Genomic DNA, 72,089 nt, shown 5'->3' with positions numbered 1-72,089 from the left:
CTTGGAGAAACGAAAGATTAAGGATAAGGAATGGAGTACCTGTCAGTGAGCAAAGAGCCAAACGCTGCGCTGGCAAAGTATGTCACGGCGGCACAAGCAATGTCAGAGGGGAAGAGGAAGAAACGAAGGAAAGGGAGAAGGGAAAATGAAGAGACACAGTGAAGGGTCGTAGTTGTAGAAGGTTGTCGTTTGAGAGGGAAATGGGGTTTTCTAGCAGTTAAAAAACTTCTAGAAACATGGTCCACGTGGCACCAGCTCATTGGTAGGGAAATGAATGTCTGGAAAAGACAGGGGCTCACGTGCGCAGGGAGAATATGGCGACCCTCTCGCCCAATATAATTGTCCGAAGGCTCGGAGGGTTAGTGTAATGACCAGCCGCGCCCGAGCCCAAACCGACAATGGGCCCAAAGGAGTCAGCCCGATTAGGAACACCGCGGCCCACTTGTACAGTTGGCAAGGTCAGCCATAACTGCATGACTCCGGGATACTCGGGGAGGGGCCATCGCGATAGGCTATCCCCCACAATGCGGAACCAGTTCGGATAATGGGCGCCTTCCTCGGTGCACCTGAGCGGGGAAGGCGGAAAGGCACTATAAGGGAGAAATAAGGAAAAACTAGGGGGAGACTTTTTTTTTTCACAAGTGAACTTGCTGTACTTTGTTCGGTGATTGATCGGAAGAAGCACGGCAAGAACAGTAACAAACAGATTCCAGCATCCATATTGCTACTGATGCAAGGTTGTTGTGACTAAGACTTGTACTTTTTCCACAAGGATTCACAAGATTAATTATTGTGAACTTTGGCTTTCTCTTTTTCTTATTTGGAATGTTTTTGTGTACCTAATCTTACAAATTAACTCTACACATCATGTTTAACATAAGAATCTGTGTCATTAGATAACAACTTGCGCAACTTTTTGACCAAGTTGTGCTTCTTATTCTGCCTACTCTTAATAATCAATCTTGCTCGGAATTAGATTATTTCGGAATTTGGCAGTGACCAATTGATGTGTCATCTTATAGTGCTGGATGGTAACTAATGGAATTGAAAGTCTTCGAAATTAGATGGTCTCTACAACTGAAATTAAATGGATTACTTGCTATTAAACATGCCATCAAGCCTAACTGAACCGATAAAGATAACAATATATTATGGAATTTTCGGAATAGTATTTTTGAAACTGAGATTTTTGGAATGTAATTCGGAACAAAATTTCCAAAACACATAAAATATATTATGGAATACATTATCCAAAATCGGATTTCCTATAAGCTTTACCAAATGCATACAGTACAATATCTTTCAGAACTAGTTTTCTGGAATACCTCTACCTGAAATATGTTTCAAAAAGAACATTTTGGAACTCATGGAAATATGTTATGAAAAGCGCTTTCTGAAAAAACTTATTTTATTCTGCAGTTTCACTCTTATTGTTTGCGATGACAAAGGCGACCATAAGAGGCAGACCTTCTACCAATATTTTAGGGGTGTTAAAATTTTGGTTAAATTACTCTTTTGTTCCATTTTTTGTTAACAAATGTCAAATTGGTCTTCTATTTTTTAGCCTCAATTTGGTTCGATTTTTTTAAAAATTAATACAATTTGATTATTTTTGTTAAATTTTTTGAAACGGAGCAATGATTTTTTATCATGACTGACTCTAAGATTATGTCGGTTACACAAATAAAATAAATCATCTTTATTCACAACTTCAATTTTGATTAAAAAATCTTAATATGATTCAAAAAATTTAACAAAAAATGATCAAATTACATCCTTTTTTTCAAAAATCAAGAACAAATTGGGACTTAAAAAAAAACAGGAGGACTAACTTCACATTTTTGAACGAACATAAAAATTAAAAGATTAATTTCAAAATATTTATATAAATTGGTAAAAACATTATATTTACTTTTTTTAAGATAATAAAAAATAATAAAATTATAATTATAAAATAAATATAAATAATTTTTATAATTTCACTATAATAAATTTTCATTTATAATAGTTAAGTTTTAAATAAAAATAGTCAAATAAAAAATGATTAAATTAAATAAGTAATCACTTGAAAGATAATGTTAATAAAATAATTACTTTTATTTTTAAAAATATTAAAAAGGTAAAATTGAAAATGTGAAAAACAAAAAAAGAATAGAAATATATTAAATATAGACATATAAAAAAATTTAAAACTTTAAAATATTAAATATATTGAAAATATTAATTTTTAAATATATATTTAAAATTATATATTAATTAAATTATGTAGATATTAAAATTTTAGGGAGGTCATTGTCCCTATATGTCCCTTGATAGGTCCGCTTCAGGCGAGGATGATGGGGCAGTAGCAATGGTGGTGTAATACAATGGTGAAAAGTGTCTGCATTTATTTATCTTATTGTGAAAATACAGTAAATAATTATGGAGGTACAAAAAGTAATAGCGGAACCGCTGGTTTACCTTTGTAGTTCATGGGTTGGACTTTACAACCAATCTACTTTTTTTTTTAATGGCCCACATTATTCATATCCTCGTTTTCTTCTTCATACTTCCTTTCCTTTATTTTGTTTTGTTTTTTATTTTTCCTGTATTCTAAGATACCTCTATTTTCTCCCAAATTTACATATATACTAATTTTTAAATCTATGTAGTCATTCCCTACAAAGTAAATTTTAAATTTATCATGAAAATAAAATTATAAAAAAAAAAACTCTTTTGTATGAAAAAAATAATCTGCAGTAAAAAAAAAAAGGTGGTGTAAATAGTGTAGGGCAATTTTGTTCATTGGCAGCTGTAGCTACCCGAAGAACAATTGAATGCTAACAAATATAAAATCAGGAACTAGCTATTAAGAGTGTTGAAATTGATGATTGAATGAGTTTCTATTCGCACCCACTTTATCACAACTACAATCACTGCTTTAGAACGTTTAGAGAGACGTTGAAAAAAGATTTAAAATTTATATTTATAAGAAAATTAAATCTTAAAACAAAAACCTCTATACCATCTTCTACCTTCAAAATATAATTTGTAATATTTTAGTCTTTCAATAATATTTTTAATTATAAATTTTTTGAATATAAATACAAAATTACACAAGTGTTTATTTTTATAAAATCTTACAATTAGATTAAAATGTGTAAAAGTGCAGTATAAATTATTTAAAACAATGTAATCTTATGTATCTTATTTAAAATATTTTAAAATTTTGGAGGATTTAAAAAAAAGCATTCCTTACATTAAACATATTCTAACCGAAGTCAATGCTTAGCATGCACAGAGAGATTATTAATTGTCTCTGGAAGTTTTACAGCAACCTTTTCCTCCATGTTTCTATTTTTTTTAAATATATCATTTAAATGCATTGCACAATAAATTAATCATTTCTGTTATTGATAATACATTGAGATATATTAAATATACTGTTTTATTAAATTTATAAAGAAAATCAGTGTCAATCTAAAGATTATTTAAAAGTGTGAGAATTATTAGGCAAGAACTTAGGAGAGATAAATGATTTTTTTTTTCTAATAATACATGCAATTTCTTTTAAGGGAGTAAGAAGGGAATGATAAAAATTTAACAAAGATATAAACAGATTAAAAATAAGCTTAGTTAGTCTAAAGAGATCGTGCGTGAAAGAGTTCATATGTCTATGTATTACGGGAAAAATTAACTAACTAACTAATTCAAAATCATTGGACTAATAACTGAACTATTTGATATACTTTATACATTTCATTCCTATCTATTTAGATGTTCATAAATGTCTTATTAGGTTCTTTTTACACATTAATCTGTCTGGTAAATATAAACTCAAACAAGTGAAGAAGCAGGATTCAAATGTTGAATCTAAATAGGTGGGATAAGATCAGTTAAAGTTTTGTAAAAACCATGGCAACAAGTACAACCAATTGAACAATGCTATTGAAATGATAGCAAAAAAGGAAGAGATAATTTTGTCCAAAAGGATCAATTAAAACAGTGTTAAATGAATACTCCTTTTTGATCTCATTTTCCATATGTCGCACAGATTTTTGGAACGTAACCGGATGAGACACATATTTTGTTATTCAAAATGGGATATTCATTGATTTCCATTACGTTTAAAAACTCATTGAATCAACAAAAAACAACATTACGGCAGTGATGAGCTAAAAGAAATATGAAATGAGAAAAAAAAATGGTTTAAATCAATACGGAAACAAGTAAAATTTTAACTTGACTTATGTAAATCTCGTCGTACGGTTAAAATCATTTCGGATATTAATACAAAATGGCTACTAAAGACTAGTTTGTCTAGAGTTGCTACCTTTATATATGTATTTAGTCTAGAGTTCCTAACTTTGTATGTTCTTAATCTATGCTTATGCATGTGTGGAAAAGAAAAAATGTAGTTTTGTAGCAAACAACAAACAGTAATTTAGTTTATGGAGGTGTAATGACTTCCGATACAATTTCTTGAAATTGGACTTTTAATTCTCTCAGAATTGACTTATAAAGTTAGATTTACACCTTAATTACATAAATGTGAGACTTCCGAACGATTCCTTTATAGGTTTTTTTTGTGTACCTGTTTGAGGATAAATTAAGATTACAAATTTGTTGATTGAGTTAAGTTTGTTAGTTTTATTAAAAATGAGATTTTGCATATAAAAAGAACAGCAGGAGAGTGAATTATTACACCGTCTTTACTTCAACGCATAGAAAAAGAGAGATAACATAATTTGGTTTAGGTGATGTGTGTATATTAATTATTGTGAGAGCAATTTATGTAGAATGCGACTTTGAAATTGCAAAGGAAAAAAAAAAAAGGAGAAAGCAGGTGAGTGAGTATTTGAGACAGTGCGAAAGTGATGATTATTCCGAAATGGATTTTTATTGAAAGTAGAGATAGGAACCACCCTGATTCCAAAAGTAAAACAAAAGTGAGGTACTGCTGTGGCTGGCAATGCTCATGCATGAACCGTTGGGGGAGGAGAGTGAGAAAAGACAAGGTGGGACCCATATGCGGGTTTTGGATGATGATGATAAAGACTGATTTTAGAGTTTAGTCTTATGTGGTGTCACGGTGATCATAGCCATGGATTCATCGGCTATATCTCCCACTGTTTTGGTGTACCTATTATGCGTTGAATATTTTGGCTATCAAAAGAGAAAACAAAATTAATCTATATAACTATTAAATTAAACTTTACTTTTTCGCTTTGATTTAGTACACCACATCATCTCTCTCTCCCCTGCCACGCTCAAACTATTGCACGCGCAACCCGCACATTCTCTCTCATTCACCTATAACCACAAAGACCTGAGATTTCCAGCAAAATTTTCATCACTCTTTTCGTTTATACCATAAGAACCCTCTTATTTCCATGTTTTGCGCCTCAGAGTAGCGATAGATAATCACAACATGGTATGTTTGTGTATCGTCACCAAGTACAACCAATTGCACAGTTTTATTGAAATGATAACAAAAAAGGAAGAGATAAATTTGTCCAAAAGTATCAATCAAATCGTCTCAAACGAGTACTCCTTTTTAATCTCATTTTCCATGTGACTCAGATTTTGGCACCTATCAGGATGAGACACAGATTTTGTTAGTCTCAAAAACGAGGTATTTCCATGTTTAAAAACTCATTGAATCAGAAAGAAATTACATTTCGGTGATGAGCCAAAAGAAATGTGATATGAGAAAAAAAAATTATGGTTTAAATCAATATGGAAAGCAAGTAATATTTTTAATTTGACTTACGATGAATCCTCTCGTTCGGTTAAAATCCTTTGAGAATATTATTACAAATGGCTACTAAAGTCTACCTTGTTTGTTGAAAACAGAACTCCACAATATTACAAAGATAAATCAGATCATAATCCTGAATTAGACTAAATAATGTCTAGAGTTCCAAAGTTTTTGTATGTTGTCAATCTATGTTTGCGACTTCCAATTTGTTGGGAATAGTCCAAGTGTGAGTCAAAAAGTCCCACATTGGATAGAAAAGACAAAGTTAAACACCATATAAGAATAAAGACCCATAACAACATTGCCTTAAGGTTTTGGTGTAAAAGTGGTGTCTAAGGTCTTATATGTGTAAGACTAATGTCATATAACCATATGGAATCACAATCTCCCAATGCCCATGCCATAACCATGCCCATGTCTATACCCATAACCGTATATGAAAAATATATATAACTTATCAGTGGTATCAGAGCCGATGGTTCGGAGTGACTGACCGCATAACCACCACCATAAACAAAAGGGGTCACCGATGTGACTGACCGCATAACCATAACCAAAGGGGTCACTCATACACCTGAAGGGAAAATATACCATATGAAAAAGGAAAAAAAAACAACAAGGGACTCACCCTTGAGGGGAGATGTTGGGAATAGTCCAAGTGTGAGTCAAAAAGTCCCACATTGGATAGAAAAGACAAAGTTAAACACCATATAAGAATAAAGACCCATAACAACATTGCCTTAAGGTTTTGGTGTAAAAGTGGTGTCTAAGGTCTTATATGTGTAAGACTAATGTCATATAACCATATGGAATCACAATCTCCCAATGCCCATGCCATAACCATGCCCATGTCTATAACCATAACCTATATGAAAAAATATAACCTATCACAATTCTATACATCAATAGTTCTTCTGTAAAAGAAGAAAAGTAGTTTTATACCAAACAACAAATAGTAAATTAGTTTATTGGAGAAGTTTGATAAGGTGTAGTAAATTATTCACATAATCTGAGAAATAATTGTACCCTAAGCAAAAATAGAAAGGACGAAAAGCCAAGTGAGAGCCGAAAGAGGCACTGTGGCAGAATGAGAGAAAGGGTAAAAAATTTGAGAAGGTAGCCGAAGTGGTGAAGATGTGCCCTCTGGTAAGGTCCAATTTGGGCAACAATCGAGGTGACCATTTATTCATTATCTGTACTTTGAACTTATTTTTCTTAAGCCCATATGGGGCTACACCTTTATAATGCTTTTCTACACATATCACTGTCCACCTTTTTGTTTGTCCTGCCCCTGTTTGAGTACAAATTAGCATTACAAATTTGTTTGGTCGCATATGATATTTTGCGCATTAAAAGAACAGCAGAGTGAATACAGCGTCTTTACTTCAACTTATAGAAAAAACAGATAACATATTTTTGCTTTAGCTGATGTCTGTATATTATTGTTGTGAGAGCAATTATGTGGAATGCGATTTTGTTCTCATTGCAAAAAGGAAAACAGATGAGAGGCAGGTGAGTGGGTATTTGAGACAGGAAGGTGAAGTGATGATGATTCGGAAGTGGATTTTTATTGGAAGAAGAGCTTGAAAGGTTACAAAGAATAGGCACCGGCCTGATTCCAAAAATAAAACAAAAGTGAGATACCTGCGGTGTCTCGCAACGTTGATGCATGTTTGGTTGTGTGAGAAGTGAGAAAAGACAAGGTGGTCTGCGTGGGACCAATCCGTAGATCATTCCTCTTACTCATCAATCAAATGCTTCCCATAGATCTGCCGCACATTTGCATGCTATCACAATATTCACATATGGGTTTGGTGTGCTATAGCTTCTCATTTCTACGAATTGTGCGATGAATATTTTGGCTATTAAACTGAAAAGAGAAGACAAAATTAATGTGTAACTAATAAATTAAACTTTACTTTATCGGTTCCATGTACCACACCACATAATCTCTAAATGAGAGAAGTAGATTTTATATGTATTTTTATATAATTTTTTAACTTATGTTGGTCTGCATAAATAGTTATCTCTACATAATATACTGGTTTTTCATCCCGAGACACCGCTAAGAGGGGCCCTAAAAGACAGGGCAAACACACTCAATTTCACGTAGTCTAATTCTCTCTCACCTGTCACGCTCAAACTCTCTCTCATTCAGCTATAACCATTAAGAATTGAGATTCCACCAAAATTATCATCACTCTCCTGCGTTCATACCACAAGAACACTCCTTTTCCATGCTTTCCTCATCACACACCCTATGCCCACTTACCCTCACAAAAGCCATTACCTTTCTCTTGCCCCTCGCACAAGCGATAGATAATCACCCTCAAAGTGACTTCATCACAACATAGTACTTCTTAAAAGGAAAACATCAAAAAGAATCTTGTATCAATACTCTGCTAAATCTCTAACCATCTCAATGACCCTTACACCGCCTAACCCACCTACTACATTTACTTATTATTATATTCTCCATCTTTACTTATAGTAAGCAACTACAAAAGTATCTTTTGTATGGTCTCACTTTCACGTTCTACACTCCGTCAGTGATATAGGGGCAAGATGGCAGTGGAAGTTCAAGTGAACTTCTCAGCTCTGATTACTATTTCCTTCCCCCCCTTCACCACACTCCAACTATGCTCATTCCAGTATTACTTTTCATTTTCATATTGCTTCTCATGTTTTCCTCTTTCAAACTGGGATACTACATGGCCTTGTATGTATGCATGCATATCTATGTATACAATTTTATATATCATTTCTGAAAAACTTGTTTTATAGTGTTTTCTCCTGCTAACACCATAATCTTTCGAGTAAATCTTATTCAGCAAGTTGTTAAATTTTATTTTGTAATAATACATTCTGATATCTAATTTATTGGATTTTATAATATCGCTTGGTGCTTCTTCTTCCACTTTCGACGGAAAACTGGAAAACAAAAGCTACGCTAACCTTTCCAACCAACTGAAAGGATAGTCCATCACCGTTCACATCTTCTCCGGCCACCGCTCGCCACATTGGTTCTTCGTCCTTTACAACTTCTCCGGCTCGCCGGTCGCCACCTTGGTGCATCACCTTTCATAACTTCTCCGGCCCACCGGACGCCACCTTCATCCAAACCCAGTAGAAACTTCCCTGGCCCGCCTGTCGCCACCTTTTGTCCATCACGGTTCCCAACTTCTCCAGCCCGCTAGTCGCCATCTTGGTCGCCACCTTTGCCCATCCCGTTCACAATAGGCTCGGGCAATATGGGCAACTTCGTCATCACACATGTCAACTTCTCTGGCCTGCCAGTTGCCACCGTGGTCCTTCACCGTTCAGAACTCTTCCTGCCCGCTGGTCGCCAACTCCATGGGCTGACCATACGTCGGTTCCCTCGCTCATCGCGAGGTGGCTCACAATCCGCCCTGACGGAGACGGTACCTGCCCAACAACTCCAACTCCGATTATGACCGTTTTATATACTCCCAGTCCCTGCTGACCGTTTTACAGACTGTTTCAACAACCACTTTGTCCCTCCCTCCGGCGTCATTCCGGTGAACACCCGACGGCTATGGTGAAATATGGGCCACACGTTTTTAAATCAACATCGTTTTGGGTAGACGATTTCAAGATTGTAATCGATCAATTACTTTCTGAAGATTGATTTTGCGCCTGTGCTCGTTTGTGTGATTATTTCGTTGGTGTGTGGCTACATTGGTGTGTTTTTGAGGTAACATTATTTTTTTTCAAAGCTTGTGATGATTGGATGTGCTTGAAAACCGATTCTCATGTTGAATTTTGTTGCAGCTGTTGCTTCTCTTCATTCGAATCTGCTGCTGCTTCTCTTCGATACGTTATCCTTGTGGCTGCAAGCTTTGAGTTTCATTAACATCATGGTCCACTCTCACCCCAATCCCATCATTGTCCACTCTTCCCTTCCACAATCCCATCTAACATCATGGTACACTCTCACCCCAATCTTTCACACATCTTCTACAAGCTTTGCATGATCAAAACCACTTTGTAATCGTGTGGTCAGAGAAAGGAACACAAAAAGTAGAAGGGACAAAGTGGTTGTTGAAACAGTCTGGCTTTGCACCTTTGAAACAGCACAAGTGGTTTAAGTGCTCTCAAAGCCCTCCTTGTCAGGTAACCCCGGAAAGCCCACTGGATCTTTACAGCTGCGGCCGTTTCTCCTTCCACCCGCCGTGGATGAGCCACGGTAGCTGGTATTCCCGGCGATGACAGCGGCAACGGTAACGGCATGCTTGTTGGCGACCAAGCATTCAGAGAAAGGAACACAAAAAAGTGAAGGGAACGGCTGTACATGTACCTCGTACTGCGCTTCAAGAAGTTCCACGTTGTATTGTCCTTGGCTAGTTTGGTGGCTTACCCGTCGGAGGGTGGCAGATTCTGGTCTTTCTTGGCCCCTAGAGTCGCCGGAGAAAGCCCATGAAAGAATTCAATGCATTGGGAATGAATGAGACAGAGAAAGAAGATAAGAGTGTGGAATGGAAGTGATTGAAGAGAGTGATAAGGAAGATAACAGTTGAATGGACTACTTTGGAGGAGGTGACGGAGAAGATGGTGGTGGCGGCGGTTCTTTCGTAATCGTTGATATCATTTTCACCAGGTCTTCATCGGTGGTGATGAAGGTGAAGCAAACGAGTACAGGAACATCTTCAAGAGGCGCGTGGAGAGGTCCGCGAGTGATGTGGCCCCTACCTAGACGATGATGCCCGTGTCGTCGCCGACGGAGTAGAGGGACTTGTCGTGGGGTGCCGGACAATATGCGGGCCGTATCTACGCATCAGACGTAGCTTCGACGACGCCGGCGCAAAGGGCTCGGCCCATGAGTCGGTGTTTCGTGAACGCGGCGAGAATTCCACCGAGTCGGGGTAGTTGAGGTGCGGCGGCGAAGATGGCGGGCGCAGTCAAAGTGATTGGCCGTGACACCTCATGATGAGATTGTGAGAGAAAGAGGGAGCGATGCCCTCTTCGTGATGTTCTTATAGCAGCGTCCACGACATGTATAGGGTATGGACATATATGTTTGTTGATATTAGCAACAGCGAGAAAAGGGAGATTTTGGAGTCAGATATGGTGACTCGACAGGAAAGAGAGGTGAGGAAGTGGAGCAGCATCTTGTCCAATCTGATACCACAAATAAGCTTCTTGTATTATTGTGATCAACGGCGAGTCATTGATGATGCTGCGACTGCGGTCTTGGATTTCAGTATGGACAGAAGCAAGTTGTTATCTCAGAAAGTCCGAAAGAAGTTGGGGCACCATATTCCTGATTCTATCTTTTCGAGCCTTGCGGCGTCATTGCCGGAAAGAATGGTGGTTGCCGGCGGTAAGACTGTGATAGTCATCTGCAGAGATAAAGGTTTTATATTTGGATTTTGTGGGTTCTTCTACTTTGCAGCGCTGCTTGTGAAAGGCAACCAAAGAAAAAAATCAAAATTAAAAAAAAAAAATTATTGAGAGGGTTACTAGAATGTGATATTATAAAATACAGTGATAACTTGCTGAATAAAATATTTATCATCATACATATTTATGGTTCTAGCAGCAGAGGCACCAAAAGTTATTGAGAGGGTTGACAACTATGTATGTTTAAGTTGTTGGCTCTCAAAGTTACTCACAGATAAAGATGCATCTAGGAGATTTGAGATTTGATTAATTGATTAATTGATAACTAACAATTTTGAGATTTGATTAATGTTTACAAGGTGTGAAGCTAGCAGAGTGAGTGGTGTAACTGGGTCATTTAATAACAAAGCTAATGGAAAGCAGGACTTCAGCAACTCAACGATCATCATCAATGGAGGGGGGAGATGTAAACCAATATTGAACATGCAGGTAGGTCCGTAGGTAGGACTAAGCTATAACAAATAGTGAAGTATGCAAACATTTTAGGGTGTTTAGAGAAAAATTAATTTTTTGATATCCTGAGACAGTAGTAAATAACTCTTGATTTGGTGATTTTAATGATAAAAAAAATATAATAAAGAATATGTGTAAAGAAAAGAAAGGTGAATGTATGAGTGAGGGTCCCTTGCAGTGGTGCCTGGAACTAGCTAGCATGTATAGGTGTTATTTTATTTTGTGGTCCCAAAACAAAGAAAAAGAAAATGAGTGAGACACATTTTTATATTCATCTGACATGATAATTTTTATTTTTTTTCTCATAAAAACATGTTAAATGAGTGTACAAGTGTGTCAACTGCTATTATCCCAAAACATGCATGAAGAAACCCATCCTGACGAAAAAAATTTGCAGGTGCAACGGTTTCCTCCTCTGGTGCGTGCAAGCATAGGTGTTGCGATGAGTGTGATAAGGATTGGTGAGAGAAAAATGATAGGTTTGGGAAGAGCTGCGAGAGTGGCACTATCAGGGAGACCTTGTCTGTCTTTTTCTGCTGCAGATGCCAATCACCTCTTTTCTCTTTCTCCAGGTAATATATATGTCAACCTGACGTTTATACTTCCTCAAACTCACTCAAAATAAACAAACATGCTGAACCTGTGTACGTCATTTTAATCCTCACGCTGATTAGTTCATTCCCCTTTCAAAACTCAATTATTCCCTCGGGATTCAACTCTACTATCTCTTCTTAAATGATTTAAAAATGGCCTCAACAAAGTTCAATAAACGTTGAGATACCATTGGTAGCACTTAAAGAAAGGTGAGGGTTTAGACAAAAATTAAAGAGGCATGCATGCAAGAGAAGCTCACCAAAGTAGGAGGATTTTTTCATAAAGATTTAGGGTGGGCATAGTGGTTTTTGATTTGGTTGTGCCCAAAAGTGATTCATGAATTAGTGTTCAAACAGTGTACTTTTGAGACGTGTGGCCACACGCTTGATTTGGTACTGCTAAAAGTCAAATAAGGATTTATTTAATAAGGGAAAGATACTGTACCAAAAGGAAAAAAGGAAAATAGATAAAATGGTCATTGGAAACTGTACGTTGGCACATAATTCCAACTGCATGTGGTCACCAAAAATTCCCATATGTTCAGACAATCACTATCGTATGATGATGAAAGAAAAGCAGTGATCCTTCCATGAACTCCCAATTTCTAAATTCACGTCAATCTTCTTAGGTTCCATGTTTTCCTTTTCCCAATCTTCTTATTTTCTTCGGTTCAATAGATTTTATCTTTTTTCTTCTTTAACTTTACCCTTCCAGACAAGGCTTTTTTTTTTGTTCCTACTAAAACTTTAATTCACTTAAAACGATATTCTTCAACGTGAATTTTTCTTCAAGTTTTTCTCCATATTGAATGCCCAATAACTATGATTACACATTTTATATCTTGCAGGAAGCGAAGCTATCATTAGGAACTCATTTAAAAATGAGGGCAGCGGTGTCCAATATTTTCACAACACGACCATCATAATTGTTGTTTAACAAGGTCTAAATTAAAAAGAAAAACGTTACTGTATGAATTTAAAGTTTTACTTTTGTGGACATGGGAAACTTTTTATAAAATACGTAAGGAAACGTGTAATTTATCATCTTACAGTGATCTATAAACTTTGTCCCTAAATAATAATTGTCTTGTCTCATCTTTCTCTCACTTGTATTAACTGCTCCTCGCGAGTTAATTTTGCATAAGCACTCTTCTAACGCTTTTCTCTCGTTCACACGGGACAGTCCTAAATTTAGTTTGTTGGATGGTGTGCGCTAATTGATTCTTGAAATGTTGGGTCAAGCGTCTACATGTTTGTTAATGTAGTTCTTTATTTGTAGTCTTTGTTTGGACCGGATCATGAAGTACAATACATGCCTTTACCTTTTCAATTTTTTTTTTTCGGCAAGCCTTGCTTAAATATTTAGGTGCATTGGATATAGTTTGAATTTTTAGGAAGCTCATTAATCCTTCGTATCAAAATTTTTTCTTCATTGTCTGTTCGGAGTCATCTTACTTGGATTTACTTCACTCGTTGTCAGTGTCATGATGATTTAAATAATTTCGTCGGCGAATGCTCCTACGAAAATGAAGGGTTTGAACAAATATATTTAATTAATTAAATTTAACTTCCCATGAAGTATATAGATCAACAGTCAAAGTCAGGGTTTAACCGATTCGTGTGGCTGTTTATATTAGATAAGCAAAAGAAAAGGTGGGCTGAGATAAAATAATACAAATCAAAGTTACAAACCTACACGTTGCTTGCGTCAGCCTCAACAAAAAACAAAATCACCACCAAGGGAAGAATTATCGGAATGGAACTGATTCGATCATTGAAATATGGATATTAATAGTAATGGCAACATTAATTAAATGGATCGGATTTATGGACATCAAATGAAGAAAGGGGTTGAGGAAACGACATATTAACCACGCGAAAATAAGGAATGAAAAGGATTAGGAAAAAGGCAATTGGGCATCACAAATTAGCTTGCAAACAAGGCTTTCAGTGTCTCTCACCAAGAAAATCTACTTTAAACGAAGCGGCCTAAATTGCAGCAAGAAAAAATAATTTGAAATCGGCATTAGTTTATTTTAAAAAATTATGGAGAAAGTATAAAATAAGAGTTCATTTGTGAAAATCAAATTTTGAGTTTAAGAGTACGTATATGAAATATATTAGCACTTATAATGTTCGTTCTAAGACAGTTACCTTTAATTAACTACGTTTATTTTTATAAAATGTTTATTTTTTCTAAAAAGATAAGAATAAAAAGGCGTATAAGATAAAAAAAATATATGTTTTAATTTTTAGATTCGATAAGGATTAACTTCGATCTTCTGAATTTTCATTCACAATAAAAAAATCAGGAACCACAGTTCTAACTAGAAAATAAATTGAAAAAAAGATTTTGAAATATTTTGAATTTTTGAAAAGTGAATTCAATCGGTGATCCTACATATTTTCATTCATAAAGAAGAAAATTAGAAATCACGTAATTCTTTGTAAAAAAATATATTTCATAAGAAACATTTGTGAGTATAAATCTTTTATAGAAAATATTTGTAGGGAGAAAAGGTTTTTAATTTTAATGTAATATTCTATAGGACCAAAAGATTATGAGTATAAAAAAATATTCCAAATAATTTTAAAGTAACTAAACAGAAATTGCATCCTCCAAAATAGTTTAAAAAATTTAAATAACAAAATTAGTTTAAAAATCTTGAAAAACCAAATTAGAAATATATCTAAAGTGATTTTAAAACATTGGAATAACTAAATTAAAAATGCATATAAAATTATTTAAAAATCTTGAAATAACCAAATTAGAAATATATCCAAAGTGCTTTAAAAATATTAAAATAATCAAATTAAAAGTACATAAGTGATTTTAGAATATTAAAATATACTAAAAAAACACATCCAAAATGATTTAAAACAAATTTAAAGTAGCCTACTTAATATATATATATATATATATATATATATATATATATATATATATATATATATATATATATATATATAAACGTTATTAATATTATTACTTTAAAATATATTTCTTATTATTATATTTTTATGAAAATTAGTACACACTTGAAAATATGAATTACGAAAAACAAGAAAGATAAAAGTATGAAAATATGGAATAAGTGGCATAACTTGAAAATTATCATGGATTGTAAGAATTTGGATTGTAACGGGTAAAACGTAGGGGTGCAACTAGAAGGAATTTATTGCAAATAGGTGCAAAACCTGGGGTGCGCCCAATAAAACATAGGTGCATGAAACATAATTAATGTGTGATGCACGTAAATGTGCAGGTGCAATAAATAAAAAGCAGTATAGTCCAAAAAGAAAATAGTGAGGTGTGTGCAATGAAGATGTGGAAGTGCAGTTAACATTATTAAAGTCTAATTAATATACATGGGATGGTGCAGAAAACTAAAATAGAGGGCTGCAGGGAGTAAACTTACCCGGACCAAACTTTCTCTTTCTTTTCAAGAACCCTTATTTTTCTTCTCCGCAAGGTAGCCTCCCTGCACAGATCCATCACTGCTGCACATCCCATGGCCACACACGACCGTCGCCGTCGGAGGTGTCGCGAGCGAACACCGAAATCACCATCTCCTTCCTTTTCACGCGCGGACACCGTGCTTCCTGAAGCCGCAGCCGTGGCACCTCCGGTGACTGGCTAACACCACCGCCACCTATCTGGTTCACCGGAGCCGTCGACGGCGACAAGTGACGCGCAGCATCTCTTATTCTTCTTCTTCTACTCCATTGGTGCGCAGGAGGTTCTTCTCCACCTCCATTTCCAAACTCTACACCATGGACCTGCATCTTTCGGCGAACTTCAGAGCACCGCCCTTGCAGTGACTTCAACCACGACCGTCGTCAGCGGCACCGACGAGCCTATCCCTCTCTTTCTGTTTTCCCGATTTGGTTTTCTCTTGTTTTGAATTGTTCTAGGGTTGTGTTAGGTGATGAAGATGAAGAGTGGTAGTTGGAGAAGAATGGGTCTTGGGGAAGATGTTGAATGGATGAAGTAAACATGTATCATTGGTTGTTCTATGTGTGTTGGTGAGGACATGAACGAAAATAATGGGGTTGATGGTGAGGGTGGTGGATGTGTGAAGGGAAGTGTTGTGGGTCTCTATTGAAAGTGTGGTGATGAATGTGTGGGGATTGTGCCGAGAGGAAGAAAATGGAGTTCCCCTCCTTTGGAGTGTAGGTGTTGTGGGAGATAAAGGTGATGGGGTTGAAGGTGGAGATTGATGAAGGTGATGGAAGAAGAATAGATATGCAGGAGCGGCTTAAATTTTGGGGAAGATGAGTGAAATAGCATGTTGTGCGTTTTGTGTTTGTCTGTTTGTAGGTGAAGAGAGATGGAAGGAATGGAGGAATCTGTGGTTGAATGAGGATGAACATTGGTGTTGTTGTTAATGGAGGGGAAAGAAGAAATAGATGAGAAAAGTGTGTTTTGCGCGTGTTTCGTGAGGTTGATGGGTGAAGATGTCGCGGTGTGGGTGGAGGGGATGGTAATGGAGGTATTGGTGAACTTTTGGTTGAGGAAGAAGATGGGTATGTGTGGTGTCTTGGGGGTGAAGGGTGGAGTGGATCGTGAGGAGGATGATGGAGTTTTCTGTGTGTCTGGTGATGGTGTTCTAGGTGTCGTGTTTTGGTGCCCCTCTCCCCAGAGTCATGGAGTCGAGGTATTTTCAAAAGAAAAAGAAAGTGATATGGTTCTCAGATCCTCTTTAATGGTGATGATAGAGGAATGTCAAGTTGAATGAGGTACTGATGTTGGGTTCGTGCATATAAGAAAAGTAGAAATTATAGGTTGACGTCTAGATGATCACTTTTTTTACCACCTTCATAAATTACAAGTTAATTTATTTTAAGTTACAAATTAATCTTAAAATGATAAAAAAAATGATGTGAGTTTCAACCAATCATTTTTCTAAGAAAAGTGGGTGTGGAAGGGTGTGTAGGGTGAATGTTAGAACAGTAGGGTCCGTTGAATTACACTGGACTTGAGTTGTCGCAAAAAAGGCCATCAGTAACTATGCTCAAAAAATAGGAGAAAATGTAGAATGATTTTACTTGAAAAATATTTTTTTATTATAAATAATTATTTTAATTTAAAAAGTAATATTTAAGGAGATAGAACTGAAAAAACAAAAAATAATATATTGGCGTTTATTCAAAAGGGCGCATTGTTTGTCTTAAATAACAAATTTGTTACTTATGAAAAGTGCACGTGGTTATTTTTTTTATACTGAAACTAGAAATTAAGAATCCACTTAATGAAGGAAGCATTTATTATTATTTTTTAGTAGGATACCTTTATTTGGGGATCAGCAACCTTTTTCTGAACATGAATGATTTGGTCCTTCTTTTGAAGTGAAATATTGTTATTTAAGTCAGAATGTTGTGATCTTCCACAATATTTATGAAATGATGTGCATGCATGCAATGCAAGTGTTTCAGAAAAGACAGAAAGTCGTATTATATTCAAGCTACACCACAACAACCCTCGGACCTCAAACTTAGAAAAGGGTTGATTTGCGATTAATTAATTCCCTCAAACCCAAAGCCGTGCACTGATTAACAAACACATTAATAAATTATTATGCTAATCCGTCCACCGCTAAACTTCCTTAGTATAGTAGAAACTTTGTTTAAAAAAGAAGGTTATTATTAAAATACAAGTTCAAAATCTTTGGGTCATCAGACCCAGGACCCAGCAAGCGTTGCCAACATCACTGCAGACAACTTTTGGTTCTGACCAATTTATAAAAAATAATAAATACTAATAAAACAAAGAATAAATTGCAACTCTCTTGCTTTTTCATCACCAATGTGACCCGGAAAAAGAAAATGGAAGAACAGCGAAATTAGTGGGAAAAGAAAATCTAGATTCGTTTGTTTCGAAACTGAGACACCGTTCGACGTTTCCATCCCGACATACCGGCACATGTGATGGAGTACATTTTTTGAAGATTCTCTTCCATTCAAAGAAGAGGAGGGGCGATGCTTGACACATCCATACATAATTTAAATATTAATATTTTAATTAATTTTTTTAACTTAAATAATGACAATAAATATTATAATATTAAATTAATGTTCTTGAAAGTTTCACATTAAATAAAAATAACAAGATAACTAGTATAAGTAAAATTATCTACAAATTATTATTTTAAGATTTTCGTTTGGAAGTGATAATTGAATTTTATAAAATATATTCACTGAAATTTTCGTATATGTTACCTTAAAAGAAACCCACATTACAATACTAATCAAATGAGTATAATTTTTTTAGTGTTAAAGTATAATTTTGCTTGGAATATTTGGAACTCTATTTAAAAAAGGATTTAAAAATGCAATAATATATTGCAGATGCAGTGTACCTTATTTAATGTAGGTGGTTGCAACTTGTTTAACGTCTTAATAAACGAAGTAGTCAAATGAATTCTTTCTTTTTTTTCTTCACTATTCGATCTCATCTATCTGGAACGTTCTATATCATACCAACGACTATATACTCCTAGTCTAAATAACCATCTACCGTTCAACCCAACAAACATATTTGTCTGCTTATTGTTTACTACATTAAACTATCTAGATAAATAAATCTTATCACTTTCCTCGACATTTTTAAACCCACAGTAAAAATTATTATCATTTTTTATACTTTGTTTAGACATCCTTAAAATTATGTAAACCCCAAATAACTCGACTACATATATGATATGATTACAAAACAGTGGTGCTTTATATCATATTCCTAACAGTTTTAAACACAAATTATATTTCACCTGCATTTTTCGTTGAAGAAAATTTAAAAAGAAAATCCATTTAATAGCCTCTTTTGTACTATATTATGCATCTGTTCATGACACAAAAAGAATATGTTATACCTCACTAGCATGAAAAAATATTTTGGATCTACTGCTCATACCCATTAATTATAATTTACATAGACCATTTAATAATTTTTGTATGTTTTTAGTAAGTTTGAACAAAAAGTCCAACAGAAGTCAAATCTTGCCTACCAGCATCATCGATTTTGATGATAATATCTTAATTGCTGTTATACATTGCAATAATTTTGTAATTCTCATAATTTCCATATTTAATTAGAATAAATAATATCGTTAATATTGTTTTGTTTTATTGTCATCCTTAATTATTTCCCTCTATTTTGATGTTAATAGAAGCAAAATCAAGCATAACCATAACAATTTGAACAAAGGTTTAAAAATAATCACATTTAAAATTTAAGCAAGAATAGAAATATTGATTAGATTCCAACAAATATAATTTAAAATAATTTAAAATACAACAAACAGATAAAATTTAAAATAATTGGACTACTGGATCTTACTTTGATAAAAAAAAAAAAACTTTCAGATTACATTAACTAGATAAGTTAAAAGTTTAATGACGAAAACAACCCTAATCTATCAATTGTGATTTGATCATAAGAGACAAAAGGAAAAAAGTATTGAGAAAAGAAGTTGTCATTAACTATCGGATCAACATGAAAGAGACAATCAATTGTCAAAAGAATAATAGTAAAAGGGGGATTGGAAAGAAGAGATAACATGTGTACTATTATTTGATTAAGCTATAATAGATTTTATTTCGTTACAGAATCATCCACATGTCCTTTACTCATCTGGTTTCTTTTATTGTAAATATTAATATTAATTTATGGTGCTTATTTATAGTTTTTTTCTTTTTTTGTTTACGTGACCATTTACCAGGTGCCAACTACATTTTCGTTTAAAGGTAAAAAAAAATGAAGTGATAAAAATAAAACACAAAGAACAGGTTTTGTTTTATCTTACTTATGACGCAACAAAATCCTCCTTTTACCCTTTTTCTTTGAAAAGGCAAATAAAAAAATAATGAAGTGTGGTGGAGTCAATACCTTTGCCCTTGTAAACATAAAAAAATAGGAGTCAACTATAACCTCAGAATATTCACAAACCAGACTGATTATCATATTACTTTATCTAATGTTCAAACTTTAAAATACAATTTCCATTCAACATGTTTCTTTTTAAGTTGAGTGTCATATGAACGTCAACCTACTTTTTAGTAGTCTAATTTCGGGACCACCACTAATTAAGAGATGTGCTTTTTCCACAATGATTCACAACATTAATTTTTGTGAATTTTAGCTTCTCTTTTTCTTTTTTTTGGAATAGGTTTGTGTGGTAAATCTTACAAATTAACTCTACAACTCTTGGTAAAAATAAAATTCCGTATCATTGGACAACAACTTGCTGCAACTTTTTGACCAAGTTCTGGTTTTTTTAAGTTTACCTTCTCTTAAGCTAATAATTAATCTTAATTGGTATTAGATTGAGCAATTCGGCAGTGGTCAATGAAGCAACCCAGTTCGCTTTAGCTTTTACACTAAAAGCGCTGGTTGACCTAATTCATAAATCTCCTGATATAATTCTTATCTATTTTTGTTTTCCATAAATTTCGTACGTCCTATTTATAATAAAGTGTTTGAATGTTGAATCTAAACAGGTGAGGTAAAATCACTTCAAGGTTTGCCAAAACCATGGCAACGAGTATTACCTACCAATTAAACAATGTTATCGAAGTGAATAGAAAAAATGGAAGAGATCAATTTGTCCAAAAGGATCAATCAAAACGTCTTCAATTCCTTTTCCATCTCACTCTCCATCAAAATCTGAGAAATGATGGTAACCCTAATCTACATATCAAAAGCACAATATCTCAAGTGGGACCCAGAAGTCCACAGCGCCAAAATCGAAGACAAGGGTACCATATGGGGCTAAAGTGGTGGAGATGCCTCCTTTGGTCAGGTCATATTCGACAGCAATCTAGGTGACCATATGGGGCTACACCACTGCCTACCTATTTCTTTGTCCTACAGGTTAATTAATGACATGAAACCCTGTTAGGTGTACCTGTGTTAGCATAAATTACGATTACACTGTCTTTGCTTCAACTTATGGAAAAAGAGATGGCATTTTTTGCTTTTAGGTGATGTCTGTATATTACGAAGGAAAAAGAAAAAAGGGATTTTAAAATTGCAAAGGAAAAACAAAATTAGAAAGCCCAGAAGTGAGTATTTGAGACAGAAGGCGAAGTGATGATGATTCTGAAGTGAATTTTCATTCAATATGTTCAAAGTTATAAGGATAGCCAGCACCTTGATTCCAAAAATAAAACAAAACTGAGATACTGCAGTGTCTCTTAGTGTTCATATGCATGAACTGTTGTGTGGGAGTGATAAAAGTCAACGTCGCCTTCGTGGGACCAATGCGTAAATCATGGCTCTTATCAACAAATGTTTCTCATAGATCTACGCACATACTATCGGAATATTCAAAAACGGATTTGTTGTGGTCTTGGACCTATATGTGTATTATATGCGTTGCATATTTTGGCTAGAAAACTGAAAGCAGAACACAAAGTTAACAATATAATTATATTGTTAACCATTAAATTAAACTTTACTTTATCGCTTCGATTTATTAGTACCCATTATCAAGAGGAACCCAACACACGGAACAAAGCACCAAAGTTCACGTAGTCTAACACCCTCCCTCGCTCAAACTGTTGCATCATCAACCCCACATTCTGTCTCATTCAGCGATAACCAATAAGATTCTTTCCAGGAAAATTACCATCATAGCCCAATTCTCATCACTCTCTCCGTTCATACCATAAATAAGCACCGTCTTGTTTCCATGTTTTTTCCTCATCATACCCTACACTTTCTCACAAAAAGCCATAAATCTCAAACCAAGTAAATGCCCTTTTCAAGGCCTAACTCCACCAACTACATTTAGTTACTACTATGTCTTCTCAATCTTTACTTATAATAACTACAAGGAACGTGATATTATTATACAATAACTACATTTGTACTACCACCCACAACTACTTTTATTAATCTTTGGCTCGAGTTCTTAAATGGTTGCAAGACAGAATGTTGGTTTGTGTACTCTCACTCTCATCTTCTATACACCGTATATATAATGTAGAAGTTCGAGTGCAACTCTCAGCTCTCTTTACTCCTTTCTTTCCCTCCCCACACCCCAACTATGCTGATTCTAGTGTTATTTTTCCTTTTCATATTGCTTCTGATGCTTTCCACTCTCACAGCGTTACTGGGATTCTGCATAGTGTTGTATCTATGCATTCATATGTATGTAGATAATTCTATGTATCATTTCTAAATAGCTTGTTTTAGTTGTTTCTCTTGCTAACACCATAATCTTTGTAGTATCTTATTCAGCAAATTGTTAAATTTTATAATAAATACATTCTAGTACCTAATTTACTATATTTTATAATTAGTGCTTCTTCGACTTCGACAGCAAACTGGAAATTAAAATGCTGTGTCAAGCAACTTTTCACTTGCAGGTTCAGCTTTAGGGACAACAACCCTAAGCATAACTTTACTAGAATTTTTTTGGTGGTGTTAGGTGGTCCCTCATTGCCGGAAGATTACCAGGATGAACAGACAAAGAGATAAAAAAAATACTGGAATAACCATCTTATAGTAAGAAGCTGGGAAATCAAGGAACAGATCCAAGAACACACCACAAGTGTACCACCAGAGAAGAAGAAAGGAAAAAATAAGAACAAGCAAAAGCATTCTTGCCCCGTTCCCACACCCAACATGAAAGAACCTTCTTCCATAAACCTGTCACTGTCATTGGCCTTGACCATCCTCTGTGTTGCAGAGAGTGCATGGCAAAATGATACACTCGCCCGCACCCAATTCCTCCTCCAAACCGACAGGCACGACAACCTCCTCTTCAACTGGACCGGAAGCGACACCTGCTCCGCCGCGTGGCTCGGAGTGGAGTGCTCCACAAACGGCATTATGGTGTGCCTCTCCCTCCCTTCCTTTGTCTACCTCCGCTTCGTCGACCACCACGAAAACCGCTTAAACGGTACCTTTTCCCCTCTCTTGAGCTTCACCGCTCTCGAACACCTCTACCTCTCCCACAATGACTTCTCCGGAGACATTCTGCCGCAGATATCCTCCCTCTCCGCCTTCACATCTTTGAGAACAAAACCCGCGGTTCAATACCCATTCAAGAAGCCAAATTAACCCAGAGAATAAGAACAAGAAAGGGACCTCAGAGAAAACCTTAGTTGTTCTACCAAAAGCCGTACTGATTAAATCTTAGTTTCGCTTATTTGCTTTCTGTGAATTGGTAAAAGATAATAAATGCAAAAATTCCTTGCTTTCTGGATTGTGTTAATTGACAGCTAATAATGTTTAGATTTGATGAATGTGTACAAGGTGTGAAGCTAGCACAGTGGGTGCTATAACAAGCTCATTCAATAACAAAGGTAATGGAACACAAGATTTCAGCAACTCAACAATCATCATCAATGGAGGTTGCAGATGTAACTCAATATTGAACTTGCGGGTAGGTTGGTAGGTAGGGCTAAGCTAGCCTGTATCTGGTGTTAATTTTGTGGTCCCAAATCAGATGTTTACCCTAGAAGCTGACATAAAAGTTGTTCCAGATGCAACGGTTTCCTCCTCTGGTGTGTGCATCCATAGCTCTTGCGATCAGTGTGGTAAGGATTGGTGCGGCTATTAAGATAGGTTTGGGAAGATGTGCGAGAGTGGTAGTATCAGGGACACCTTCTCTGCCTTTTTCTTCTGCATATGCCAATCACCTCTTTTCTCTTACTCCAGGTAATATATTTGTCAACCACCGCTCGTACTTCATTAAACTCACTCAAAATAAACAAACATACTGAACTTGTTTGTGTACGTCATTTTTGTCCTCACGCTGAAATGAACTCTGATCGATTCATTCCTTTTTCAAAACTCAATTATTCCCTCGGGATTGAAGTGTACTTTCTCTTCTGAAATGTCTTAAAAAGGTGTTCTAATACTAAAAAAAGGTTTCAACAAATTGCCAGAGACCTTTATAGCTGTTAAGATAGGTGAGAGAAAAGCATTAGCTGAGCTGAGAGAAAAAATTATGGAGCATGGAAGGGGTCACCAAGGTTGACGATGGACCTTATACTTTCACAACCCTTCTTCTCTTTAATCACACGTCACAATCAAGATATCAATTGTTCCATTTATTCTATGGGGCTCCTTTGATTTGGTTGTATGTGTCTAAATGTTAAGATGGGTGAGAGAAAAGCATTAGCCACACATCACAATCCTTTCTATTATTTCAACACCGGTAAGAGTTATGATGTGGATTTAAGAAAAAAAGAGTTATCAAGATATCAATAGTTTCTTTTATTCTATGGGGCTCCTAAAAACGGAAAAAAGGACCAACTATACGTGGGTATTTCCTCCGTAATTCTACAGTTCTAGATGAAGATTTTTTTTTTTTTACTAAAACTTTAATTCACTTCAAACGGTATTCCTCATCGTGATTATTTTTTTCAAGTTTCTCTCCATAATTAATGTCCAATTACTAATGATTACACATTTTATATGTTGCAGGAAGCGAAGCTATTGTTAGAAACTCATTCAATAATGAGGGTAACGGCGCGCAATGTTTCCACAACACAACAATCATAGTTCTTGGTTAGCAAAGTCTAAATTATATAAAAATAAAAAAAAAGTTGTATGAATTTAAAGTTTTATTTATGTGAGCATGGCAAACTTTTTTATAAAACCCAAGGAAAAATATAATTTATCATTTTACAGTGATCTAAACTTTGTCTCTAGATAGTAATTCAGTCCTGAATCGTTTTTCTCTCACTTGTAATAACTGCTCCTCACTTATACAACAAAATTACAAAGAAGACAAGTTCAGCACACACTGTACATACATATTTTAGGAAAAAGTTATTTTAACGTATCATTTCTAAATAATTATCATTTGAAATCAACTTTTCTTAATAAAATATTATTATTTAAATAAAATATTAATTTATATAAATGTCAAATAGTATTATTGATATCAAATTGCCACCGCCATGCTAAACTAGGAAACAAAAGAAAGATTCTATAAAGGAATTGTTGAAGAGAAAAGAAAGAGACTTTTGTGTCCGGGTGTGTGTGTGAAAGTCTGATGCCGGCTAATGAGGAAAACTGTAGGGTCTTTTTTGTCAAAGGGGATAGGTTGAGAGTGCACGTGATGTGTCACGTGCAACGCCCAGAGACAGAAACAAAAAAAAAAAAAAACAGAATTACTATCTAGAGAAAAAACGTGAGATTGCTAGCCTTTCTTTTTCTTTTCTTTTTTAATTTTTTTAAAAAAATTAACTAAAAGCAAATAACCTTGATTTTTACCTGACTTTAAAACATTTCTCATTCTCACTTTCTTTTTTTTATTATTATTAGTATTTTACTTTAGACAATATTAATTTAGGACTTTACAGTTAATTTTTTAAACAAAAGCTATTCATGACTTTTTTTTCATGAATAACCCTTCTTTTCAAAGTTTTTAAGTTTGTGTCCGAATTCTCTTTTTATATGCTTAAGAAAATGTTTACAAAATATCTTTGGTGTAATATTTGTGGGTTACCTACCAATTTATAATATACACATCAATAATACATATCGCCCATTTCTTTTTGTTACTGTTTAGATTTTTTTTCCCTTCTTTCATTTATATACGTTGTTATTATTTGTTGTGTCTTTGTGCGTTGTCATGACATCACTTTTAACAAGGGCGTGGGTAGCTTTTAATTAATTTTGTTTTCTTAAGGAAAAGAACAAAAGCAAGCTAGCTAAGTTAAACTTTAGTACCTTACATCAAATAAGCGTTTCTGCAACATAATACCAAACATTTCTTAAGTTAGAAAGCAATTTGATATAATTAAGATCTTTTCTACAAACGAGTTCGTGGTAGTTGTTATATTATTGTTCTTCTGGGACCACCAATTTCATTCAAAATTTAATTAATTGATTTGTCCCAAATACGTTATAACAAAAATTAACAACTCGAAAATATAAGGTTGACTTAAAAAGGAGAGTGAAAGAAGTTTGTAAATTCAATTTCTCCTCCCCCGTTCCATGTGAGAGATATTATGTTGGTTTTTGATAAAAACAAAAACAAAAAAACTAAAGATAACATGTATTTAGCGGAAAAAGATAGCACTAGATAATGTATATGCAAATTTAAATATTTCAATATGAGATATTTATGAATGACATTACTGTAACTATTTTTATTTAAATTAAATATATTTTGGTCCTTATTAAAAGTTGGAATTAATTCTTGTTTAACTTTTTATTTATCTATATCGAAAAGTAAAATGCCTAGTGTTTTAGCACGTGGCATCATGAATAATGACACATTTTACATTTATATATATAATTTTTTCTAACACGTTGTCACCAGAGTCCACTTGTGTACTAGCATATTTTTAAGTTTAATGCCATTTCATATAAAATAATTTTTTTACTACAACCTAGAATATCTTACATGTTATATGGAAAAAACAAATCATTGAAAAAGGTAAGAGACTATGCAATTATAGTTAAGTTAAAAAAAGTGTTTTTAATATTTATTACATAGTTTAACAATAAACTATTTATTATTATTATTATTATTAAACTTTTAATGTTATAATATAATAAATAACATCATATGTAGTCATGAACTAATATAAATGAATACCCGAATTTTTTTATCTAAATTATGTTAAATTTAGGGGTTGATATGACAAAATGGATTAGAACCCGTAAACTAAAATGTTCACTACATATTAAAGTCAGGTTAAAAAATTAAAAATTAATCCTAATTTAATTGTATGTATATGAGTTTCTTAATATCTTTGGGATATTGCAAATTTCAATATCTAGAAAAAAACAAAATTATTTCCTACAAATTTGAAAATTTAAAAATAATTAAAAAAATATTTTTTAAATTTTATATGGGTTAGTGAGTCAACCCACTTAACACACAAAGTCATAGTGGGTTGAGCTTGATTATAAGTTTTTTGGCTCACCAGGAAATAAGTCGGGTTGGACTCACTCATTTTTAACCCAACTCGTGATAAGTCAATTCATGTGAGCTGAGTTGACTCACTTACTGCTTTGATCTCAAATATTTAATTCTTATAAAATAATAAAAAATTATGATAAAAGAAATATATTATTGTCAAATATGTAATATTTAAAAAAAAAATATATATATATATATAATTGTTTATATTTCAAATTAAAATATCAAATAAAATTTTATGAGATTCAAAACATTTATTAAATTTGCAAAGGTGAATGTTACATTGATAAAATTTAAAATAATTTTAAAAAATATAAAAGAAAAACAAATATTTAAATTAAAAAATATTTTAAATGTATGTTTATTTCAATTTCTTAAATTCTAATAAAATATCTTTTTTTCCATTAATAAAATTATAAATACATCATCGAAGTCATACATAAAACAAAGATTAAACTAATAATAATTGAAATTTAAAATAGATCTTTCATCTTTTCAACTTCAATATATATTGGATGGTAATAAAAAAATCATAAAAATTACATTAAAATATTATATTAAAGTAAATAAAATTTATTTATACAATTATAGTGATAAAATTAAACATATAATAATGAGTCACAAAATGAAAATAATTATATAAAATATGAAAACGATATTCTACATGATAAAAATATTTAAAAAATGATCAAATGAAAACAATTTGATAGACATTGAATGAAGTCGCACTAAAAAAAATGTATAGTTAAGGATGTGATAAAATAAAAAAATAAAAAACACCTAAGAAAAATTTTCTAATATCAAAATAGTCGAGAGATAATAAAAATTGTTTTAGTAAAACAATTTTTTTTAAAATGAAACAAAAATTAATAATAATAGAATAAAGAAGATAAGTTGTTATATTATATAGTAAATAAAATGTTTATGCTATTGAAAAATTAAATTAATAGTGTTAAACATTCACATGTAAACGGAAAATATACAAAGGTTGTGATAAAGTAGAAAATATATCAGAAATTCATGATAAGGCAAACAATTAAAAGAAATAAAAATTAAAAAAGTGTGTTAGTGTGTGTGTGTGTATATATATATATATATATATATATATATATATGGTTACATAATAAACTATGAGTATTTTAGTAATTTAAACAATAATGGGATATGACGGGGATGAGTATTATTATGGATACACTATTGCAGGTAAGAGTTTTGGCATTGATTATTTTAGGAATTCCATTTTGGTTCTTTAACCGAAACATATTCAATCGAGGTAAAAAGGGTAGGACTTTAGGTCTTGGTTTAGAATTGAGACCTATTATTCACTTTTTGCTTCTGTTCTTTTTTAACCAAAGCCTATAACTTTTTTTAATTATTATTTCAACAACACCGTGTTTTCCGGCACTTTCCTTCCCAACACCACTCAGAACCACCAACAAACAAAGTCACCAGTGACCACCACCCTTCCTAGCACCATCGCATAACCACTAACATTGAATAAAAGGCAATAAAAAAATACTTTCATTAGGAAGAAATAAGTATGAAGTAGAAAAAAAAATAAGAAAACACAAAGAGAAAAGACAAACCTCTCTTCGATTTCAAAATGGGAAGGTTGTTGGAAATAGTATAAATGTGAGTCAAAAGTCTCACATTAGATAGAATAGACAAAGTTAAACACTATATAAGAATAAAGACCCATAACACCATTGCCTTAAGGTTTTGGTGTAAAAGTGGTGTCAAAGGTCTTATATGTGTAAGACTAATATCATATAACCATATAGAATCGCAATCTCTCAATGACTATAAACATAACCCATATATATAAACTCATCAGTGGTATCAGAGCCGATGGACTCACCCTTGAGGGGAGATTGTTGGGAATAGTCTAAGTGTGAGTTAAAAGTCCCACATTGGATAGAATAGATAAAGTTAAATATTATATAAGTTCGCATTGGCGACGAGGAAGGGAGGAGAGCGGAAGAGTGTGGTTGTAGTGGAGGAGTGGAGCGGCACAAATAAAAAAGCTTTGGTGGGGATGTAAAATTTTGATCCTAACAAACAAATAGATCTTAGTTGTTTAAAGAACTGAAGCCTATAGTTAATGCAAACTTTCTCCCTCAAAATAAGAAGGAGTTCGGATAATAACTACGAGACAAGTTTATTTGTTATCCTTGAACCCGTTTTTTTTCCTCTTTTGGTATTTATTGGTTGCTATATACGGTAAGAGTCCTCCTTATAAAAGACCAAATATTCAAAAACTGTTCATTCGTAATTTCTATTCAAGATGCAAATATTTTTTACACCGTTTTGTTTTTAATGGCATTCATGACTTCATTGTTTAGTAGGTGGCCAAGACTCGTTTTCTTTTATGTCTAAATATCATACAAAGAAAAAGAGGCCCAAGTACACCATCCAACTTCTGCAACAGTACTCAACCCAAAATCACACCAAAATGGATCATAAAAAAGACTCACAAATACCATTAAATTCAATCTTCTATAAGTTTTCTTCAGCACTAAAAGTCAATGCTTTCATGGGCTGGACGCTAGAACAAGGTCTATTGTTTTGGGCCCAAGCAATCAAAATGTTCATTTTGCTCTTTCATACCCCTTTTCCTTCACTGTCTTTTTTCATATTCGAGGGAAACTAATTTCGGTATTTAATTTTTTAATATATATTATAAATTCTATAAAGTGATTTTCTTAAAAAACATTTTAAAAATTAAATTGACAACGGAAAAAATTAAAATAAAAACAGAAAGAAAGAGATTAACATAATCAACGTAAGTAGTGGTATGGGCTTTTGGTAATGAAATCTATCCAAGTACCCATTTCCAAAGGCAACACACACATATAATGAGTAAAAATATAAATAATAGAAAAACATAAACAGAGATAAAAGTCTCACTCTCACACACATATAATGAGTAAAAATATAAATAATAGAAAAATGTAAACAGAGATAAAAGTCTCACTCTCACACATATATAATGAGTAAAAATATAAATAATAGAAAAATGTAAACAGAGATAAAAGTCTTTATAATTTTATACTGGTGCTTAGAGTATTTTTCTGCATAGGCTCGGCGTTTGAAGTTATTTTTGAAAATATATAATTTGAAAAACAAAAATGAAAATTGATTATGTGTTTAATTTTCTCCATGCATGATGATCTGAAAAAGACTTACTGTGAAATTAGAAAAAATAAAAGATGAAAAAAAATTATGAGCTTATATTCACTATAAGTTATTTGAAGTGAATCCAGAGAATAAAGGTATGTCTCGTTTAAGAAATAAAATGAAAGCAAAGAAAGTAAAATAATAAAAAATAGGCTATTTTAATTTGTTAAGATAAAGTTAAAACCTTTTGTTTGATTTTATAGAAAGTAAATTGAAAGAAATTTGTTTAAAAGAAAATAAAGACAATTTTCTCTTTTATTTATTTCTCCTTTTTTTGGGTGGGTTACTTTTTACCAGTCTTATAAATATTTTTCCCTTAACAAGGACAGAGGAAGAAAGATTATAAAGTTAGAACTTTGTGTGTTGATGAGCTTTGTCCTTTTTCAATCATTCATTTCAAGTATATCTCTAAGTTATAAATTACTAAAATCAATTCACGTGACCAGTTTTAAATTCTTATAATAACTTATCGGCACACTCGGTATAATTTTTAATTTTTCATTTCAGTTTCTATATTTTACATTTACTGTATTGAAATAAATTAAAGTAAACTTTTAAAAAAATACAAAGTAAATTTGTAAAATTTTATGTACCAGGTAACATAAATCCTTAATTCACCGACAGATACTCCTGTCTCTATTTTTGCTGTTCATTATTTCTTTCTCTATTATGGTATTATAGATATAAAGCATCTATACATAATTATTGTTTATTTTTAAATAAGGGAAACTAGAGTAACTTAATTATTTTTTCTTTCATTAACTGTTATACTTATGAATTAATTAGACATATACCATAATCATGGAATATTCCAGAAATTTGACCAGCGGCGGCTTAAAAAGAATGCATATAAGTATGAACCGTCTCAATTACTTTATTTGAATCATATCTTAGGTCATGATTGGTTAGGAATTGGAGTACGAGCCTAAGTTTCACACATTAGGTGGTGGTTGGTTCTTGTTCGTGTGAATCATCTATAAGGAAGAAGGAGTGCTATATAAAAAGTCAACTCAGTCGAAGGAACCATTCTCTCGTCTTCAAAGACAGAAACAGAGATATTGGGAGTATGAATCTGAAAATGGCGTCACTTTTTCCATCGAAAAAGCTCTCTCCTTTTGTTAATTTTTCAGTGTTTGATATACGTCAAGCCGGCGGATGTAAAGTGACGAATTCATTCAACAATCTGGGCAATGGCACTCAGAACTTTGCTAATGCCAAAATCATGCTTACTGGATGCTGTTGCTGTTGCTGTACCGAATTTGAGTTGCATGGTATCATTAAATTAACAAAATACTTTCTTGTTTGATTTCTTTGTTAGTTTCTTTATTTATTTATTTTCTGTTTTCTGTCTTTCTCAGGTACTGTATCTCCCAATCGGACGTCCACAAAATCCCCTCCACTTCTAAATCACCGTACGCCAACTACGTTTTTAGATTCTCCATAACTTTCCGTTGTAGACGACAAAGACACTCCTGCAACGGAAGCTTCTTCCACCACCGGGTCCAAATTCGGTGATGTCTTTGTAAGTTTTCATTCCTTTTGGGAATGTGTATGATTTGATATGATGCGTTTAGTAGTTTATTTTTTTCCAAGCATATTAGATCTGAAAGTATATGTGTCTTGTTTTGTGTTCAGCACCAGGCCTCAAGTGTGTATGGGGAACAGAATCTTCATATGTTCTTACGAGCTGGTGCTGTAATTCACTTACGTTGAAGCTATACGCATGATACAAAGAAATTAAGGATAAAAGTTAGAAACAAACCAAGTTCTCTTGGGTCTTAACAGATGAGGTAGCTTCAAAATAACTTCTCAACCAAATTTTACTAGAATTTTCACATCTAGTAAACTAGCACTACGATTCAATGCTTCACATGTATATTGATGTCTGTCCATCACTGAAGGTCATCGATGGATGTCTTCTAAGGGTTAACACCTTGGATGTGTCCAAATTCTTCATAGTGGTCCAAAACAATTTGTTTGAAGAATTTTGGAACTTTGTTCTGATATTTGGATTTAGTTTATCTTCCTTGGGTATGCATATCTATATATTATGTTAGGCATTAGACCGTCGAGGTAACAAGATAATAGACAAATGAGATCATGAATTCTCTGGACAAACTGCATTCTCTTGGAACTAGGTTTTCAGTGTTACAGGGCTATACGAATTAGCTTTTTTGGTTTCTATATTATCATTGGGATTTGAAATTTCAGTCAAAGTAATGGCAAAATATCACGTTGTCACTATGCAACATGGTTTGATATGAAATTTAATGCAACAGAGCTCATTGTTTAACTCATTCCTTTGTTTAAAAATGTTGTAATTTAATGTGTTTGATCTGATGTTGCAGGTTCTTAAGGATTTGGCCACTTAATTTCCACGTTTGCGAAAGGTTCAAAAGAAGACAGTCCCCATTTGGATACTATACGGTGGGGGAATTTCTAATTTTGAACTGGATTGCACTCTCCTCAGACTCCCTGGAGCTGTTTTGTGCCAGTTAAAGTTTGATCCTCAAGTAACTAAAAATTCAGTTCTTAATGCTTATGCTCAACGTAGTACATTAAGTAATTCACCTGTAAGTACTTTCTTCCACCTTAAACTCCTTAATCTCTTATCTCAGACATAACAACTGATTGGCACCTTGGTCGTGTGAACCAATGAAGTTCTCTTTACTGTGAACCAGTTATGCATTTGACTCATTGTCTGTTTTAGTATATACCTGAAAATCCAGGTTGCTACACACAATATATAAGATTTATGGAATAGAAGGTGTTTGATAGTTCTTCCTTTATTAAGGCATTATGCGTGAGTGGTTTAGGTTGTGGTATGATCGTTTCCCTTATGAATTTCTTTTTCCTCCATTCCCGTGGTAATGGTCAAGATAGTTCTGTTTTCCCCTGCATTACTTTTCTTTAAGTATTGTCTCGATCGAGAGTACTCACTTGCTAATCGTTTTATATTTGATGTTTCAGGAAGCCAAAGTATCGGAGAAGGTGGCATAGTAAACTCATTCAACAAGGAAAGGGACGGCACGCAAAACTTGTTCAATGCAACAATCAAAATTGGAGGCAAAGCGGGTATGATAGCAAGCTCGTTCAACAACAAGGGTGACGGCATCCAGAACTTCAGCAATGCCACAATCATAATCATCACCGGCTGTTGTTGTCGCTCACTTTATTTCCATGGTATCATATTTTCCTGTTTCTTCCTTAGAGCCCTTCTTGCACTACTGCTTCTCCTAACCAGAGATCAGCATCCGGCAACGATATTGGATTCGACTCGGTCCAATGCTGATGTCAAATTCCCTTCAAAGGGAACCTCCACTCGCCAATACTACTCCGTCGTCATTCTCCATTATCGCGTCTGCTACCATGTCTTTGTCTTCTGCAATGGAACATTCGTTCATCACAAGATCCGATTTTCGCGAGATCTTTGTATGTTCGTCTTTAACTCATCTCCATCCTGAGTTCTACTATAATTTTCTATCTCAACATGCATGCTTTTATTTTGTGCTCAGCACCAGTTGTCGTGTCGGAAATATTCCAATAGAATCTCCACACGTTGTCGCAAGACAAATTTCAGTGGTGATTTGAAATTTTTTACTACAATTAGGATATCTTTTGGGGTAGCTGTGTGTTTTGAGAGTTTTTGTAATTGCATCCTGATAAAGGTTGCAAGAGGATGATGTACAGGAGATTTGGATACTTGAGTGTTAGAAAGAATGGAAAGTTTCTTATGTGAAAATTGTAGAGAAGAGTTACAATTTTTGTAGTACAAGTTGCATAAGAGACTTTGTAATTTTACCCTGTAAAAGTTGTACGAAAAGATTTTTAATTTTATTTTGAGAAAAATACTATATATTGACTGTTAAAATATTTCTATTAAGTAATGTATGGATATAGGATTTAAAGTGTGAAAACATGTTTGTATAAGTTTGTGCATGACATAAATGAATATAAAAAGTTGGAGTGATATAGGACAGTTTTAGTTTGATAATTATTTGTAAATGATTCACGTACGCTAAAAAGTTTATCAATATTTGACATACACCCATGGAGAGAATAAAATTTATAGGTTTATAAGATGTATGATGTGATAAAAAGAGAGAGACAGGAAGAAAAACCAAAGATATAATAAATGTACATATAAAATTAAGGTGTATAGACTGTGATATACTTTTTTACTCCCTTATCCTAAATAACTTCATATATCCCTTGAAGTTCAGGTTAACTTTAATCAATTTCAAATTATTCCATGCCTCTTTTTTTTTCGAAGAGTTCAGTGGTTTTATTAAATCTATTATGACTAGTAAATCCTATAACAGAATTGGTTACTGTTCTTTATAAAAGAATCAGATATAGGATTAATTTTTTTTTAATAGAAGATGGGACTAGTTCCTGAACCTTTCTGGGCCTTAAATGCAATGCTGAGGTATATGTACTGTAGTTGATCCACATAGGGAAAGTTCTTAACAAATGTGTTTTGATAATTGAGTCAGCAAATGGGCTTAATCCATCATATTGCCCAAATCCTTAATAGATGGTCTTGAACATTATGTTTGGGATTTGTGCTCTGCTTAACTTTAACTCTTTAGGATCCAAGAACAATGATTCTAGTAACATGACATTTATGTGGTAAAATATTATATATTAAAAGAAATACAAATTAATAATATGTTTTTAATGATTGAACAACGTTTTTGATGTGTTACAGGAAGGCAAAGTATTGTAAACTCATTCAACAATGAAGGCAGTGGGTTACAGGACTTGAGCAATTCAATAATCACAGTTGGAAGCTGTAGCTGTATCTCAACTTCTGTGCGACTGAAGAAGACTCATCAAACTGGTTTGGTGAAACAAAAATATTGAAACTTGAAAGAGGCCATAATGTTTCCAAACAAGTTCTTGACTGAATAACCCTTTGGAAAACTAAATAAGTAGCCATTAGCCAATAGATTGTTGATTGTTGATTGCGTTTGAACTTGGTAATTGAGTGGTTCCCCAGAAGAAAGGACCAATTTGTATTTTGATCATGTAAATATGGACAACCTTGGTTGATTCCACTACTTCTTTGGTCTGCTGAGTGCTTCTGCCACAATGGTTTGTTGTCAAAGTCAATTATCGAATACTATTCTTGTGCTCTTCAAGTTGGGTTACATATTTACTAAATTGTATGTTTTAAAAAAAATTGTAGATAAGCAAATGATATTTTGAAGAGGATATATCCAAAGAGATATCATCGTCTTCACGTCTCATTATTCCAGTTTTATTTTTAATTATTTTTTATAATAATATATAAAGAGATATAATATTTTGTGTCCATATTTTATTATTCCAGTTTTATCCTTAATTATTTAAAAAATTATTTATTTCATAAATAATTTATTTTTAACCGTTATTCTAAAAACCTTTTCTGTCTTAAACCATTTTTAAAAACTTTTTGTGTATACATATTTTATTTTTTAATTTTATATTTAACAACTATTTTAAAAATTAATTATATATTTTTTATTAATTTTAACTTAAATTTTATGAAAATTAAAAAATGTGAACATGTAGTAGCTCTTTCGTATCCTAACCGCTGGATAAATATATGTCATGTACCCGTACTCACATCATATCCGTAGGGTATCCATTGTGCGGGTATCCGTCTATTTTTTTTCATATCCACGGGTATCCACAGTACCCACGGGTATTTGCAAAATTATTTAAAAAATAAATATTTAATCATAAATTCAAATAAAATAAAATACATCATTGTCATGAATTTTAAATAAAATTCAAATAAACTCAAGTTGATACAAGTCCAAATAATTGTAAAAGTAAATATAAAATGATGCTCAACACACAGTGAAAATTCTTTAATTAGTGTTTTGATCAACAAACTCACTTTCTCCAATTGGTTCTTGAAAAATAAGCAAATAATAACATGCAAAGTATTTTTATTTTGATTCCATCATTTGACAACAAGCATACCATAAACGTCATTATCTATGTAAGGTTTGATGTATATGTCTAATTTCAAAGAAAGGAAAGAGAAAAATGTCAAGGGACGTAAGTTTAGCAGGTACGAGTATCCACGGCTACGAATACTATGATACCCGTACCCGCCCCATTAACATGCGGATATCAAAGATACTTGTATCTGCGGGTAGCGGGTATCCATTTTTAATATTTATTTTTTATCTGTTGCGGGTTTTATCCGCGGATACCTGCGGGTACGAATTTTTTTGACGTCCCTAAACACATGCGACAATCCTCGTGTGTTTGCTAGTATATATACGTGAAAAAAATCTACTACTTGAATTTATTATTTTTAAAATAGAATCTAATTTTATACTTAAGAATGTGTTAATGTATAAAATTGTGAGAATTGATATAACATGTTAATAATAAAATAATTAGCAAAAAAAATATTTATTTACAAACTAATTATAAAAAAAACTAAAATAGTATACAATGGTTAATTTATTTATTAATTTTAGACTTTTTTTTATTTCGAACATCTAAAATATTTTTAGATTTGTTTGGATGTTTAAGTTAAAAGTAATAGAAACTTACTCAATATAGTAGTAAAAATAAAAAGAAAAATGATATTTTAACAAAAGTTTGACAAATTACTTATTTAAGTAAAAAATATTATTTTATTATTTTATTTTAATTAAAAATAAAAAATTAATCTATTTTAATTCTATTTATAGAAAATATGTTAAGTTTGTATAAACAAATTTGTGAAAACTCATTTCCTAAATAATAAAAAAGACTAAAGTGACGTTCCAGAAAACTTGGAAAATTCATAAATATTTTCTTTTTTAATTTATTTATCGTACTATGTTGTTGCTTGTAATATTTTATATTTTTTAATGGCTATAAATAAGTAAAAATAATAATAAAAACTAATCACAATTTTTTAATTAAGAAAACTCACATGGTTAAATATATAAGAGAAAGAAAATCGGTTCTTTAAACTTTATTGTGTTATATTTGACAATTACTGAATAGGTAATTTAAAAAAAAAATTACCAATATGAAAAAGTCATCAAATTTATATGATTTCAAAAAAACAAATTATATGTCATGAGTATAGTTTTACTAAATTGTACATAACAAATATAATTTTAGTCCGATATTATAATTAATAAAGCGCAGTGTTTTATTTTTTATTAAAAAAACGAAATTATATGTAAGTTGGACGATTTGGAAAAAAAATTGTGATCCTGAATAATGACTTCTTCAACATTTAAATAGAGGTTGTCATATATGACTCTGAAGTCCACGTCTTCAATATTTTGTATTTTGTATTTTTTATTTGAAAAGATAATTTAGTTTTTATCATGACAGAGAGAAAAAAAAAAGAAATATTATCAGCAAAATAGATAAAATACCAACTTTTGCATATTGACATACAACATTGTGTATGTAGTCAAATACTCGGATCTCAACTTATCGTAGAACTTTACAAATAACTTGATCATTTATGATATATTTTATCATTTTCTTTTAATATTATTTTTATAATAATATTAGATAAGATATATAAAGTGATATGTTTGAACAATAAAATAAATAAATTAAATCAAACAATTATACTTTAATAAATATATAAATTAAATTAAAATAATGTAACATCCATAAAATATATCAATCCAACGATTCATAAAATTTATAATCTTCAAACTAAATTATAATTTTTTTTACGTCACCCAACACTCAACAATAGAAGAACGGAAATGACTAGTTTCTTGTTAGGTTAAAATACTCCGTTGATCCTCCTTTCTATAGTAAAATCTCAATTTGGTCCTCGTATCTTCATTAGTCTCAATTAGGTCTTCACTTTTATAAATTAGTATCAATTAGGTCATTTTCGTTAGTAGAGAGCTAACACCGTTAAGTAGGTGTCATATGTCAGCTTCTCATTGAATTTTTTGAATTTTCTTTTGAATTTTTTTGAATTTTTTTAAAATTTTTAATTTTTTTTTAAAAAAATTTTAATTTTTTTAAAATATTTATGTCATGTGTCAGGTTTGTAGTGTGCCACGTGTCAATCTAATATGGTGACACGTGTCAAATTATTGTATGAATCTCAATTTGGTCCTCATATTTGTTAATTTGATTTGATTTCAGTCCAATTTTTTTTTAAAAAAAATTAATTTCATGTGTTCCAAATTTAGAACAAATTTAACTTTTTTTATAAATGTAATGATGATACTTTTATTACAAGTGATATTTCTATTATATATTTTTAAAAACATTTAATTTATTTAAATTTATATTTTACATTAAACTTTATTTAAATTTTATTTTAAAATTATAAATATATAGATTAATAAATTTATATTCGAAATAGTTGTATAATATTCAATATCAACAATATTTTAGAGTTGGCTTAAAAATAATAATTTTATAAATTCAAATGTAAAATTTTAAAATAATTTTATATCAAATTAAAATAAATATATTTAAAATTTTAATATTAAATATAATTAATATTATTAAAATATTTAATAAAAATATAAATTTTAATAAAAATAATCATAACATTACATAAAAGTAAAATTTGGTCTAAATTTGGAGTATCTGAAATTGAAATTTTCAAAAAAAAATTGGAACTCAAATCAAATCAATTTAACAAATATGAGGATTAAATTGAGATTCATACATTAATTTGACACATGTCATCATATTAGATTGACACGTGGCACACTACAGACATGACATGTGGCATAAATATTTTTTTAAAAAATTAAAACAAATTAAAAAAAATTAAAAAAATTAAAATTAAAATTAAAAAAAAAAAACGAGGAGCTGAAACGTAGCACCTACTTAATGATGTTAGTTCTCTACTGACAAAAATGACCTAATTAATACTAATTTACAAAAATAAGTATCTAATTGAAACTAACAAAAATACGAGTATCAAATTGAAATTCTTCGAAAAAATAAACGAATATTTTAACCTTCTTGTTATAACTCTGTAAGTGGGACCCACCACCAGTTATATTTATCACACGTGGCATGTCTGACTCCCCGGTAAGCAAATAAATGCTGCTCATAATTATCAATCATTATCCTCTTTCCTAACTACTATTGTTTAATCCTATTAATTAATCATCTTGCTGTAAAATGAAAGAAAATACTGCTTACACTTAACATTCTTTCAATTTCTTCCATTCGAGCCACGTGGTATGTGGCAGGTGCCTCAAATATATGGGTCCTGAGTTTTCTTATTTTATTTTATTTTATTTTTCTAATTCATCTTACATTATTTATCACTTAGAAAATACGCATAATGTATTATGTCTTCTTCGGTAATACTCTCAATAAATAAATACGTTAGCAAGTGTATAATTTAGGTATAGCACAGAATATGTATATTAATTAGTTTATCATGGATAGAGTAAAAATATTTATGCAAAATAATATTATTTCAACACGAAAAATTATATAATTCCTTCCTTATACAATCAAATATGAAATAAAAGGTAGTAATAATACAATAAACCTTGAGATGAAGTATATGGTTGGTTCCAGGTGCATAAATGTATCTTAGCAAAAAGCCTTGAAAGCAATTGGTTCTTTCAATGTTTTTGGAAAACAAGGTAGGTTACTTACTTAGGACCAACCCTAAACTACACACAAGATTACCATATGATGCTAGCCACGTGGACAATAGCATAATGAAGGTACCAGAATCACTATGATTCTGTCCTAAATTGATCACAATTTATGTATCCTTTATTAGGTGAGACAAATTGTTCAATTGCCCATTCATTATTGTTTAAAATTAAACTTAAATCATCTGATACCTACGCTTGCAACTTTATAGGTCGAGAGTAAGTGCATGTGCATGACCACAAATTAACATTAATGATTTATAATGAGAAGATGGTAGCTGTAGTGCAATACCCTTTGATGGTTTTTCTTGAATTAAAAGTAGATTATTATTGAATTGACCATGAAAGGCTTTCAAGTGATTCAAATTTTGGAGATCCAACAACTGGATCACTCTTGGCTTTCAGTGGAAACTTGGTCTGTTTTATGATATGCTCCCATGCACTCGAAACTTCCTTCAGAAACAAAGGTAGATGAATTGAGTCGCCAAGAAGAAACCAGAAAAGATAAGCTACAGTGCACCACACTCATGGTCATCGTGACCACACTTTACAATTATTTTGCTTCTTTAAACCTTTTTCTTTCCACCTTTGCCTTTTCTTTCACCAAGTGCTTCCATAAAAATATGGTGAGAACCACGATGATGAAAACGTGTTTTTCATATATACATTGTCGCACATGTATCTACTATATATATATGTACACCTCACACTGACTTCTCGTTTCACTCAAGTCACAGAACACTGATAAAAGAGAAATTATGAGAAATAACACTTTGTATACACACAAGTAGTAGGTAATTCTTTTTGTATGTATCTTGAAAGTCTCATGTCGACTAGAGATAAGGTCAATTCACAGTATATAAGTGAGTGTAATCTTCATCTTACAAACCGTTTTTTTGGTTGAGTTAGGCTTAAAAATTCACTTCCAATATGGTATCAGAGTCCATCCTAGTGAACTTTCTTGGACATTCTGTTTCACCCGCTATCTCGGGCCGCTAACAGATCATTCACTGATTTCTTGTTCCACGCATAAGATGAATATGACTCAGCATGAGGGATGTGTTGAAAGTGTCACATCGACTAAAGATAAAGTCAATTTACAGTATATAAGTGTATATAAGTGGGTGCAATCCTCATCTTATAAGTCGATTTTGTGAAATTGAGTTAGATTTAAAAACTTACTTCTAACACAAGTGAATTTGTTTAAGGAGGGGAAAAATAATCAATAAAGACAAAACAAGGGAATATGTAGTGGTCCTTGTTTATGTAATTTTTCGTGTTCGTAGCCCTAGCTTGATAAAATATTATCTGGGCTTAGCTAAACTAAAAGAAAGCGTACTTGAAATTCCGATTTACATGATCACTACAAAAAGCCGCATGGAATGTAGAAAGTTGAAAATGTCCCATCATTTGTTGAATATAGAAAGTTGAAAGAAGAATGCATCTGGTGGTTATTTTCCTGTTCTGAGTTTACAAATATATCGCGAAGAAAGTGACAATAAATGTATCTTATATGACATAATTCAAGGTGCGCCATTGTTCTGCATTTACCACCTAATTAAGAAATGCAATCATAGACTAGGAGAAGGTCACCTATCTCAACATTAAAGACATTATGGTCCCCCCTCCTTTGTCTTTTAACCAAACTCACTCAGTTAATGCTGTTCAAAATTATTAACTTTGCGTAGGTTGCACCAAAAACTTATTAGTTAAGCTATCTGCATATTACAATAGTTCTTTGCTAATATATACTACAGATAAGTTGTTAACTAAGTCCAAAATTTCAGTGGAAGGTAGGTGCACTTTAAGCACTAAGATATACCTACTGAAATTCATCTCAGCCACAAAGCTTAACAGAAATCTTAGTAGAGCTAAAACACTGCGATTTGATTAGTCTAGAAGATTTATTGGGTCGTTCTTTTATTCACTAATATGAAAATGAATTTTAATTAAGTGGAGAGAAAATACTATTTTTTTTTCAATTAAAAGATTGTAGTTATAAAATAGTTTTGGATATGAATATATCAGAACTCATAGCTTTTAATGGTCTATTATTACATTGAGGTCAAAGGTGTATGATGAAACATTTGTGAGATGATATTTTGCCTATCTCTTATGAAAAATAAATGAAGAAACATGATCTTGTTACTATTGCGGTTGGTCAATTACTTTCACAAGCAATAGTGAAGTCAGAAGTTATTTGTCCGTGTTTCACCTTCTCTTCTTTCTTTCTTTTTTCCATCTTTTCTCTTATTTTGTACATCGTGAACACTGTGTATGTTGTCATTCTCCTCCTCGTTGAATTATTCCAGTCATGGAAAAAAAAATTAATCAGCATGGTTCGGGAAAGTAACACTAAGTTACTAAGTGATACTCTTTGTCTTATGACTTTTTCACTTTATCTTTTTCTTTTAATTTTAATCCACTTTGACCATGATTCACGAACATAGCCTTAATTTAGATTAGGTCTAAATCAAAATAAAATAACACAGGCTTCATGGAAATTCACTATTTCGTTAAACCAATCATAGGATTCCTCGAAAGTCTCCAGAAAAAATCTCATGTAAATTTATTATTTCACTCAGGGTGTGTTTCTTTGTAGAGATAAATTTGAAAGAAAGTGTAAAAATAAATATGAATAAATTTGAGTGGATAAATTTTTGTGTTTCTTTGAAGATGATTAGAAGTGAAAATAAGTGGATTTAAAAATAAATTTTGAGAGAGTTTGTGAGTGATTTGATTAATAAGATAAATAAATTTTTTTTGTAATAAATTAAAACATAAAATTACTATTTTACCGTTATAATAAAAATTAATATATTATTATTATTTATTAATATATATATATATATATATATATATATATATATAAAATACAGTTATTAATATTATATATATATATATATAATAATATTATTTATTATTAATATTATAACTATATATATAAAATAATATTATTTATTATTAATATTATAACTATATATACATAATATATTGTTATTAATATTTTATACAATATATTATCGTTATTATAATATATATATATATATATATATATATATATTATACTCAAATCTAAAACTTTAACAAGGTATCTGTCATGTTTACTTAATAATCAAATACAAAAATACTATAAAAAACAGTTTAATAAATAAGTTTCAAATATTCATAAATCTGTGTATCTATAAAATTATTCACAATAGAGTTGATCACGCACATTTCTTTTCAAATCTTTAAATGAGAACGCATTATAACTTTGGTATCTGTTTGTTTGAATCGATACAAACGATACAAATTATTGAAAATATCATACCCTTAATTTTTCAGAACACTATTTTATAATGTTTATCCTTTCATTATCTCTTTTTACTGGAAATTCATTTTTTTATATCAATTAATTAAATTATTATTTTTGTCCAGAAAAAAACTATTTATTTACTATTTAAACTATTTATTATAAAAATTGAACAACATTATTATGAAAAAAGTTCATAGTTTGGTGTGTAAAAACCTATTGTTAAAGCGTATATTATTTCCTCTTTTAAGTCTTAGTCATTTATGTTTCGAACACTTTTATAGCAAAAGAATTGTAAGAATTTAAGTATATTTTAACTCCAATTTAACACGTCCTTTAAAAAAATTAAACCGACATATTTGTTAATGGAAAGTCAAAAGCTTTTTTTCAACATACTAACATCATTTTAAGTTAACCATACATAACTTTCATAAAGTGTAATAGGTGGTTTTAAAAACAAACCATACAGTTACACTGATTTATTAATTACTACTATTATCATATGAGATGGCATTACCCAATAAGATTTCTTGGCAAATACTGTATAAAAATGGATCCAAACACTCTCCTGACACACACACATATACACGACTATTTTTATATATCCCATCCCGCGTTGTTTTTCCTCTGTTGGTTTCTCAGTTACCAGTTGAATTCCATTTCCAATCCCTGTCTAGATTCTCTGTCCCCTCTTTCTCACAGTCAATATTTTTTCTTGTTTTTTAGTTGTTACACCACCTGCTGTCTGTCACGGAGCCACCACCCCTCTTACTTCTTTCCCTTTCTTTTTTTTTTTTTACAGCCAGGACCCCATCTGTTGCGAAACTCAGTTTCTCAAGAAAAGAATCATTTACTGGGGCTTCCTTCATTCATTATACCCACCAAAGGCACTTGCTTTCTTAATTACCCTGCTGCATTTAATCACTCTCCATTCTCCAACACCCCCCATGCCTTTAAATTTCTATGCTTTCCTCCTTCTCTGTCATTCATGGGTGTTTCTTCTCAATGTGATGCTACCTGAGGGTGTGAGCTGTTTCTATGTTTCAATGTGAATTTGTGCTATTTGAAGATTCAGGTGGTGGTGAGTGCTGCTTTCAATGGATACCAAGGGGAGACTTGTTGCGGGGTCACATAACCGGAATGAGTTTGTTCTCATCAATGCTGATGAAACTGCAAGGGTGAGGGAGTGTGTGTGGCCTCTTCTTCTTTGCAGCTTCATAGCCTTCAAAATCTCACACTTTCTCTGCTTTTGTCTTTGCTCTATAACTCATGTCTCAAAGCCGCTTGAAGAATTTGAAAAATAAAATAAGAATTAAAACTACCCAGTGCTTCTTTTTCGTTGATTTCCACGGTGAAGCTTTTCATTTTAGTCTAGGGACACTTTGTATTTTAATGAGTTATGGGTTGTTTAGGTGGAAGTAGTTTCCTATGTTTTCTACTATTCCCGTTGAGAGTTTCAAGCTGCGAGAAGTGTATTGACATTCTGAGAATCTTCTTTTTGCTTTTTAGTTTTCCTCCAGCTTCATGGTGAAAGAAATAGGAAAAACTGTTTCAACCAATTCAGTATCTGAGGGTCCTTTTTCTTTCTTTGTTTTACTCTTTATATGTTCTTCTACTTTTTCACAATTTCAGAGCTGATAATTAACTGCCTGAAGCCTTTCCAATTTGGTGCTACATATCTTCTGCAATGAAAATCCGTTCACCTTCCCTCTTATGTTAACACCTAGTTGTCTAATTTTCGGGATCTGGCTAGAGGTTGACATTGCACATAATTTGCAGGTGAACTCTGTCACAGAATTGAGTGGGCAAATTTGCCAGATCTGTGGGGATGAGATAGAGATTACAGTGGATGGTGAACCGTTTGTTGCATGCAATGAATGTGCATTCCCGGTGTGTAGACCTTGCTATGAGTATGAAAGAAGAGAGGGGAACCAAGCTTGCCCTCAGTGTAAAACCAGATACAAGCGCCTAAAGGGTGAGTCTTCAACCAATTTTTACTTTCATGTTTCTGTTATATATAACCTGGGGGACATAGATTTTAGTAACAATGGAGCAAACATCAGGTAGTCCCAGAGTTGAGGGTGATGAGGAAGAAGAGGACATTGATGATTTGGAAAATGAGTTTGACATTGGAAGCAATATCAGGCATGGTCACGTTGAGGCCACACTCTCTGCTCACCACAACACTGGCCATGTTTCACAAATGAATGCTCCAGGGATCACCACACCATCAGAGTTTGATGCATCTTCTGTGGCTGCTGATATTCCTCTCCTTACATATGATCACGAGGTTAATTGATTTTTCAAATCTCTTCGTAGTTCATTGGATATAGTTATGTTATGACATTTCTGGGTCCTGGTTGTCTAATTATGATTTTCTTTTTCAATTAAGGATATTGGGATTTCTGCTGATAAACATGCTCTAATTATTCCCCCGTTCATGTCTCGTGGGAAACGCGTCCATCCTATGCCTTTTCCTGATTCAACTGTGCCAGGTATGTTGTTTTTATCAGTTTTGCTTGCTTGTGTACAATGGTTTGTATCATGTGCCTCACTATAATCTGTTTTCTATTCAACCTAGTTTTCTATATCCATTTTTTGTGTTTTTTTACACTTAAGGCTGGTGGTGATGCAGTTCAACCGAGACCTTTGGATCCTAAAAAAGATTTAGCGGTTTATGGATATGGAAGTGTCGCATGGAAGGAACGAATGGAGGAGTGGAAGAAAAGGCAGAATGAAAAAACTAAGGTAGTTAAGCATGAAGGGCCTAACGATGGTGGGAAAAATGGTGACGAGCTTGATGACCCTGATTTGCCAAAGTAGGTGTGCTATTATTTAATTCTTATCATTGCTAAGCTATAGGATAAAATGATTCTTTTTTCTCTTTTCATTTCATGAACTTATATATTTAAGATTACTTAATAATGCAACTCAATATCCATCAATTGCTATCACATCCATTCCTTGTGTTTGGTTTAAGAATTTTTTTATTTGAAACTGTTAACAGAATGGATGAAGGAAGGCAGCCACTCTGGAGGAAGTTGCCAATTAGTCCAAGCAAGATCAGTCCCTATCGAATTATAATAGTACTCCGGATTGTTGTTCTTGGCCTATTTTTTCATTATAGAATTCTGCACCCGGTAAATGATGCATATGGATTGTGGCTAACATCAGTAATATGTGAAATCTGGTTTGCCGTGTCATGGATTTTGGATCAATTTCCCAAATGGTGCCCAATTGAGCGAGAAACATACCTGGATCGTTTGTCATTGAGGTATACTTCTTTCTGTGTGCTTGGAAATGTTATGCTTTACTAGTCCATGGCTAATTCTTTGCACAACTTACCAGGTACGAGAAAGAAGGAAAGCCATCTGAATTAGCTGATATAGACGTTTTTGTTAGCACAGTTGATCCTATGAAAGAACCTCCACTTATAACTGCAAATACAGTTCTATCCATCCTTGCTGTAGATTATCCGGTGGAGAAAGTTGCATGTTATGTCTCAGATGATGGTGCAGCTATGCTTACATTTGAAGCCCTTTCAGAAACTTCTGAATTCGCAAGAAAGTGGGTTCCATTTTGTAAGAAGTTCAGCATTGAACCTCGGGCTCCTGAATGGTATTTTGCTCAGAAGGTTGACTATCTGAAAGACAAAGTGGACGCAATATTCATCAGGGAGCGTCGTGCTATTAAGGTTTGAACTTTGAACCACTTCTCATTATGGTTTTGTTTTACCTTGTGGCGTTCTTCTCAAAGCCAATAATAAATTGTATTTGGTGTTTTCAATGCTGGTGGCAGAGGGAGTATGAAGAGTTCAAAGTGCGTATCAATGCATTGGTTGCAATGGCACAGAAGGTTCCTGAGGATGGCTGGACAATGCAGGATGGGACTCCGTGGCCTGGAAACAGTGTCAGGGATCATCCTGGAATGATTCAAGTAATTTCTATTTTGATCTGAACTCTACATTGGTGACAATGTTGTGCTACTTTTTATAAGTTTAAATTCATCTGTGATGCGTTTGCACAGGTTTTCCTTGGTCAAAATGGTCTTCGTGATATTGAAGGGAACGAGTTACCTCGTCTTGTCTATGTGTCTCGTGAGAAAAGACCAGGATTTGAACACCACAAAAAAGCTGGTGCGATGAATGCCTTGGTATACTCTCTTCCCTCTTGTGAGATAAATTTCCTGCGCCGTTTATTTTCCTGACCAATTTTCTTATGTGTCGGTTTGGTTGATTAATTTTTCAAGGTGCGAGTCTCCGCAGTCATTTCAAATGCTCCGTACCTCCTCAATGTGGATTGTGATCACTACATAAACAACAGCAAAGCACTTCGTGAAGCCATGTGCTTCATGATGGATCCTACATCAGGAAAAAAAATATGCTATGTACAATTTCCTCAAAGATTTGATGGGATTGATCGGCATGATAGATACTCAAATCGCAATGTTGTTTTCTTTGATGTAAGTAACAAATTGTTGCGGATTTATGTTACATCTACTTTACTGTGCTTTGAAGGAAAGACTAATCTATGTTTGACTCTATATTTATATAGATAAACATGAAAGGTTTGGATGGCATCCAAGGACCAATATATGTGGGAACTGGGTGTGTCTTTAGAAGGCAAGCACTCTATGGATACGATGCCCCTGCTAAGAAGAAACCGCCAAGGAAGACTTGTAACTGTTGGCCCAAATGGTGCTGTCTGTGTTGTGGATCTAGGAACAAAAATAGGAAAGTGAAGTCAAGTCCAAGAAAGAAAGTAAAAAACAAGGATGCTACAAAGCAAATACATGCACTAGAAAATATTGAAGAGGGAATTGAAGGTACAAGATTCCTGAAATTGGCATTGCCTTTCATTTGAAAGTCTTGAAAAATATTCTGAAATACTAACAAGTCCTCTTGAAATCCCAATAACAGGAATTGACAGCGAGAAGTCGTGGTTCATGTCACAACTAAAATTTGAGAAAAAATTTGGGCAATCACCTGTTTTCATAGCTTCAACGCTTATGGAAGATGGGGGTATTCCAAAAGGAGCAACATCTGCATCACTCTTGAAAGAAGCCATTCATGTCATCAGTTGTGGTTATGAGGATAAGACAGAGTGGGGGAAAGAGGTATGTATGGAACATCTCTTGGTTCTCTCAGCTGGAGTTTATGATATATCATGTGTTTGTGTCACTGTACTTAATTACACCTTGTCTTTCAGGTTGGATGGATATATGGTTCTGTTACAGAAGATATATTAACAGGTTTCAAGATGCACTGTCACGGTTGGCGATCTGTGTACTGCATGCCTAAAAGGCCTGCTTTTAAGGGCTCAGCTCCCATAAATCTTTCAGATCGTCTGCACCAAGTTCTCCGTTGGGCACTTGGATCTGTTGAGATCCTGCTGAGTAAGCATTGTCCTATATGGTACGGATATGGTTGTGGCTTGAAATGGCTGGAGCGCTTTTCTTACATAAACTCAGTAGTTTATCCTTTAACATCACTCCCCTTAATTGCATACTGCACCCTACCAGCTGTCTGTCTTCTCACTGGAAAGTTCATTGTCCCAGAGGTAAGGATCAAATCAACTCTGGACTTGATCTCATAAAGTGAATGTTGATTAACCCTTTATGTTTGAATGTTCCATAGTCTTTCGATTAAGAGCAATTTTATATTTTATCTGATGCTTTATTATGTTGTTACCAGATTAGCAACTATGCCAGTATCATTTTCATGGCACTGTTCATCTCCATAGCTGCAACAGGCATCCTTGAAATGCAGTGGGGAGGTGTTGGCATACATGACTGGTGGAGGAATGAGCAGTTCTGGGTCATTGGTGGTGCCTCCTCACACCTCTTCGCTCTCTTTCAGGGTTTGCTCAAGGTTCTGGCAGGAGTTAACACTAACTTCACAGTCACATCCAAAGCTGCAGATGATGGAGACTTTGCTGAACTCTACCTCTTCAAGTGGACATCATTGTTGATCCCTCCTTTGACCTTGCTCATCATTAACATAGTAGGAGTTATTGTAGGTGTTTCAGATGCAATAAACAATGGTTATGATTCATGGGGTCCTCTGTTTGGCAAACTTTTTTTTGCTCTTTGGGTCATTGTCCATCTTTACCCCTTCCTCAAGGGAGTCATGGGAAAACAGGAAGGTGTTCCCACCATCATTTTGGTCTGGTCCATTCTTCTGGCTTCAATCTTCTCACTTCTGTGGGTGAGGATCAACCCATTTTTGTCCAAAGATGACATTGTGTTGGAACTTTGTGGGTTGAATTGTGACTAGGAAATGCAGGTCTTACATGGTTAGATATACTTTTATACAGAAAATGACTGCAATATGCACAATTTTTTTGTCAAAGTCGACATTGCATGCAGTAGAGTCTATTGGTGATAGCCATTGCTACCCAAAAGGGCAATTTTAGAGGGGTGTGTGTAGATACAGATTGCTATGATCTGACACAAAATATTTGTTTTTAGAGCATTATTCTTTGTTGTACGTGTGCATTCTGTGGGTTTTAGAAGCTTGAATTGCCGTTCAGTGAGGTGCTTGTAATTTACAAATTCCTTCTGAATAAAGAATCTCATTTTTGTAATAATAATTGCATTTGTTCGAAATCCAAAAAGAGAAAATGGGATATGTGGTGTTTTTATTCTTACATCAAGTTTTGTTTAACATTTGATGAGAGATGATCCGCGTCAGTTCCGAAGCAACATAGTTTAACTTCTGCGATTCCATTCTTTGACAGGAAAATTTTGGTGTAGACGTGTAGAAGATGTGCAACAAACCAGACACGCATTTAATCTGCTGCATAATTAATTTCAAGTCATTTTAATGGTACTATTACTGCTCATTAAAGTGAACTTGAGGAGGGAAACAAAGAGATTTATTTTGGATTTTTTAACAATGTGGAATAATTTAACTTTGAAATTACGAAAATGGTAACTTTTTAAAAGGTTTTAAAGTTGGACAAGTATTGTCAGTCCAAGATTTCATGTTATATTCAACAAACAATGTAAAACACAGATTAATAGCTAAGAAATGATCAACCATACTTTCTGGAATCTATCAATGTCCAATAATCAAATAGTTGATTTATTGAATTCTAGAGTCTTTATCTTAATGTTATTCAATGAGTGATTCCTAGAAAATGAAGTGCATGGCGTGCAAGATGCTTTAATGGTGTGCTATAACCAAATTTGTGTTGAAACAAACTTCTTGGCAATCATCATCATGTATGAGGTGCCAAACTAAATGGCTGAACTTTATTTATTTCCTTTCTGGAAAGTATTTGTAGTGGTGCTTATCTTGTGACAAAAGGGAATTCTATAGAAGAATAGCTTTCTTGCGATTTGATTATAAGGTCACCACTATCATGCAAACTGATAAAAAAAAAATAATCACCTTATCAGTCCCAGATACATTAAGTTCCTTCTAATTTTGTTTTAAAGAATTTTAACTTTTTAAAAAGATTTTTTAAATTAAAACCATATAAATTTGTTAAACTGTAATAAAATAATTACTTTTTCTGTCATCCTAGTCAATAAATGACATCTAGGTTGATCCGAGCATAAGACAGAACATTCCTTTGTTTTAGGTCTTAAAAAAAGTTATTTAATATACACAACTTGTACTCTTGCAATCGATAATGTATTAATAAAAGGAAAATTACATTTTAACAAAGTTTTGTTGACAATTTTTTGACAATACAGGTGACACTGCCTTAATAGATGGAAAAAATGTTTGATATGATTTGGAAAAAAAAAATATTTAGTGTGTGTTGAAATTTTTTTTTTTTAAATTTAGTAAAAACAAAATTTGACAAAATATTATAGTCCTTAATAAAATTATCTATTGGCTTTTGTAAAATCCTAGAAAATGATATTTTAGAAGTCATGGTGGTTTAAAAATAGTGAGACTCAATTATTTTAGTATTAAAAGATTTTAGTGTAAATATAATTGTTATAGATGAGTTTCGTTATTTTAAAACATACCATATCTCTAGAAACCACTTTTCTAGAGCTCTGTGACTTCTCTCTAAAGTTATGTCTTTCTGGTTGTCTGATTGAAGAACCGAGACAGTATGATTGATCCTCTCAGTGAGCTCTTCAATTTGGACCGATCAGTTTCTTCGTTCGTGGTAAGTTAAGTTTTCGTTGTCTTTTTTGTTTTTTCTATTTTCTGTTGTATGTAAGCCCTTTTTCATTTGCATGCGTCGTTTTATTTATCAATATGAGTCTCTGCTGATCAATGATCATAATGGTATGTCCTGATCGTTCTTGTGATTTTCTATATATAGATAGAGCATTATGTGGAGTTAGAGACGTTTGATGTTTATATAGTTGTTTAAGTAGGATACCAGGTAAGGGAAGCTAATGTCTATTATGTCTAACAAACCTGTTAGGAATGTTATTATAAGATTATTCTGTAATTAACTGATGTGTTTGATATGTGAATTGGGTTGTGATATTTAAAAACAATAAATACTTAGGTTTTATCTGTGTTTGAGAATAATCGTATGCTAAGGGTGCAATTGGATGCAATTGGTGTGGATATTTTGATAGAATTAATGTTTGATACTCGAGTAGTCTTTGGTGAAGGTTTTTGAGTTGTATGGATTGGTTGAATAGGTATAATTTTGCTTAAATTAGTTTATGTAGAATTATGCATAATTGCTTACTCGCTAGGCGAGCCTACTCGTTGGGCGAATAAGTTGATATGCAGAATTATGCAAAACGTTGATATGCAGAATTATGCAAATTCGCATACTCGTTGGGTGAGTGCTACTCGCTGGGCTAGCATGAGCCAGTGGTTCAGCTAGTGCTACTCGCTGGGCTAATTTCCAAGTCAGGAACTTCCAGACCTGGACAAGTGATACTAGCTGGGCGAGCATGGGCTAGTGGCTGGGCAAGTGCTACTAGCTGGGCGAGTGAGTTAGAACCTGAAACTTTTATTTTTGAGTGTTAAATTGGGTGGTATTTTAATTATCATAGAAGCTTTGTAATTATTATGAATGATGAGTATATGATATGAGATTGTTTATATGAGACTGAGTTGAGATTGGTTAATGCTAACCCAAGGAGGATTAGCAGTGATTGTGGTAGTATATGCATTAAGGTAGGGATTGTCTTGGCAATTATCCTGACGCTCTAATAACCATTCAAATTCTCAAGTAGAGAGGAATGGGGTATGTGGTGAGAGGAGCAGGAGGTCCTAGCCTAGGGTTTTTCCTTGACCATAGGTGTTACTGACCTTGTATGTGGTAGAGTTTTGACTCTTAATCTGTCGCTCTGCAGAGTATGAGATGCCACTACAAGTGCATAACTGACTAGATCTGACCTCAATGCATGTATCCGGATTAGTTGAGTCGTAGTTTAGAAATATATGTGTGTGAATATATGCTTGTTTGTAGTTGTTAGATATATCAATATTATATGATTTTTAAAAGTCATTAGTTTATCCTTCTTTTGTGTTTTTGTCTTGTGTTGTATGTTTTACTTTTGCGATGATCACCTATTCGGTGGGAGCAGTGGTGGATGCTGTTTCAGAGACATCACTGGAGGTTGATGAGCCATCTTTTAGGTCGGAAGGAGGTCTCAATGAGAAGTTGTTGTAAGTGGTTAGCTTGTGTTTAGGGTTAGAAATGTTTGATATGTATAATTGATATATTTATATAGTCTGATCATTTGTAAGACTTTTATACATTTTTTTATTTGTTTTAAATATTAAGGTCAAATATCCTATTTTATTAGTTTTATTAATTTTAAGATGCTAAAATTGCGATGTTACAGCTTTCGCGCCGTATGTTACAATTTATAAAATTTTCATTTTTATTATTAGCTTTGTACGGTGTAGAAGTTTATTTTATTTTATTGCTATATTTTTTACCCCATACACGTAATGAAACCAGGCCAACATGAGCTTAAAGAACCCAGCTTAAATAGAGATCATCGATGACTCAAACTTTAATGCCAAATTTGTTAAACCATTTCTGGCAATTAATTCGAAGACATTAATTAAGATCGTAAAATTGTGAATAAAAGGATAGATATTAATAAAAAAAATATTTAAATATTGACATGTGGAGTGAATTGTAGGATTACATAACTAAGTTAATGACGCACAACAATAATTTTAATATAGAGAGTAATTCTTATATGCCAGTGTCATGTTTACCAAAATAAAATTTAGTAAACTAATAAACAATTGAAAAAGAAAAAACGATAGACCCCATAAATACTAAGTAACACATAAAAATAAATAGATTGCGTAGATAAGTGATAGAATTGAGCGTTTATCACTAAACTAAAAATTACATGTTATAGTCATTAGTGTAGGCACAACTCCCATTTACGCTATATTACAAGACAATTGATTCCACCTACAATAATTTTATCCTTAATGGTTGTCGACTCCCTTACTCCTTGAATGACCCACTGGACCTTCGCAAAACAATTGTACAATCCGCAACAATTTTTTCCTTGATCATTGTTACACAAGAAAAAAACATAAGGCATAAATAGATACATTAAGACACTTATGGTACCAAAATATATCAATATATTATGAATAAATTTACATCATATTATTTAAAATTTAAAAGAATAATAATAATAATAATAATATTTTAATATTACATATAGCTCTAGTATATCATAATTAATAATTCTTAAAAGTATAACACATTTGTCTTTAAATAAAAAATCTTATATGTTAGAAAAATAACTAATTTTAAAATCATAAAAAAATACAATACCAAAATTAATATATATATATATATATATATATATATATATATATATATATATATATAGATTTTCTTAAGTATCTAAGTATGATTATTTTTAATAAAAATATAATGTTAAAACTACATTATGGGTTAAAAAGGTAAACACAAAATATATATAACTATCTTATTTATATCAATAAAAATATATTAGTTATTTTAATTATGCTCTAAAAATGGTTAGTTATATTATTTAAAGTTTTTTCTCCCACGTTAATCATATTAACTAATAATAACTAATTTTTAAAATTATTTACATACATAAAATTAGACACTACAAAATATTTTAACTTTTTAAAAATACCACCACTACATATACCAATGGACTGGATGGGCTATAGAACAGCGGGAATTTAAAATGGGAGCCCATTCAATTGGCCCAAACCCTAGCCCATAGATTATAAATGAATAAGGCCTACTCCTATAAATTGCAAAAGGAAGTAGGGTTTTAGTTCAGTGCATCTCTATCCGGGACTTTGTTCGCCGTAGCAGCAGGAGCAGTCTCAGGTTTTCCTCTCTCCGATCTCTCTACTCATTTTGTTTTCTTCATTTTCCCATTCACTTATTTGCATTCTTTGATTTCTTTCCCGGCGATTCGTAGCAAAATTTATGTTCATTTCAAACCAGTGTGGTGTCTGTACTTTTCCGAATCCGGAAGCAGTTGCATGAACCAATTGTTCCCTTGCCTTCTGTGTTCAAGTTGTCTCCTATTTTATGCTCACTTTTACGTCTGAATGAATTACTCACGTTTTTTCATTTGCGTTTTCTTTATGTAGGATGTCTCACAGGAAGTTCGAACACCCAAGGCACGGGTCTCTGGGATTTCTCCCCAGGAAGCGTGCTTCTCGTCACAGGGGAAAAGGTATATTTTTCTTATGTTCTTATTATTCATTATCTCTCTAAATGTGTTTTGTTTTTTTATTTAATTGTCGATTTCACGTAGTTACATGTATTTTTGCATTCTGAATACTGTTTTTGATTAAGAGATCCAATACTGAATTACCTCCACATCAATTTTTAATATTTCTGTAAACTCCCAATGTTGTTTTGTTTTACTCTATAATATTTTTAAGCTTCTGCATTGTAAAACATTTTTATGTTTTTAAGGAAGAGTGCCTGTTTTTTTTTGGTTATGCAAAACCATAGTCTTGATATCCTGTAATTATCATGAACTTTGCAGTGAAGGCATTCCCTAAGGATGATCCATCCAAGTCACCCAAGTTGACTGCATTCTTGGGTTACAAGGCTGGTATGACTCACATTGTTAGAGAGGTCGAGAAGCCAGGATCAAGTGAGTTCAATCCTCTCCATTTTTTTTATTCGGATACTTAGTAGATTGTCGACTACATCTCTGTCATTGGTGTGATTTGTTGTCAGGTTTTTCCAGTTTAAAGTATGAAAATAATTTTACCGAGAATGAGATTGAAATCAACAGTTTATATTTTCGGCTTTACATTATCAATTCTTTAAATTTAAGTTTTCACTGATTTAGTAAATGTTATATTTCATGTTAATTTTTTTTGGTTTTGTTGATTTTAATGCCAATAGTATTTCATTCTTTCACTAATACGTGTTTATTGTTCAAAGTATTGCTTTATTTATTTTTTTTTTCGTTTAACTTTCTGTTTGATGTTTATATTATGGAACCTGTATTCATTTAATTGTGTATACGCTTTTATATCAGAGCTTCACAAGAAGGAAACTTGTGAGCCTGTTACAATCATTGAGACCCCTCCAATGGTTGTTGTTGGTGTCGTGGGTTATGTGAAAACTCCACGTGGTCTTCGAACCTTGAACACCGTCTGGGCTCAGCACTTGAGCGAGGAACTGAAGCGTAGGTTCTATAAGAACTGGTGCAAGTCCAAGAAGAAGGCTTTCACCAAGTACTCAAAGCAGTACGAGACTGACGAGGGGAAGAAGAACATTGAGACTCAGCTGGAGAAACTAAAGAAGTATGCTACTGTGATTCGTGTTTTGGCTCACACCCAGGTGATCCCATACTTTACTTTATTATCTTTATTTCGTTTTTTATGTTTGTGGTTTTATACATGGAAGTTAGGCATTGTCATCATTTTAACCATTTACCCAATTTTTATGTATATTTTTTGTGTCTATTGAGAATGATGAAATTCGTATGCTAACGCAGCATCATAGAATTTGGTGCTATGAGCGGCATTTTCCACACGAGATTTCTGACTCCCAAATGCTTAAAATATTTCATTTTGGGCTGTTTGAGTGTGACCTTCGCAACTATTTTGAGTCTTCTTATTAGTCTGTTGGCCATTATTTGTAGTGATGTCAGATTGTAATACTGGTTTCTTTGAGTTGTGTTGTGAAATTCCAAATTCAAGATCACTGAAATATTATTCTAATATTAGTTTTGTGCCTTTAATTTGACAGATCAGGAAAATGAAAGGTTTGAAGCAGAAGAAAGCCCATATCATGGAAATTCAGGTTAACGGTGGTTCTATTGCACAGAAGGTGGACTTTGCGTACAGTTTCTTTGAGAAACAGGTCCCTATTGATGCTGTGTTCCAGAAAGATGAGATGATTGACATCATAGGAGTGACAAAGGGTAAGGGTTATGAGGGTGTTGTAACTCGTTGGGGTGTTACTCGTCTTCCCCGTAAGACTCACAGGGGTTTGAGGAAGGTGGCTTGTATTGGTGCCTGGCATCCTGCCAGAGTTTCATTCACTGTTGCCAGGGCTGGTCAGAATGGATACCACCACAGGACTGAGTTGAACAAGAAGGTTTATAAGCTTGGTAAAGCTGGGGACGAGTCTCACACTGCTCTTACCGAGTTCGATAGGTGAGTGTAGTGTCTTTGTTTATGGGTTACCGGCTCTAAATTATATACTGTAATTTTGTTAAAGTCGAACTAACCCTACATTATTTGGGATGTAGGACTGAGAAAGACATTACCCCCATGGGTGGTTTCCCTCACTATGGTATTGTGAAGGACGATTTCATCATGGTGAAAGGATGCTGTGTTGGGCCCAAGAAAAGGGTTCTTACATTGCGCCAGTCCCTGCTTAAGCAGACTTCTCGTGTCGCCCTTGAGGAGATCAAGCTCAAGTTTATCGATACCTCCTCAAAGTTCGGACACGGTCGCTTCCAGACCACACAGGAGAAGCAGAAGTTCTTTGGACGCCTCAAGGCATAATTATGATAATCGGATGGAAATGCGGGAACTACCCTCTAGAATTCTATTTGGTTTCCATCGTCCTTTTAAACATTGTAGTATTTCCTTTTTTGCATTATGGATTGGTAGCGAGTTTTTTCCTTCTTAATTTCGCTAAACTTTTTGTTTCAAGGGAGATTTATCGATTAAAAACGTTTCAAATTTTGTTTATGATTTTATTTATATAATGTCCCAGTTTAAATGGTTTGCATATTATTTTTTTCTGTAACTTAATTCACTTAAATGGTTTGCTGAATGTTTTTAATCAGATTTTGATCGACGCGTTTGTTCTTTAAGAATTATTTAGTTGGTAATTTCATCCTGATCCTTAGTGATGCTGTGGGGAAACCATTATGGAGTTGAATCATGTAATGTAAATTGTATGGTTCGAAATTCCTTACTATTTAAGTGAGTAGTGTAATATAAGATTGCAGTTGTTATATTACTGATTTTAAAATATCGATTGTTTATGTTGGAAGGTATTAGAGTTACAAATTTTATAACAATTTGGAAATAGTGTTTGATTTATTTATAGGTTATAGTGTAATTTGATTTTTGCGTTGATGACTAGGTCATTCGCTGTATAACTTTTAAGTAACTAACTAAAATAAGTTGATTGCAACTTGTAGCACATGTCCCTGTTTGTTATCTTACTAAACTAGCAATGGTATTTGAAACCGTAAATCTATGTATCACATACATAGTTCAACACTCGATGGTTACTATTAAACGGATATATTCTTTAAGTTTTTTTCTTTGTGTAGATTAATATTTGTGTGTAATTGGATAAATTGGATAAATGTTTTAAAATGGTTTTAAGTGATCTTTATTTTATAAACTTATTAATTATCAAATCTTTTATCATTAGTGTATTTTGTGTTCACATATAGTTATTTTACCTTTAATTGTTATTCTAAATTCCTTTTTTGTCTATACAGTTATTTTAAATTTTTTTATACATATTTCATTTTTTTTAATTTTATATTTAATAACTATTTTAAAAATTATTTATTTATTTTTTATTGATGTTAATTTAAATTTTTATGAAAATTAAAAAAATACAAACCGATGCATCTAGTTTAAAATAAAGTAGTTTTAATATATGTCAACAAAAACTACTTTTAGATTTCAATGATGATTTTCATAATAATAATATTAAAGCACTGTTTAATATCGCGTGTTTTTCTTTTTTCAAATTACATATAAGTGGAATTTTTTATCTGGCAAGTTAAATAAGTGTGGTAGTTATTATTATAGATTTATGAATCACTCTCGCATTATATGAAATGAAAAATAAATGACCAAATTGTATTTAGGTTAGTTAGGCCAGATAAGCACGAAATGCCAACTCAAAAAGAGATGGATAAGTGTGGAGTGGTTAATTGAGTGTTAGTAATGAGACCAAAAAGCACTTTTGAGCAAATGCAAATCTTCACACTTATAATGCCAACTTAAATTCAATCTAAGGTTCTCTCTATAAAGCCGCAACTGAGTTACATTACACAACATAACATAGGGTAACAGTAACAGATTCACGATTTCATGCGTGCCACTCCTCTTTAATTCTCTCTCATCCTCTTCCTCTGTCTCTATCTGTCTCTCACCTCTTTCAGGCAAATTCTCTCCCCCCTCTTTCTGCTTCTCTGTTCGGAACAAAGAAACGTGCGCGGTGTGTTTGCTTTGCTGATATGTCACAATTTGCTTCAACTTTAGGGTTCTGGGCTGGAATTTGGACATATCCTTTCCTTCTTTGAGATTTTCTTCACTGCCTTTTCTTCTGCACTGTTCGTAGATTTAGGTCTCCACTTGGATATGCGACTTTCTTCCAGTTTGATTGAGTGCGAGATTAAAAATTTCATTTTTTATTTATCTCTTTCTTTCGTGATTGGTGCTTCGTCTGTGAAGCCCCACGATTCTTTGCATTATAATTTATTGTCATCGATCGTGATTTAGTCCAATTGGGTTTTGCGAAAAATCGGAATGGTGGAAGCCTTTAAGCTTTTTTTAGGGATTATTGTACTTGTTCGTCAGTTTTAGAGTGAGGATTTTGGAGCATGCCAACTGCGTGCTTTTGCTCCTGTTCCTTGCCTTTTGTTTTTAGCTTGATTCAAACTAGAGACCTGCTGGTTTTTTTATGCTATTTATAAACTGAACAAGTGAAAAAAAAAAAGAAACAGTTGAAGTGGTTCATCAACACATCGTCATCATCGTATGTATTTTCTGGTATTTGCAGGTTAGTTTACAATGACTGAACCTTCCAAGGTCGTTCACGTTCGAAACGTTGGGCACGAAATATCCGAAGTACTTTTTCTTTCTCTCTCTTGTTGCATGTTTTCATGACTGGTTTGTAGAGTGAAAATAGGGTAGCAATGAATAGAGGAGAAATAGGGAGGAGGGAGAGGAAACAAAGGAGATATAATAAGTTTTGGATTGCGTTTTGGTAGAGTGAAAATGGGGTAGAAGACAAATACAGAGGCATGGATACCTCAAATTTTAGTTCTTCACTATATGCAGTGGAATAGAAGTGAACAGCGAAAGGCTTTTATGAAAAGGGAACAGGGCACGGCTGTCGGTTTCCATGGCAGTTTAAAACTGCTCGTCCTATTTTTCTCTTGCTATTTATGCTCTATTCTGTCAAACTTATCTCCTAAAATCCATTTTATTTGTCAAATTTCCATTCACCTTATTTCTTTCTTCACCTAGCAAGCACACCTTTGGCTTTACTTTGATGTGATGTGAACAATACAATAACCAAGGGTGTGTTTGATTTCTATTTTCGAAAGTTCTTTTTTTAATTTCCAAAATGCAACTAAACAAGGTTGCTTAGACAAATGATCAAAGGTGGTGCGAGGTGCATAGCAGAGTTCAGAACAAGAGTTAAACAAGAAGAAAATAGAGAATGAAAAAATATCTCCTAACTGTTTCATTCTTTAGTTTCCAAAATTGAATTGGATTTGTATGAGAAATTGATTGGTAATAATGAGAATTGTTTTAGAAAACAATAATAATATGAAAAGGAAATCTAATCGGCTCACTCAGGATATCTAATTTTTGAAACTTCTTATAATATGGTTCTACATTTTCCATTTTAGATTTTTAGTTTTTGATTGCAACCATTTTTGTAAGCTCTAATAAACACATGCACGCACACATGATATATCATAGAAGCTGCAAGACATCTTTTCTTGTCATAGCGAGTTGGAGTCAACTTGTGATTCATAATTGTAGAACTTCAGTGTTTATTGTCTTATCAGAGAATGATTATGCTTCCTTTACAAGTTAGAGTTTTTAATTTCTGGAATTAGTAATCCCTCTCTCCTTTGATTGCAGAATGATTTACTCCAACTGTTTCAGCCTTTTGGTGTCATAACTAAGCTTGTTATGTTGCGTGCAAAAAATCAGGTTTTGTTTTTCATTCCTTTAAATGAGACTGATAGTTTCTGCATAAACTTAAGGTTGTTTCATTTCATTAGTTTTTGTACAACCTGTGCCATATTCGTAGGCTCTTCTCCAAATGCAAGATGTTCCTTCTGCAGTTAATGCTTTACAATTTTATGCAAATATCCAGCCAAGTATAAGGTACAAATGGCTTGTTTATTGTTGTCTTTTGAGGATGTACAGGATTGCATTTTCTGTAGTTTGATAATTAGATTTTTGGTTTTGTATTAGTAAATTCCCTTTGATAATAAAACTACCATAAAGATAGAATTATGCTTTTGTTTTGTTCTAGGGGGAGGAATGTTTATGTTCAGTTTTCCTCACATCAAGAACTGACAACAATGGATCAAAGTCAAGGACGAGGAGATGAGGTTGGTGTTTTTGGTGTTTATATTTTTTATTTAAAAGAGTGTATGCTCTATCCTGTCTATTTCTTAAAAGAAACATGTTGGAATTATTATTTATTTATTTTTGTATGATATAGTCTCGGCCCCCCTCCCCGATGTCTTTGTATGTATGACTGTTCCATTTCATGGGATCAGTGTTGAATTGTTTTGTTCTGTATTTTCCTCTTTCTCTTTATCATGTACTTCCTCTATTTATTCTCCTTTCTCTCTATCTCTTCTCTTTCTCTATGCTGTCATGCTGTCATGCTGTCGGGAACTCTCTGGATGCACAGCCAAACCGAATTCTCTTAGTTACAATTCATCACATGCTGTATCCTATAACAGTGGATGTGCTGTTTCAAGTATTTTCACCCCATGGATCTGTGGAAAAGATTGTAACATTTCAGAAGTCAGCTGGTCAGATTTTCAGATTTCTCCCTTTCTCTTCTTTCCTTCCCTATCAACTTTGTTTATATCTGGACATTAACTAGCTAAATTGAGGTAATAATAATAGTTTATTTCGAACTGTGCAAAAATTAGAATATATATATATATATATATATATATATATATATATTGAATGTAAATAGAAAAATATTTTTATGAAATTTTCAATTGGAAAGTACCAAATAGTGTCTTCTATTGATCCTTGTAACTAACCTCCGTCAGAGGATAAAACATTGTTGTTGCTTGTAAGTAAATGAGACAATAGTAGAACAGGGTTCTTTAAATTTAATGAATTTGTAAAGGCTTTTGTTTTTCATTGTGTTGTGGAATGCTTCTTAATTTTCAATACATAATGTGACATAGGACGTAGGTGGAAAGAGAAAAAAACAGAAAGATTGGAAGAAGACTAGGAAGGAAAGGACATAGAGAGAGATGGGATAAATAGAGGGATTAAATGAACGAACCATTCACTCCACCTGTATTATCATTCCAGTCTGTCAAAAATACAATGGCCATGCTTTATTTATAGGCAGCTATCCAATAACTATAATCCCAGCTAACAGTTGCTGACTAACTAAATCTATCTGATTTTTGTGCAAAATTTGTCTGAAAAATTTTGCTTAATATTGACAAAAAAAAATGATTATTTTCTTAAATTTATTTAAAAATTCATAGAAATATTTCTTTTTTTTTATGTATTCTTATACAAATTATATTTTTTATAAAAAATTGATGTTTCTTGCAAAGTCTTACCAAAAAACTATAAATAACTTTTCTCTTTTTTTATTCAATAGCAGGTGAGGTTTTAATAGTTGTAAAAAAGTAATCTGAGAAGTTTTATTAACAAAGTAGAAAAAATATTTTAGAATTAATTATGCTTTTCATCCTTGTAAAGGTGACAACATTTGGTTTTTGTCTTACTTTTGATGCTTCCACTTTTTACTCTGCATTGTGTAAATACCCAAACTCTTTTATACAACTTTTTAGGATGAATGTTTGGCGTATTATGGTTGAAAGTTTGTGTATTTATAAAATGCAGGTACCGAAAGTTAGAGTTTTGAAAGTTGCATTACAAATAATTGTCAATTCCATGGGGGAGGAAAACACCACTAAATTAATATTTGAATATCTTAAATGATAATTAGTTGAAAAGTAAATTTTTGAATACCATTAATTTTTTAAAATCACCTATAAGAGATGGTATTGTTACATTTAACTTATACATTATAATCTTAATTATTTTATCTCTCCATCTCTTTTAAGCTAAGCATTGCTCAATGGTCTTGAAATGCAAATAGAATGGTAAGGGGAAGGTAGTTTCTGTTCATTCCCTAAAGTTTTCAAGACCTTCCCAAAATTACACTAAAAAACAAGATCTGTATCACTAATTACCTTCCAAGATCTGATACATGAAGTGTTGAGGAATTGTTGTTGCTGTATATGAATGTTAAATGAAAAAAATTATGTTTGCTTGCTTTTGTGATAAGTGATGTCCCAAATGGCAACCTTGTTATGGTGGTAAAAATAAAAATTATGGGCTGTTAAGTTTCTTTCTTTAAAGTTAAGATTCCAACATTTTTTAAGAATTCTAGAGGGGCAAAAATGCCATTCTAGGCTGTCCAAACTGCTGACTTACTCTGCTTCCACTTATCTTGTTTACTTGCTACTGCGTTCCCATTGCCTGGAGCCAACTAATTCATGTTTTTGGTCAACATTCTCCTCTTATACTGCTGTTGTAATGAGATTTGTTGCATACATGCCAAGCTATGAGCTTCTCATGGTTCTTGGCTTGAATAAACACACTAAGATAGTGTAGTATATTCTTCCTGTAGACCGGGTCAACCTTATAAGCATCAAGATATTCTTTAGATAAAGGAAGTTTACTGGGAATTGCATCTAATTCATGATAAATTCTACCAAGGTGTGATGCTGTCGCAAACACGTGATTTTCTTGTAGGTATTATATCCTTTTCAGGCAATAGCCGCTAAAGCTGTTCTGGAATGTCCTCCTCCATGCCTAATAGTGTATCAACCTTTTCAAGCCTCTGTTAAATTTGAACGAAGCGTTCTTTCATTTTTTGTAGTTGTGTTTATATGCCCATGGGTTCTGGTCTAGTGACAGGAAAACTAGGCTCTAGATATCTCAAATGTAGGATACTGCTTGAAAGAGTAAGAAAAAGAAAAGAGGGCAAGAGGGAATAAGAGCAAAACACAGGATAGAAAGAGGGAGATGATAGAAACCAATAGATCAAACTGTGCCCTACACTTCTATTCTCATTTTTCTTGTTTGTCTAAAATACAATAATAAAAAGTCATCCATGGACATCTAGAGAGAGAAATATAGCTATAATGTGATAGGAAAAACAGGTGGAGAGAAATAATAAGTGCTAATGAGATGTTTTCTATATAGAAATGTTTTTATCTATGAAGCACGTAGAAGAACACTGCAACACTTGTAAATTCCAAGATGTAGGATGCTGTTCTATATATATATATATATATATATATATATATATATATATATATATATATATATATATATATATATAGATATATATATTGAATATTTGAATTGACAATCAAGATTATATATTCAAAATTATGTATAAAAAAGTTAGTTAAATAACAATTTGAACATATTGTTACCTAATATAAAAATGAATCTAATCCATGCCTGTGAAGTCCAAAAAGTGAAAAAGACACTTTATGCAAGATTCATCTAAAGACCAATTAACAACTTCAAAAAATTCCAAACTATATGAAGATAGATAATAGATAAACTCGCTCTTAATATTTATATCTTGTTACTGTACAACTGAGATTTATTTAGTGGTAGCCACCTAATAGTTGTAAAAACCTAAACTGACAGGAGCTGACAAACCAACATAACATAGTGAACATGCCATTGCCTTCTAATCATATATGAGGATTGTTATTAGATTTTTTATAGCAAAAAACTGTTACATTTCATTTAGGCATGTATTGTTGGTGTATGTTCTACTGATTCTGTTTTCATGAATTTGCAAACTTTGTAGGCTTTCAGGCTCTCATCCAGTTTCAATCACGTCAGAGTGCTGTTAATGCAAGAAGTACACTTCAGGTTGCTTGTTTTACAGTTCCTTTCGGCCTGTACTTGACTTATTAGTTCTAATATTGTTTCTGAATGAATGTTGAACTTTTGGAAATTTCTAGGGACGCAATATTTATGATGGTTGCTGTCAGCTGGACATTCAGTTCTCAAAGTAGGTTAAATTTATCCACGTAATTTTGTTGTGTTTATAGATTTTTTTTTACTTTATTTTCTCTACGCTTTTTTATTTACTTTATTTTCTTACATGGACTTTTAATTAATTTTAATTGCAGCCTTGAAGAATTACAAGTGAACTACAATAATGACCGTTCAAGGTGATTCAGTCAGTTCGTGTTTCTGTTTTTATTCACTGAATAATCTCCTTCTTGACATCTTATTTATGACATTGTTGCTGACTTCATTTCTTCTTTCGCAGAGACTTCACAAACCCAAATCTTCCAACAGAGCAGAAAGGCAGACCTTCACAAGTATTTTCTGTTTGGTTCTTCATTTATGTGTTTATGAATCAAGTCTGTTGATCTTTGTAAAGTCCATTCTAATATATATATTTTTTCCTTTATCTTCTGTTAAGCAGCCTGGATATGGTGATGCAGGAAATATGTATGCTGCTCAAGGTTCTGGAGGCAGGGCAGGTGCTAAATATTTTAAGCTGCTTTGATTGGTTTGTTTTATTTGTCATAATGTGTTATTCTTCAATGTACTGATGTTTGTTCTTTTTTCCCTCCTTCCAGTTGGATTTCCACAGGTGGGTAATTTTCAGATCAATTTGAAGTTCCAATTAGATACTATTCTTGCGCAGTTGATAGATTATATGAAATTATCATAATTCATCTTGTATCTTGTGAAAGTAACATTAGAAATGTCAGTTAATTCCAACTCTTACCAACCTTTGTAAAATATAAAGGTACGGACTACAAAGTTTGTATGATTATAGCCTACCGGTTTATAGGATTTTTTTTTTTACTCACAACTTGGTTAGCGCTTTGTTTTTAAATTGATTTTGCTTTTCAAATTGGGTTTTAATTGGGATAGGGAGAAGTCGGTGAGTTGGGATTTTGCTTCTTGAACTCTGATATTTCTTTCGATTAAGAAAATTACATGATGATGTGAAAACATTGTTTTTATCTTTAATTTCTAGTAAAACTGCTACAAACATCGGTGAAATTAAGATGCTCTCTTTCTTTCTGAAAAAGAAACAATTTACTTATTTATTATTGTTTTTTCAATTATAGATGGCAAATGCTGCAGCCATTGCAACTGCCTTCGGGGGAGGTTTGCCTCCTGGAATAACTGGGACAAATGACAGGTGTACAGTGCTTGTATCAAATCTTAATTCTGATGTAAGAACTTCGTCTAGCTTCTTCTATAAAGTTCCCTCCCTTTCTTGCTTATTTGTCTTAAAATCTGCTTATTTCAGAGAATTGATGAGGATAAGCTATTCAACTTGTTCTCTATTTATGGGAATATTGTGAGAATTAAACTTCTCCGAAATAAACCAGATCATGCTCTTATCCAGATGGGTGATGGTTTTCAAGCTGAATTGGCTGTACACTTTCTGAAGGTGTGTTTAGTTCATACCTTGCTGTTCATATATTATGATACTAGATTTTTGTCATGCCTCTTACTCAAGCAATGGGTTATTGTTATTCTCGGTGATATATCATCGTATGTATTATTTGAATATTTTTTTATCTACAATTTCAATGTCTATATTTGACAACTCGTTGCAAGTTTGATTAGTGATTTTGTAGAGTTTTAAAAGAAAATGAAGAATGTTTGGTAAGAGCAAAATCATATTTCTTTTTCTAAGGTTCGGTTTTAGTTGTCAGTTTTTAATCCGTCTATATTTAGGTTGCCCCTTAAAATTGATCATTCTTTGGTTATTCTGTTGATATATATTTACTTCCAAATATATCTTCCTCTATGAACTTTCTACCATGTCAACTGGCGTTGCCTGCAACGGTCCATGAAATTGTTTTACCAAGCTCTTGTGTTGGTTTTTGTTGATTCGGTGAGAAATTTGAAAAATGGTGAACTATATTCATGATTTTCTGTATTGAACTGGTAGCAATTTTACGTTAAGATATTACACCGAATACTTGTTAGATCGTCTATAATCTTGCAAATTATTATATATTCCTTGTTTTCTCGTTTGAAGCTGGTCAACATTTTCAACTTTGTGATGTAGGGAGCCGTGTTGTTTGAGAAACAGTTAGAGGTGAACTTCTCCAAGCATGCACACATAACCCAAGGTGCTGACACACGTGAATACATCAGTTCAAATCTCAACCGTTTCAACCGCAACGCAGCCAAAAACTACCGTTATTGCTGCTCTCCAACAAAGATTATCCATTTGTCCACACTCCCACAAGACATCACTGAGGAGGAGATTGTGAGCCTTGTAGAGGAGCATGGAACCGTTGTGAACAGCAAAGTCTTTGAGATGAGTGGGAAAAAACAGGCTCTGGTTCAGTTTGAGAACGAGGAGCAGGCTACTGAAGCCCTTGTGTGCAAGAATGCCAGCACACTTTCTGGCTCAGTTGTCCGTATCTCCTTTTCGCAGTTACAGAATATATGAGTCTTTGTTAAGGAGTTGTGGACAACCGGAGCAACGGTTGTTGAGCACAACAGGGACAAGGATTCTGAATTTGCGAAGGATGTTTTTTATGCAGATCATAGTTATCTTCATTATCTTGTAATGGTCGCCTTGTTTTCCAACTGATTTACTCATAATATCCACTCTTCCATTTTTCACCTCTATTCATTCATCTTCTCATCTCCTTTGATCTGTGCTAGTTATTTAGGTTGCTAACATAATGTAGTGGGGAGGTGCACATTTGTGTGATTGAGAATAGGTTCTTGGGGAAAACCGAGAGGAGGCTTCACTACCTTATTTCCTTATAAATCATTGTTGTATATGGTTTGTAGTTCAGGCTAATTAGTAAGTAGGCATTTTTGTTGTATTCTCAATCCATGTCAAAAATTTCTAATCCAATTGAGCAAGAAATTAGTTTGTGTGTTTGTTTTTGAAGTATGTACCCATTGTTCTACTCTTCCTGTTTGCAGCTACATATTTCCCTCCTCCTGTACCATCTCTCTTCATCTCTTAATCTTCCTTCTTGCATGCATATGGATTGAGAATATGCTCATTATTTCTCCTCCTTCTCCTCCCTTTTCATCCCCTTTCCTCCCAATGACCGGCAAGCTGTTTTATCCTCAATGTGATAATGAAACATTGAAACCTAAGGTTGAGAAGAAGAACGTAATGTCATTGGCCATTTCTCTTACAAGTTCTTGCTCGCAACACAGAAAAGCAGGTGAAGTTGCTGCGGGAAGTCATTTAAATCTAGCCACGAATACATTGTTTAATTCTTTGGTAGAATTGAAATAACTCAATTGTACAACTTTCAAAACTACACCCAGATCGAAGTACTTGTAGCTGTACCAACACTGCAATGACAAAAGAAAGGGAAAAAACAAATTCATGTTACAATATATTTCATTGAAAGAAAAAAGGAAAAAAAAAATTGCTCGTCTCAACAACACAATGTTTAAAATTTGTACGTCTATGAATCACCAACTTTGTCAATGATTCGATGCATATTGATTAGTAAAGGATTGTAGAATTGCTGATTAACAATCATTTTAATTGTGCTTATCCAACCATAACCCGGAAATGTTATTTGAGAAGAAAATAAATTGACATGACTATTTCAGAGAAATCGTCAAAGGCCAATTAAGCCAAGCTTAAGCTCCAAAAGGGACCTTAGAGTCTAAAGAAATAAAATATACAGCTGAGGTAATTTATGATGGAGATTTGAGTATGATATGAAGTCACATTCTCTACAGGGAATGTTGTATTTTGTTATCCAGAATTAAAGATGGTGGTGTGACTATGGTATCACTACTTTCAACATGATATTTCAACCTGAGTTCATTTGTACTATTGTTATTTTCAATGCAACAGTCAGTGGCTATTTTTAAAAAATTTTGTTTGGATTTTTCTCCATTGCATAACATCGTATATTTAGGCATAGTTCAGCAGCTGTTTTCTTGTGTCTATAAAAAAAGCACTACATTTTAAACCTCACTTAACCTTAAAAAACTGGTTTATAAATTGAAATCTACACTCGTTTTATATACTCTTTAAATTTTCCAACAAAGACAAGTTTACTCATATATCAATATTTAATTTGTATCTTTACGTAGAGGAAAACATCAATTATTAGAAGTTAGACATAAGAAAAAAGCTTGACCCTAAAAACTGGTTTATTTGGTAAGAGTCTTCAAACTTAAGCATTATATAAATAGTTGTTCATGTTGTTTAAAGTGAGACTCTTGTGAGAATGTTGATAAACTAATAATGTCTTTATCAAAGACAAAGTAGCACCCCTGAGATGATAGTATCTCAAGTCATTTTAGTTTGTTTATGCTTTCTTTAATTGTCCTTTATGTACGTGTCTGGTTCTGTTTTGATTGCACGTAATGCTCACATTGTAAGATTGATAAGTACTCTATTCGTTGATTAAAGTGAAGCTTGAAAATTTTGTATTCCTCTAGTTGTTGTCACATTACTTTGGTAGGTTTGGTTGCTTTTGACATAAGCTACATCACACAGCAGATTAAGGCTAATTTGTCTTTCATAATTCTTTATATATTATTATTATATTTAAGATGAATTGTTTATTATATAATTTATACCATCCAATGGCATGTTTTTATTTGTTTTTACTTTTTTTTTATTGAGAATATAATCTTTTTATTCTTTTGTATGTGGGCAAGGTCTTTTTTATATACAATGATATCATAATTTGTGAATGTGAGAATATTATTTATGTATTTGATGTGGATTTCGTCAATAAGATTTCATTATTTTATTTTATCTTAGTGAGTCTAATGTGACTGAGTTCGTAAACTTTAAATAAACATTTTTGTGATGGTTAATTATTTTAAGTTTAAGATGATTAAAAACTAATTAACAATCTCTTTTTTCCATTTTGACATATCTATTTGCTTTTATATCTTTTTGAGTCTTATTCATGAGTATTTTTGAGTAGTTTTCTTAATTATGGGTTTTGAGACTTAGTTCTTAATGAATATTGATTTTGATTGATTTTTCTGTTGTTGTTTTTTTCTTGATTTTTCTTCGTGATTTCATTTTATGGATATATCTGTGGCAACATATCTTTTTAACCATTCCCTTTTTAACATCTTTATTCCAATCATCTCCTCAAAAATCACAATAACAACCACAAAAATGATTATATTAGCAAAACTATGAAAAAAAACTCTAAAATCATTTATAAATGCATTATCGATTAATCAAACATGAAAATATTTTGTAAGAGCTATAGAGAGTTTTATAAAGTATAAAGTTAGGAGTGATTTATGCTATTATGACATGTATATATATTTTTTGTAAGATGGTTGGCATATCCCAACTACTTTTTTATTTATTCAATTTCCCATAAAAAACATATGCATATAATGAAAAATATTTTTAAAATTTATAGAAGTCAAATTAACAAAGGTGTCAAATGTTAAAATAGAAATGTATCATACAAAATAAACAAATCAAATGATATTATGAAATATTTTAATAAATTTTGGTTAAAAAGATTAAATTTACACACTTTTAATATTGAATACAAAATTTAGTTAAAATTGTAAAAAAAAAATAATTTCAATTTTCACAAAAAATTAAAAAATTAAAAAAATATTGAATTCTTGTAATTATGTATCAACAAGCAAGTTAAACTTAATTGGTGCCTTGTAGTTCCCAGCTATATCTATCTTCCAATTTCCGTTTTTCCTTTGGATTGGTTCTTCTCCTGTTTTCTTTTTTTTTTCTCCTTTCGAAAATGTTGACTGAAGTAGTTGGAAATTTTGATTTTTAAATAATAAAGATAGAAAGATGTAGAATTGCTCATTTTTGTGGAGTGAGCACCGACTATAGGATATTGTGTGATGCATGTTGCTGCCACTTGGATTTTCCTAGTTGCCAAAGTCAAATCAAACTTTGATACCAATACCATTTACCTCATAAGTTTTCTTCCTTTCAGTTCCAGACATGGAATGTTCTTCAAGTCTCTTTCACATTTTAAGTGTAAGTTTGATTTTAAATTAAGTAGAGATGAATGTCAAACACATTGATGTTTTGAGTTTTTTTATTCGTCAAACACATTAGTGCAGAATTTCTTTAGTATTTTATTGGTGTAGAATCTTCTTGATATTTGATTGGAGAGGATTGAAATATTTGTATTTTCTTCTTAATTTATATATAATAATACTAAGTATTTTAACACAAGAATATTTATTACGAGACAAAATTGAAATAAAAGTTTTAATTTTTATCAAAAATTCACAAATTATTATATGATTATTTTATATTACTACGGCAATCAATTCTGTTTGGAGATCACCATCTTATTATTATGAAGTATCCAATCAGGTTACTAAATTATTTTAAAGAAAATTTAACAAGTCACAGTTATTTATAATAAATTTTTATCAGTAATTTAGATGGTAACTTTATACGAAATATTGAAACTTAGTTTCACTAAAATTAACCATATATTAATCAACGTCAATTTAGAAAGGAGGATTCATATTAACCACATATTATAGTTAGCATCAATTTAGAAAGGAGAAAGTAGTTTGATAATATGAAAAGAAAAGTCCATTTGTTATTTAGTGTGTATTTGTTTCTATTGAGAGAGCCTAAGGAACTTTTATTTGGAAGCTTAATTTGTTTTTATGTTTTTTCACTACATGTTTTCACGTTTAAGAGTTGGTGGTGCTGACAAAAAAACAAAAAACATACACAATCTGATAAAATTTGTTTTTATTTGAAAATGTCAGATATAATTTGTAAGTAACTCAATTCTATAAGTATGTTACTTTACATAAAAGAAAAAGAAAAAGGGAGATAAAGCTATCTATAAATCAATCATTGGATTTGTTAATTAATTATATTTTTTATCAGTTTATTTTGGGGGCAGTTTTTAAAGTGACTCATAATATGTTATTTATATATAAATCCATATTAAGCAATCAAGCTTCTGCATTTCAACAAGATAATTCATTCATGAAAAAAAAAACAGAGACTTTGCTGATTATGATTATCTGTCACAAGATGTCGTTCTCATGTTTGTTTGTTTTTTTATTCTAAGAAGTGATTGTGATGAAATAGAATAACTGAATAAAAAATGTGTGACAAGTTTGATTAAACGTGAAGAAATTGAAAACCAGAAACTTGCAAGACTCCTCCTTATTGTTCGGCTTTTTGATGTGAATTCATGATGGTGAAGTGTTCAATTTGAACTTTAAAGTTTTTGTTTATTTCATTATTTAATGCTATTCTCATTGTTTTCGGTTGTGGAGACCCACGACCACCTCTTACTTTCAGGGATATTTAATGTTTTGTTTTCAGTAAATTGTACATGCCACCCTATTTCAATCAATTTTTGTTTCGGTCAATTTTGAAAATTTGTTCAAATATAACCTTGTAAACAAATATAAATTTATGAGAAAATTGTTTATTGAAGATTCTACCAACAATTTTCACAGGGAAACAACATACAGGTGTT

At 32.6% G+C, this 72,089-nt stretch overlaps 3 protein-coding genes and 1 long non-coding RNA gene across 7 annotated transcripts; all 4 read left to right on the top strand.

Moving 5' to 3' along the window:
- Positions 1 to 31,148: 31,148 nt before the first annotated feature.
- Positions 31,149 to 35,419, top strand: LOC114192293 (uncharacterized). 2 transcript variants are annotated; one of them, XR_003606077.2, is made up of 6 exons: positions 31,149 to 31,546; positions 31,634 to 31,797; positions 31,911 to 32,065; positions 32,624 to 32,848; positions 33,246 to 33,707; positions 34,987 to 35,419. It is a non-coding gene; the product is annotated as an uncharacterized LOC114192293 (long non-coding RNA). The 2 variants fall into 2 exon arrangements; XR_003606079.2 differs by lacking the exon at positions 31,911 to 32,065 and having other exon boundaries at positions 31,150 to 31,546.
- Positions 35,420 to 43,790: 8,371 nt separating this feature from the next.
- LOC114191653 (cellulose synthase A catalytic subunit 2 [UDP-forming]-like) lies at positions 43,791 to 49,828 on the top strand. The gene is made up of 14 exons (XM_028080960.2): positions 43,791 to 44,359; positions 44,961 to 45,156; positions 45,245 to 45,471; positions 45,574 to 45,676; positions 45,817 to 46,000; positions 46,189 to 46,455; positions 46,530 to 46,875; positions 46,980 to 47,117; positions 47,208 to 47,333; positions 47,430 to 47,642; positions 47,735 to 48,005; positions 48,100 to 48,296; positions 48,389 to 48,739; positions 48,874 to 49,828. The coding sequence occupies exons 1-14, from the start codon at positions 44,279 to 44,281 to the stop codon at positions 49,453 to 49,455; spliced, it is 3,282 nt and encodes a 1,093-aa protein (XP_027936761.1). The 5' UTR covers positions 43,791 to 44,278; the 3' UTR covers positions 49,456 to 49,828.
- Positions 49,829 to 54,346: 4,518 nt separating this feature from the next.
- On the top strand, positions 54,347 to 57,349 carry LOC114191654 (large ribosomal subunit protein uL3-like). Its single transcript, XM_028080962.2, has 6 exons — positions 54,347 to 54,463; positions 54,733 to 54,818; positions 55,137 to 55,247; positions 55,641 to 55,945; positions 56,357 to 56,766; positions 56,862 to 57,349. The coding sequence occupies exons 2-6, from the start codon at positions 54,734 to 54,736 to the stop codon at positions 57,118 to 57,120; spliced, it is 1,170 nt and encodes a 389-aa protein (XP_027936763.1). The 5' UTR covers positions 54,347 to 54,463; position 54,733; the 3' UTR covers positions 57,121 to 57,349.
- A 1,291-nt stretch (positions 57,350 to 58,640) lies between these two features.
- LOC114190572 (polypyrimidine tract-binding protein homolog 3-like) lies at positions 58,641 to 67,260 on the top strand. Of its 3 annotated transcripts, none has more exons than XM_085675834.1 (14): positions 58,641 to 59,439; positions 60,469 to 60,540; positions 60,641 to 60,717; positions 60,869 to 60,947; positions 61,217 to 61,379; positions 64,445 to 64,509; positions 64,602 to 64,651; positions 64,773 to 64,814; positions 64,916 to 64,967; positions 65,075 to 65,132; positions 65,232 to 65,245; positions 65,733 to 65,840; positions 65,918 to 66,061; positions 66,689 to 67,260. In XM_085675834.1, exons 1-14 carry the CDS (start codon positions 59,383 to 59,385, stop codon positions 67,076 to 67,078), a joined length of 1,371 nt encoding a protein of 456 aa, XP_085531960.1. In that variant the 5' UTR covers positions 58,641 to 59,382; the 3' UTR covers positions 67,079 to 67,260. The 3 variants fall into 3 exon arrangements, with proteins under 3 accessions (XP_085531960.1, XP_085531961.1, XP_085531962.1); XM_085675835.1 differs by having other exon boundaries at positions 58,642 to 59,439; positions 61,256 to 61,379; XM_085675836.1 differs by lacking the exons at positions 58,641 to 59,439; positions 60,469 to 60,540 and having other exon boundaries at positions 60,635 to 60,717; positions 61,225 to 61,379.
- The last annotated feature ends 4,829 nt before the right edge of the window (positions 67,261 to 72,089 follow it).

This window comes from Vigna unguiculata, chromosome 7 (genome assembly GCF_037176805.1).
Source record: "Vigna unguiculata cultivar grain cowpea cultivar isolate G323 ecotype 2 chromosome 7, ASM3717680v1, whole genome shotgun sequence".
NCBI lineage: Eukaryota > Viridiplantae > Streptophyta > Magnoliopsida > Fabales > Fabaceae > Vigna > Vigna unguiculata.
Note: the sequence above shows the minus strand (reverse complement) of the source record. Positions and strands in the feature narration are given on the sequence as shown.

Excerpts from the sequence above, each read along its gene's own strand:
- LOC114191653 (XM_028080960.2), top strand. The coding sequence starts at position 44,279 with ATGGATACCAAGGGGAGACTTGTTGCGGGGTCACATAACCGGAATGAG. Across the intron at positions 46,876-46,979 it reads GGGAGCGTCGTGCTATTAAG|AGGGAGTATGAAGAGTTCAA; the intron begins GTTTGAACTTTG and ends TGCTGGTGGCAG. Across the intron at positions 48,740-48,873 it reads GAAAGTTCATTGTCCCAGAG|ATTAGCAACTATGCCAGTAT; the intron begins GTAAGGATCAAA and ends TGTTGTTACCAG.
- LOC114191654 (XM_028080962.2), top strand. The coding sequence starts at position 54,734 with ATGTCTCACAGGAAGTTCGAACACCCAAGGCACGGGTCTCTGGGATTT. Across the intron at positions 54,819-55,136 it reads TTCTCGTCACAGGGGAAAAG|TGAAGGCATTCCCTAAGGAT; the intron begins GTATATTTTTCT and ends TGAACTTTGCAG. Across the intron at positions 56,767-56,861 it reads GCTCTTACCGAGTTCGATAG|GACTGAGAAAGACATTACCC; the intron begins GTGAGTGTAGTG and ends TTTGGGATGTAG.
- LOC114190572 (XM_085675834.1), top strand. The coding sequence starts at position 59,383 with ATGACTGAACCTTCCAAGGTCGTTCACGTTCGAAACGTTGGGCACGAA. Across the intron at positions 61,380-64,444 it reads AACATTTCAGAAGTCAGCTG|GCTTTCAGGCTCTCATCCAG; the intron begins GTCAGATTTTCA and ends CAAACTTTGTAG. Across the intron at positions 66,062-66,688 it reads TGGCTGTACACTTTCTGAAG|GGAGCCGTGTTGTTTGAGAA; the intron begins GTGTGTTTAGTT and ends TTTGTGATGTAG.